This window comes from Lolium perenne, chromosome 2 (assembly GCF_019359855.2).
Source record: "Lolium perenne isolate Kyuss_39 chromosome 2, Kyuss_2.0, whole genome shotgun sequence".
Taxonomy (NCBI): Eukaryota; Viridiplantae; Streptophyta; class Magnoliopsida; order Poales; family Poaceae; genus Lolium; species Lolium perenne.
In genome coordinates, this window is record NC_067245.2 from 244,571,999 (window position 1) to 244,644,087 (window position 72,089).

Below are 72,089 nucleotides of genomic sequence, written 5' to 3' on the forward strand. Positions count from 1 at the left end.
TATTCGTGCATTTTCTGGAACTAACCTATTAACAAGATGCCGAAGTGCCAGTTCCTGTTTTCTGTTGTTTTTGGTTTCAGAAATCCTAGTAACGAAATATTCTCGGAATCGGACGAAATCAACGCCCAGGTTCCTATTTTGCCCGGAAGCATCCAGAACACACGAGAACCGCCAGAGAGGGGGCACAGGGCCACCAAACCCTAGGCCGGCGCGGCCAAGGGGGGGCCCGCGCCCCCCTATAGTGTGGCCACCCTGTCAGCCCTCCTGCGCCGCCTCTTCGCCTATTTAAAGCCTCCGTCGCGAAAACCCTATCACGTTCGACGAAACCAGAGAAAACCTTCCAGAGCCGCCGCCATCGCGAAGCCAAGATCTGGGGGACAGGAGTCTCTGTTCCGGCATGCCGCCGGGACGGGGAAGTGCCCCCGGAAGGCTCCTCCATCGACACCACCGCCATCTTCATCAACGCAGCTGTCTCCCATGAGGAGGGAGTAGTTCTCCATCGAGGCTCGGGGCTGTACCGGTAGCTATGTGGTTAATCTCTCTCCTATGTACTTCAATACAATGATCTCATGAGCTGCTTTACATGATTGAGATCCATATGATGAGCTTTGTATCGCTACTAGTTGTGTGCTACTCATGTGATGTTATTAAAGTAGTCTATTCCTCCTGCATGGTGTAAAGGTGACTAGTGTGTGCACCATGTGGTTCTTGTCGTAGGCTATGATCATGATCTCTTGTAGATTGTGGAGTTAATTATCATTATGATAGTATTGATGTGATCTATTCCTCCTTCATAGTGTAATGTGGGCAGTGTGTGCACTATGTTAGTTCTTGGTTTATTTTGCAATGATCTATTATGCTCTAAGGTTATTTAAATATGAACATTATTGTGGAGCTTGTTAACTCCGGCATTGAGGGTTCGTGTAATCCTACGCAATGTGTTCATCATCCAACAAAAGAGTGTATGTAGCACATATGAGAAAGAGTTATTTATTATGCGATCAATGTTGAGAGTGTCCACTAGTGAAAGTGTAATCCCTAGGCCTTGTTCCTAAATATCGCTATCGCTGCTTGTTTCTTGTTTCTTTGTGTTACTACTGTTTGCAATACTACCACCATCAACTACACGCCACAAGCTATTTTACGCACCGTTGCTACTGCTCATATATATTCATACCACCTGTATTTCACTATCTCTTCGCCGAACTAGTGCACCTATTAGGTGTGTTGGGGACACAAGAGACTTCTTGCTTTGTGGTTGCAGGGTTGCATGAGAGGGATATCTTTGACCTCTTCCTCCCTGAGTTCGATAAACCTTGGGTGATCCACTTAAGGGAAAACTTGCTGCTGTTCTACAAACCTCTGCTCTTGGAGGCCCAACACTGTCTACAGGAAAAGGAGGGGGCGTAGACATCAAGCTATTTTCTGGCGCCGTTGCCGGGGAGGAAAGGTAAAAGGTACTCACACTCCGGATCTCGGCTACTAAGCTATTTTCGCCGTTGTAAGTACTCGAAGCTATTTCCTTTAGATCCTGCAATTGCATCTTTTTGTTTCTTGTTTACACTAGTTTGGCATAATGGACAAGAATGAGCTTCTTATGCTATTTCCTGATTTAAAACATGGATTGTTTGATGCGAAAATTAAAAAACCTATGGAATCTTATTTGCATGCTGGTAGTAATATTAGTATGAACGCTTTGAACACCATTGTTGATAATAATATAGAAAGTTCTAAGCTTGGGGAAGCTGGTTTTCATGATCTTTTTAGTCCCCCAAGAATTGAGGAGGAAATTTACTTTGATGATTCTTTACCTCCTATTTATGATGATTATAATGATAGTAGTCTTTTGTTACCGCCTGTTATGGAGGATAAATTTGATTATGATTACAATATACCTCCTATATTTGATGATGAGAATAATAATGATAGCTACTTTGTTGAATTTGCACCCACTACAACTAATAAAATTGATTATGCTTATGTGGAGAGTAATAATTTTATGCATGAGACTCATGATAAGAATGTTTCATTTGATAGTTATATTGTCGAGTTTGCTCATGATGCTACTGGACATTATTATGAGAGAGGAAAATATGGTTGTAGAAATTTTCATGTTACTAAAACACCTCTCTATGTGCTGAAATTTTTCAAGCTATACTTGTTTTATCTTTCTATGCTTGTTGCATTATGCTTCTTGAACTTGTTTATTTACAAGATTCCCATGCATAGGAAGCATGTTAGACTTAAATGTGTTTTGGATTTGCTTCTTGATGCTCTCTTTTGCTCCAAATACTATTTCTTGCGAGTGCATCACTAAAACTGCTGAGCCCATCTTAATGGCTAAAAAGAAAGAACTTCTTGGGAGATAACCCATGTGTTATTTTGCTACAGTACTTTGTTTTTATTTTGTGTCTTGGAAGTTGTTTACTACTGTAGCAACCTCTCCTTATCTTAGTTTTGTGTTTGGTTGTGCCAAGTGAAGCCTCTAATCGAAGGTTGATACTAGATTTGGATTTCTGCGCAGAAACAGATTTCTATCTGTCACGAATCTGGGCTGTTTTCTCTGTAAAAAAATCAGAAAAATATGCCAATTTACGTGCGTGGTCCTCAGATATGTACTCAACTTTCATTAGTTTTGAGTTTTCTGATCTGAGCAACGGAAGTATTTATTAAAAATTCGTCTTTACGGACTGTTCTGTTTTGACAGATTCTGGCTTTTATTTCGCATTGCTTCTTTCGCTGTGTTGGGTGGATTTCTTTGTTCCATTACCTTCCAGTAGCTTTGAGCAATGTCTAGAAGTGTTAAGAATGATTGTGTCACCTCTGAACATGTGAGTTTTTAATTATGTACTAACCCCTCTAATGAAGTTTATGAGAAGTTTGGTGTGGAGGAAGTTTTCAAGGGTCAAGAGAGGAGGATGATATACTATGATCAAGGAGAGTGAAAGCTCTAAGCTTGGGAATGCCCCGGTGGTTCACCCCTGCATATTCTAAGAAGACTCAAGCGTCTAAGCTTGGGGATGCCCAAGGCATCCCCTTCTTCATCGACAACATTATCAGGTTCCTCCCCTGAAACTATATTTTTATTCCGTCACATCTTATGTGCTTTGCTTGGAGCGTCGGTTTGTTTTTGTTTTTTGTTTTGTTTGAATAAAATGGATCCTAGAATTCACTTTGTGGGAGAGAGACATGCTCCGCTGTAGCATATGGACAAGTATGTCCATAGGCTCTACTCATAGTATTCACGGCGAAGTTTCTTCTTCGTTAAATTGTTATACGGTTGGAATTGGAAAATGATACATGTAGTAATTGCTATAATGTCTTGGATAATGTGATACTTGGCAATTGTTGTGCTCATGTTTAAGCTCTTGCATCATATGCTTTGCACCCATTAATGAAGAAATACATAGAGCATGCTAAAATTTGGTTTGCATATTTGGTCTCTCTAAAGTCTAGATAATTTCTAGTATTGAGTTTGAACAACAAGGAAGACGGTGTAGAGTCTTACAATGTTTACAACGTGTCTTTTATGTGAGTCTTGCTGCACCGGTTCATCCTTGTGTTTGTTTCAAATAACCTTGCTAGCTTAAACCTTGTATCGAGAGGGATTACTTCTCATGCATCCAAAATCCTTGAGCCAACCACTATGCCATTTGTGTCCACCATACCTACCTACTACATGGTATTTTCTGCCATTCCAAAGTAAATTGCTTGAGTGCTACCTTTAAACAATTCAAAATTTATCACCTCTGATTTGTGTCAATGTTTTATAGCTCATGAGGAAGTATGTGGTGTTTATCTTTCAATCTTGTTGGGCAACTTTCACCAACGGACTAGTGGCTTCATCCGCTTATCCAATAATTTTGCAAAAAGAGCTGGCAATGGGATTCCTAGTCCCAAATTAATTAACAAAAATAGACACTCCTCCATGGTATGTGATTGTTGGACGGCACCCGAAGGATTCGGTTAGCCATGGCTTGTGTAAGCAAAGGTTGGGAGGAGTGTCATCATAATAAAACTAAAATAAAAAGGCACTCCTTCATGGTATGAGATTGTTGGCAGGCACCCGAGGATTCGGTTAGCCATGGTTTGTGAAAGAAAGGTTGGAAGGAGTGCCACCCAAAATAAAATAAAATGGGAGCCGCTCTTTGAAGGTTTGCCTGGCAAGGGGGTTAGAGTACCCGCTACCATTCGTTGACAACAACATACACCTCTCAAAACTTTATTTTTATGCTCTCTTTATGTTTTCAAAATAGAAGCTCTAGCACAAATATAGCAATCGATGCTTTCCTCTTTGAAGGGCCATTCTTTTACTTTTATTGTTGAGTCAGTTCACCTATTTCTCTCCATCTCAAGAAGCAAACACTTGTGTGAACTGTGCATTGATTCCTACATATTTGCATATTGCATTTGTTATATTGCTTTGCATTGACAACTATCCATAAGATATACATGTTACAAGTTGAAAGCAACCGCTGAAACTTAATCTTCCATTGTGTTGCTTCAATGTCTTTACTAAGAATTTATTACTTTATGAGTAACTCTTATGCAAGACTCATTGATGCTTGTCTTGAAAGTACTATTCATGAAAAGTCTTTGCTTTATGATTCACTTGTTTACTCATGTCATATACATTGTTTTGATCGCTGCATTCACTACATATGCTTTACAAATAGTATGATCAAAGTTATGATGGCATGTCACTCCAGAAATTATCTTTGTTATCGTTTTACCTGCTCGGGACGAGCAGAACTAAGCTTGGGGATGCTGATACGTCTCCGACGTATCAATAATTTCTTATGTTCCATGCCACATTATTGATGTTATCTACATGTTTTATGCACACTTTATGTCATATTCGTGCATTTTCTGGAACTAACCTATTAACAAGATGCCGAAGTGCCAGTTCCTGTTTTCTGCTGTTTTTGGTTTCAGAAATCCTAGTAACACATTATTGATGTTTCATTGTCTTTCTTTCTTGTTAGCTCATAGCTTATTATTCTGAAGTTAAAACTGTTTGTGCTTACAAGGAAGATGCATGATTGTTTCTATCACATGTATATTTGTTTGTTTCCCTCGACTCTTATGCTTGCTAATTAACCTTGCTAGCCAAAGACCTGTACTGAGAGGGAATACTTCTCGTGCATCCAAACCTTAACCCAAACCTATGTCATTTGTGTCCACTATACCTACCTACTACATGGTATTTTCTGCCATTCCAAGTAAATACTTCATGTGCTACCTTTAAACAATTCAAAACTTAGTATCTCTTATTTGTGTCAATGTTTTATAGCTCATGAGGAAGTATGTGGTGTTTTATCTTTCAATCTTGTTGGGCAACTTTCACCAATGGACTAGTGGCTTTATCCGCTTATCCAATAATTTTGCAAAAAGAGCTGGCAATGGGATTCCCAGTCCCAAATTAATTAAACTAAATAGACACTCCTCCATGGTATGTGATTGATGGACGGCACCCGAAGGATTCGGTTAGCCATGGCTTGTGTAAGCAAAGGTTGGGGGGAGTGTCATCATCATAATAAAACTAAAATAAAAAGGCACTCCTTCATGGTATGAGATTGTTGGCAGGCACCCGAGGATTCGGTTAGCCATGGTTTGTGAAAGAAAGGTTGGAAGGAGTGCCACATAAAATGAAAATAATATGGGAGCCGCTCTTTGAAGGTTGTCTGGCAAGGGGGTTAGAGTACCCGCTACCAGTCGTTGACAACAACAGACACCTCTCAAAATGTTACTTTTATTATCTCTATATGATTTCAAAACTGAAAAAGCTCTAGCACATGATTTAATCACTGCTTCCCTCTGTGAAGGGCCTGTCTTTTACTTTATGTTGAGTCAGTAAACCTATTTCCCTCCATCTCAAGCAAGCATTTGAGTAGTTGTGATCAAACCATTATATTGTGATTTGCTTCATCATGTCTTTTATTCTTCCTTGTTTAGTTCAAGTTTTATCTGAATGAATATAGCTTTGCAAGTTATCAATGATCATGAGGAGACCATTATGATTGAGTATGCAAGTTGTGCCATATAAACTTTAACATGAGAGCGCTGCTCAATGAGATAAATATAATCTGTTAATTGTTCTCTGACCAAGAACGAAGTTTGCCATCACCAATTATGATTTCTTATGCACCTTTATTTGTGATTACCTTATACTTGTTTCAAGTTGAGTTATATGAGGAAGTTGTTTACTATAATGTCTTGTGTGAATGAATATGATGCTTCTTGTCCGTATTTTATTTATCGACTCTTCACTCCATAAACATGTGGTCCTGTTTACTGAGCTCAGTTTCGCTTGGGGACAAGCGAAGTCTAAGCTTGGGGGGAGTTGATACGTCCAATTTGCATCACTATTTTGTATCATAATTTGCTGTTATTCATTGATATATTTCATATTGGGACACAATACCTATGTTATTTCATCTATTTTGCATGTTTCATCATTATTGGAGGATCAAGCACCGGAGCCAGGATTCTGCTGGAAAAAGCACCGTCAGAACGCAATATTTCGGAAGATCAACTGTGGAAGGAAATTATACCAAAAATCCTATTTTTCAAGATGACGAAGGAAGCCAGAAGGAGGAGCCAGGTGGACCCAGGGTGGGCCCACACCATAGGGCGGCGCGGCCCATGGCCTGGCCGCGCCACCATGTGGTGTGGGGGCCCCACAGCCCCTTTCGCCTCCTTTTCTTCGCGAAATCCTTCGTCCCAAAAACCTAAGCCACAGAGGGTACCTCGCGAAGAGTTACAGCCGCCTCTGCGGGGTGGAGAACACCAGAGAGAAAAGAGCTCTCCGGCGGGCAGGAATCCGCCGGGGAAATTCCCTCCGGGAGGGGGAAATCGACGCCATCGTCACCGTCATCGAGCTGGACATCATCTCCATCACCATCATCATCATCTCCACCATCATCACCGCCGTCTCCACCGCTGGACACCGTCATCGCCGTAGCAATTTGGGTTTGATCTTGATTGTTTGATAGGGGAAACTCTCCCGGTATCGATCTCTACTTGTTGTTGATGCTATTGAGTGAAACCATTGAACCAAGTTTATGTTCAGATTGTTATTCATCATCATATCACCTCTGATCATGTTCCATATGATGTCTCGTGAGTAGTTCGTTTAGTTCTTGAGGACATGGGTGAAGTCTAAATGTTAGTAGTGAACTATGGTTGAGTAATATTCAATGGTATGATATTTAAGTTGTGGTGTTATTCTTCTAGTGGTGTCATGTGAACGTCGACTACATGACACTTCACCATTTATGGGCCTAGGGGAATGCATCTTGTATTCGTTTGCCAATTGCGGGGTTGCCGGAGTGACGAGAAACCTAAACCCCCGTTGGTATATCGATGCGGAGGGATAGCAGGATCTCGAGTTTAAGGCTGTGGTTAGATTTATTCTTAATTACTTTCTTGTAGTTGCGGATGCTTGCAAGGGGTATAATCACAAGTATGTATTAGTCCTAGGAAGGGCGGTACATTAGCATAGGTTCACCCACACAACACTTATCATAACAATGAAGATTATTTAGCCGTATGTAGCGAAAGCACTAGACTAAAATCCCGTGTGTCCTCGAGAACGTTTGGTCATTATAAGTAAACAAACCGGCTTGTCCTTTGTGCTAAAAAGGATTGGGCCACTCGCTGCAATTGTTACTCTCGCACTTTACTTACTCGTACTTTATTCAACTGTTACATCTAAACCCCACGAATACTTGTCTGTGAGCATTTACAAAGTGAATCCTTCATCGAAACCGCTTGTCAACACCTTCTGCTCCTCGTTGGGATCGACATTCTTACTTATCGAAAATACTACGATACACCCCCTATACTTGTGGGTCATCAAGACTATTTTTAAGGCGCCGTTGCCGGGGAGTGAAGCGCTATTGGTAAGTGGAATTGGTAAGGAAAACCTTTCTTGTTTGTGCTGATTTTATTTCTCGCTCGCTGCTATAAGTCATTATGGAGAGATCTTCTCTTCAATTTTTATTTGGGAAATCTACTACTACCGCAACGGTAGTGGATGAGGCGCCAGGTGAGGAAGTAATACCATATAAAATACCTATGAAAATTATTGAACGTGTTATGGATAACCGCTATGAAGGGGATGGAACTGTCCACCCTGGAGATCATTTATTGTTCTTACATGAATTATGCGGTTTATTCAAGTGTGCAGGTATTGCTATGGATGAAGTGAGGAAGAAACTATTCTCTTTATCGCTGTGCACGGTAAAGCGGCGCATTGGTATAAATTACTGGATAATGGGGATTCTCTTGAATGGAATGATATTGTGCCCGGTTTTATTCTAAGTTCTATCCTCCAAGTGAAATTCACAAGGATCGGAATCGCATATATAATTTTTGGCCTCATGATGGAGAGAGTATTGCCCAAGCTTGGGGAGATTGAAGTCTTTAATGCTCAAATGCCCCATTCATGAGCTTCTGGTAATGTTATTATTGATAATTTCTATGCAAGACTTTCTTTTCAAGACAAGACCTTGCTGGATACTTCTTGTTACGGATCATTTACACGCAACAAAGAAGAGTTTAAAAGGGACCTTCTTGATCGGATCCAAGAAAATACCGAAGGTTAGGAGAACGACAAGGATAGAGAATCGGTATAATTTATGATTATAAATGCATTGAAGCTTTTATGGATAATTGATAAATTTCGTAATATGAGTGCTACATATGGTCTTGATTCTCAAGTTCTTTTGTAAATCTTTATAAAGCTTTTGCCTCTCATTATGAATTGCCAAAGAAGAATTTTGATAAGTATCATGAACCGTATAAAGATAAAATTGATTCATCTATTAATAAATGCGTTGTAGTTGAAACTGTTGATCATGTTATTCCTGAAGCTTATATTGAAAAAACTCCTTTCCCTGCTAAAATGAAGTAGTACTCTGTTATAAATAGTGCGGTTCATAAAAGTGAAAAGAAACCTGTAGAACCTGAAGAACAAATAAAAGTTGAACCTGCTGTTGCAATAGTTAAAGATCTTGTGACTGAAAATGTGGAGGATGGTCATATTATTTTCTGTGAAGATGCTTCTAATATTGTTTCACATCCTAATAAACCCAAACAAGCTAGTGTTCCTATGCTATCTGTTAGAATTGGTGATCATTGTTATTATGGATTATGTGATATTGGTGCAAGCGTTAGTGCTATTCCTTATGAGCTTTACACAGAGATTATGCATGAAATTGATTCTTGTGAACTTGAAGATATTGATGTGGTTATTCAGCTGGCTAATAGAGAAACTATTTCTCCAATTGGTATTGTTCGAGATGTGGAAGTTCTATGTGGTAAGATTAAATATCCTGCTGACTTTTTGGTACTTGGTTCTGCTGCTAGTGATTATTGTCCTATTATTTTTGGTAGACCTTTTCTAAATACTTGTGGAGCTATTATAGATTGCAAGAAAGAGAAAATTTTGACTAAATTTGCTGGTGAATCTTATGAGTTTAACTTCTCTAAATTTACCAAAACTCCTTATAAAGCTGATTTGCCTAGTGATGATTTTAAAATGGAGCAGTGTGCATCTATTGTTCTTGTTCCTAATAATCCTTTGCAGCAACATTTGGAGGATAGCGAGAGTGAAGTTTTTAGGAAAGAAAGAGATGAGCTTGAGGAAATTTTTCTCCGCCAACCTATTCTGAAGCATGATTTACCGGTGGAAGATTTGGGTACAACACCGCCACCAAAGGAAGATCCTGTTTTTGATTTAAAGCCTTTGCCTGATAATCTTAAATATGCTCATATTGATGATAAGAAAATATATCCTGTTATTATTAGTTCTAAGCTTTCAGAGATTGAGGAAGAAAGGTTATTGGAAATATTGAAGAAGCACCGAGGCGCTATTGGCTACACTCTTGATGATTTGAAAGGGATTTCTCCTTCTATTTGCCAACATGCTATTAATATGGAAGATGATGCAAAGCCTGTTGTTGAACATCAGCGTCGTCTAATTCCGAAGATGAAGGAAGTGGTAAGGAATGAGGTATTAAGACTTCTTGAAGCTGGTATTATATATCCTATTGCTGATAGTAGATGGGTTAGTCCTGTGCATTGCGTTCCCAAGAAAGGAGGAATGATTTGTTGTGCCTAATGATAATGATGAGCTCATCCCTCAAAGAGTAGTTGTAGGGTATAGAATGTGCATTGATTTTCGAAAAGTTAATAAAGTTACTAAGAAAGATCATTACCCTTTACCATTTATTGATCAAATGCTAGAAAGATTGTCTAAAAATACTCATTTTTGTTTTCTTGATGGTTATTCTGGGTTTTCACAAATTGCTGTTAAAGCTAAAGATCAAGAGAAAACCACTTTCACTTGTCCCTATGGAACTTATGCTTATAGACGTATGCCTTTTGGTTTATGTAATGCTCCTGCTACTTTTCAAAGATGCATGTCTGCTATCTTTCATGGTTTTTGTGAGAGTATTGTAGAGGTATTCATGGATGATTTTTCGGTCTATGGGAATTCTTTTGATAGTTGCTTGCGAAACCTTGATAAAGTTTTGCAGAGATGTGAAGAAACTAACCTTGTTCTTAATTGGGAGAAATGCCACTTTATGGTTAATGAAGGAATTGTATTGGGACATAAAATTTCTGAGAGAGGTATTGAAGTTGATAGAGCTAAAGTTGAAGCAATTGAGAAGATGCCCTATCCGAGGGATGTTAAAGGTATTCGTAGTGTTCTTGGTCATGCTGGGTTTTATAGGAGATTTATTAAAGATTTCTCCAAGATTTCAAAGCCTCTTACTAATCTTCTTCAAAAAGATGTACCTTTTGTTTTTGATGATGATTGTAAGGAAGCTTTTGAAACTCTTAAGAAAGCCTTAACAACTGCTCCTATAGTTGAACCTCCTGATTGGAACTTACCCTTTGAGATTATGTGTGATGCTAGTGATTTTCTTTGTAGGCGACTGTTCTTGGACAGCGAGTAGATAAAAAACTGAATGTTATTCATTATGCTAGTAAAACTCTTGATGCTGCTCAAAGAAATTATGCTACAACTGAAAAAGAATTATTAGCTGTAGTCTTTGCTTGCGATAAATTTAGATCTTATATTGTTGATTCAAAAGTTACTATTCATACTGATCATCTTTGCAATTAGATACCTTATGACAAAGAAAGATGCAAAGCCGAGGCTTATTAGATGGGTACTTCTTTTGCAAGAATTTGATTTACATATTGTAGATAGGAAAGGTGCTGATAATCCTGTCGCTGATAATTTGTCTAGATTAGAAAATATTGCTTATGATCCTGTTCCTGTTAATGATAGTTTTCCAAATGAACAATTGGCTGTAATAAAGGTGAGCTCGCGAGACAGTCCTTGGTATGCTGATTATGCTAACTTTATTGTTTCCAAGTACTTGCCTCCAACCTTTACAGCGAAGAAACGTAGTAAATTCTTTTATGACTTGAGGCATTATTTTTGGGATGACCCACACTTATATAAAGAAGGAGTTGATGGTATTATGCGAAGATGTGTTCTCGAATATGAACAACAAGAGATATTGAGTAAATGTCATGGTAGTGCTTATGGAGGACATCACGCCGGAGAAAGAACCGCGCAAAAGGTTCTACAATCAGGTTTTTATTGGCCAACTCTCTTCAAGGATGCGAGAAAGTTTATTTTATCTTGTGATGAATGCCAAAGGGTCGGTAATATCTCCAGACGTAATGAAATGCCTATGAATTATACTCTTGTTATTGAACCGTTTGATTGTTGGGGATTTGACTTCATGGGACCTTTTCCGTCTTCAGAAGGTAACACTCATATACTTGTTGCTGTTGATTATGTTACTAAATGGGTGGAAGCCATACCTACAAAAAGTGCTGATGGTGAGACCTCTTTAAGAATGCTTTTAGACATTATTTTTCCTAGATTTGGAGTGCCTAGATATATTATGACTGATGGAGGTTCTCATTTTATTCATGGAGGTTTTAGAAAAACTCTTGCTAAGTATGGTATTAATCATAGAATTGCTTCCGCTTATCATCCTCAAACTAGTGGTCAAGTAGAATTATCAAATAGAGAGATTAAATCTATTTTGGGAAAGACCGTTAATAAAACTAGAAAGAATTGGGCTAGTAAATTGAAGGATGCACTATGGGCTTATAGAACTGCTTATAAAAATCCCATGGGAATGTCACCTTATAAAATGGTTTATGGGAAAGCTTGTCATTTACCTTTAGAACTAGAGCACAAAGCTTATTGGGCTGTTAGAGAATTAAATAAAGATCCTAAACTTGCTTGATAAGAGGTTGTTGCAATTAAGTTCTCTAGATGAATGGAGAAGTGAAGCTTATGAAAATGCTAAACTCTTTAAAGAGAAAGTTAAAAAATGGCATGATAGAAGGATTATCAAAAGAGAATTTAATATTGGGGACAAAGTCCTATTGTATCGGTCTCGTCTCAGATTCTTTGCAGGGAAATTACTCTCGAAATGGGAAGGACCATATGTTGTCGAGGAGGTGTATCGTTCAGGAGCAATCAAAATTAGCTCTCTCCAAGGCAATGCTACGCAAGTGGTGAATGGACAAAGACTCAAGCATTATATCTCAGGTGATTCCTATAATGTTGATGTTGATATTATTCAAGTGGAAACACCGGAGGCTTTCATCAAAGGGCAAATTGACAGTTCGCCAGAACTCGACTTTGAATAGGTAACAGTACTGGTAATGAAAAATACGCAATTTACTTTCCGAACAATATTTTTGCTGTTTTTGGAAAATATGAAAAATTACGAGTTCGAAACGGAGTGGAAAGGACGCACGAGGGGGTGCCACCATAGGGCGGCGCGGCCTGACCTGGGCCCGCGCCGACCTATGGTCTGGCCGCCTCGTCGCCCCTTTCCGACTCTGGTTCGATCTGGTACTTTCCGTTTGTCGTGAAAATTTTTGCTATATAATCCCCCGGACCCACGGAGGTCCGTATATCGTTTTCTCGACGTGTTTTGTTTCGAGCTGTTTCTGCCAGGATCTGTTTTCAGTTTAGAAGCACCATGGTCTCCAAGAACAAGGGCAAGGAGTTTCCGGATGAAGATAATCGAGATCTTGGGTGGAAAGAGGAGGACAAGGACGTCAAGGAAGAGGATGAAGAAGAGGTGGAGGAAGATTCGCGCGCACACCCGCGTGCTACCATCGCAAGCATCAAGGTGGTGGACAACCCTTTTAGTGCAAACAAGAGCGCAAGAATTCGCACTGGAGGAGCGGTTCCACGTCATTACCTAGCTCCGAAAACATCTCTATCAGGCATTCACCATCCCTTCCACAATCTAATTTTCAATAATCAAATTGAAGGGACTCCAAAGCAAGCATTGCCTAGCCAGTGGGATATAGATCGCTCTAACACTGCAGGAGGGAGGAAGCCTGAGGGTGAAGAGTGGGGAAATAACTCCAATAGTTGGGACTCGCCGTCGGACAGACTTCTTAACCGCGTCGAGCACAATTCGGAGATGATTCGCAATCTCACATACAAGATTGATGAGCTTCAGGAGCTTATTGAGAAGCTTGTCAGGAATTCATCACCACCATCGCTGAAGGAGTAATTCATCATCGGTATTGGCATCCCCTTGGTTTGTTCCAAGCTTGGGGGAGTGCCGCGGTATCACATCATCACTACCTTTTACTTTTTACTGTCAAGTAGTGTCATATCATGAGTAGGGAAGTTATCATATAAGATGGGTTGTAGTTTGGAAGTATCTCTCCTTTAGTTGGTTATCTATGTATCCCTTGGTGTGAGTTATCGTTATGGAATATTAATGAGAAGTCTTATCATTTACATATTGCACATCTTATTTTAGTTTGCAATCTCTATTATATGATTTACCTTGTTGTTAGTATTGGTATCACTTTGGGAGCATTGAATAAATCTATTTGGTTTTGGCAAACTTAGCATTGGTCAATAGCAACAACACTTTGAGGTTTAAGTAGAAAAGAGAAATACATGTAGATGTTTCATTGTCTTTCTTTCTTGTTAGCTCATAGCTTATTATTCTGAAGTTAAAACTGTTTGTGCTTACAAGGAAGATGCATGATTGTTTCTATCACATGTATATTTGTTTGTTTCCCTCGACTCTTATGCTTGCTAATTAACCTTGCTAGCCAAAGACCTGTACTGAGAGGGAATACTTCTCGTGCATCCAAACCTTAACCCAAACCTATGTCATTTGTGTCCACTATACCTACCTACTACATGGTATTTTCTGCCATTCCAAGTAAATACTTCATGTGCTACCTTTAAACAATTCAAAACTTAGTATCTCTTATTTGTGTCAATGTTTTATAGCTCATGAGGAAGTATGTGGTGTTTTATCTTTCAATCTTGTTGGGCAACTTTCACCAATGGACTAGTGGCTTTATCCGCTTATCCAATAATTTTGCAAAAAGAGCTGGCAATGGGATTCCCAGTCCCAAATTAATTAAACTAAATAGACACTCCTCCATGGTATGTGATTGATGGACGGCACCCGAAGGATTCGGTTAGCCATGGCTTGTGTAAGCAAAGGTTGGGGGAGTGTCATCATCATAATAAAACTAAAATAAAAAGGCACTCCTTCATGGTATGAGATTGTTGGCAGGCACCCGAGGATTCGGTTAGCCATGGTTTGTGAAAGAAAGGTTGGAAGGAGTGCCACATAAAATGAAAATAATATGGGAGCCGCTCTTTGAAGGTTGTCTGGCAAGGGGGTTAGAGTACCCGCTACCAGTCGTTGACAACAACAGACAACTCTCAAAATGTTAATTTTATTATCTCTATATGATTTCAAAACTGAAAAAGCTCTAGCACATGATTTAATCACTGCTTCCCTCTGCGAAGGGCCTGTCTTTTACTTTATGTTGAGTCAGTAAACCTATTTCCCTCCATCTCAAGCAAGCATTTGAGTAGTTGTGATCAAACCATTATATTGTGATTTGCTTCATCATGTCTTTTATTCTTCCTTGTTTAGTTCAAGTTTTATCTGAATGAATATAGCTTTGCAAGTTATCAATGATCATGAGGAGACCATTATGATTGAGTATGCAAGTTGTGCCATATAAACTTTAACATGAGAGCGCTGCTCAATGAGATAAATATAATCTGTTAATTGTTCTCTGACCAAGAACGAAGTTTGCCATCACCAATTATGATTTCTTATGCACCTTTATTTGTGATTACCTTATACTTGTTTCAAGTTGAGTTATATGAGGAAGTTGTTTACTATAATGTCTTGTGTGAATGAATATGATGCTTCTTGTCCGCATTTTATTTATCGACTCTTCACTCCATAAACATGTGGTCCTGTTTACTGAGCTCAGTTTCGCTTGGGGACAAGCGAAGTCTAAGCTTGGGGGGAGTTGATACGTCCAATTTGCATCACTATTTTGTATCATAATTTGCTGTTATTCATTGATATATTTCATATTGGGACACAATACCTATGTTATTTCATCTATTTTGCATGTTTCATCATTATTGGAGGATCAAGCACCGGAGCCAGGATTCTGCTGGAAAAAGCACCGTCAGAACGCAATATTTCGGAAGATCAACTGTGGAAGTAAATTATACCAAAAATCCTATTTTTCAAGATGACGAAGGAAGCCAGAAGGAGGAGCCAGGTGGACCCAGGGTGGGCCCACACCATAGGGCGGCGCGGCCCATGGCCTGGCCGCGCCACCATGTGGTGTGGGGGCCCCACAGCCCCTTTCGCCTCCTTTTCTTCGCGAAATCCTTCGTCCCGAAAACCTAAGCCACAGAGGGTACCTCGCGAAGAGTTACTGACCGCCTCGCGGGGCGGAGAACACCAGAGAGAAAAGAGCTCTCCGGCGGGCAGGAATCCGCCGGGGAAATTCCCTCCGGGAGGGGGAAATCGACGCCATCGTCACCGTCATCGAGCTGGACATCATCTCCATCACCATCATCATCATCTCCACCATCATCACCGCCGTCTCCACCACTGGACACCGTCATCGCCGTAGCAATTTGGGTTTGATCTTGATTGTTTGATAGGGGAAACTCTCCCGGTATCGATCTCTACTTGTTGTTGATGCTATTGAGTGAAACCATTGAACCAAGTTTATGTTCAGATTGTTATTCATCATCATATCACCTCTGATCATGTTCCATATGATGTCTCGTGAGTAGTTCGTTTAGTTCTTGAGGACATGGGTGAAGTCTAAATGTTAGTAGTGAACTATGGTTGAGTAATATTCAATGGTATGATATTTAAGTTGTGGTGTTATTCTTCTAGTGGTGTCATGTGAACGTCGACTACATGACACTTCACCATTTATGGGCCTAGGGGAATGCATCTTGTATTCGTTTGCCAATTGCGGGGTTGCCGGAGTGACAGAAACCTAAACCCCCGTTGGTATATCGATGCAGGAGGGATAGCAGGATCTCAGAGTTTAAGGCTGTGGTTAGATTTATTCTTAATTACTTTCTTGTAGTTGCGGATGCTTGCAAGGGGTATAATCACAAGTATGTATTAGTCCTAGGAAGGGCGGTACATTAGCATAGGTTCACCCACACAACACTTATCATAACAATGAAGATTATTTAGCCGTATGTAGCGAAAGCACTAGACTAAAATCCCGTGTGTCCTCGAGAACGTTTGGTCATTATAAGTAAACAAATCGGCTTGTCCTTTGTGCTAAAAAGGATTGGGCCACTCGCTGCAATTGTTACTCTCGCACTTTACTTACTCGTACTTTATTCAACTGTTACATCTAAACCCCCTGAATACTTGTCTGTGAGCATTTACAGTGAATCCTTCATCGAAACTGCTTGTCAACACCTTCTGCTCCTCGTTGGGATCGACATTCTTACTTATCGAAAATACTACGATACACCCCCTATACTTGTGGGTCATCAGCTATGATCATGATCTCTTGTAGATTGTGGAGTTAATTATCATTATGATAGTATTGATGTGATCTATTCCTCCTTCATAGTGTAATGTGGGCAGTGTGTGCACTATGTTAGTTCTTGGTTTATTTTGCAATGATCTATTATGCTCTAAGGTTATTTAAATATGAACATTATTGTGGAGCTTGTTAACTCCGGCATTGAGGGTTCGTGTAATCCTACGCAATGTGTTCAGCATCCAACAAAAAAGTGTATGTAGCACATATGAGAAAGAGTTATTTATTATGCGATCAATGTTGAGAGTGTCCACTAGTGAAAGTGTAATCCCTAGGCCTTGTTCCTAAATACTGCTATCGCTGCTTGTTTACTGTTTTACTGTGTTACTACTGCTGCAATACTACCACCATCAACTACACGCCAGCAAGCTATTTTCTGGCACCGTTGCTACTGCTCATATATATTCATACCACCTGTATTTCACTATCTCTTCGCCGAACTAGTGCACCTATTAGGTGTGTTGGGGACACAAGAGACTTCTTGCTTTGTGGTTGCAGGGTTGCATGAGAGGGATATCTTTGACCTCTTCCTCCCTGAGTTCGATAAACCTTGGGTGATCCACTTAAGGGAAAACTTGCTGCTGTTCTACAAACCTCTGCTCTTGGAGGCCCAACACTGTCTACAGGAAAAGGAGGGGGCGTAGACATCAGCATCATAAACGAACTCAACAATATAACTATCACATGAAACATTCTTATCATGAGCTACATGCATAAAAGTATCATTACTCTCCACATAAGCATAATCAATTTTATTAGTAATAGTGGGAGCAAACTCAACAAAATAGCTATCATTATTATTCTCATCAAGTGTAGGAGGCATAGTATAATCATAATAAAATTTATCCTCCATAGTAGGTGGCACCAAAAGACCACTATCATTATAATCATCATAAATAGGAGGCAAAGTATCATCAAAGAAAATTTTCTCCTCCATGCTTGGGGGTCTAAAAATATCATGCTCATCAAAACCAGCTTCCCCAAGCTTAGAATTTTTCATATCATTAGCAACAATGGTGTTCAAAGCGTTCATACTAATATCATTGCTACTAGCATGCAAATAAGGTTCCATAGGTTTTTTAATTTTCGCATCAAACAATCCATGTCTTAATTCAGGAAATAGATTAACAAGCTCATAGTTGCTTTCCATTATGCCTAACTAGTGAAATAAAAACAAGAAACAAAAAGATGCAATTGCAGGATCTAAAGGAAATAGCTTCGAGCACTCACACACCGGCAACAATGCTAGGAAATAGCTTAGTAGTCGTAGGATGTGAATACCTTTTACCTTACCTCCCCAGCAACTGCGCCAGAAAAGTGCTTGATGTCTACGCACGCTTCTATTTCTGTAGACAGTGTTGGGCCTCCAAGAGCAGAGGTTTGTAGAACAGCAGCAAGTTTCCCTTAAGTGAATCACCCAAGGTTTATTGAACTCAGGGAGGAAGAGGTCAAAGATATCCCTCTCAAGCAACCCTGCAAGCACGATACAAGAAGTCTCTTGTGTCCCCAACGCACCCAATACACTTGTCAGATGTATAGGTGCACTAGTTCGGCGAAGAGATAGTGAAATACAAGTGGTATGAATGAATATGAGCAGTAGTAACGGCGTCAAAAAATAACTTAGTTACCTGGGACCGGAGTGTGAATGCCTTTTACCTTTCCTCCCCGGCAACGGCGCCAGAAAAGTGCTTGATGTCTACGCGCGCTTCTATTCCTGTAGACAGTGTTGGGCCTCCAAGAGCAGAGGTTTGTAGAACAGCAGCAAGTTTCCCTTAAGTGAATCACCCAAGGTTTATCGAACTCAGGGAGGAAGAGGTCAAAGATATCCCTCTCAAGCAACCCTGCAATCATGATACAAGAAGTCTCTTGTGTCGCCAACACACCTAATACACTTGTCAGATGTATAGGTGCACTAGTTCGGCGAAGAGATAGTAAAATACAAGTGGTATGCATGAATATGAGCAGTAGTAACGGCGGCAGAAAATAGCTTGCTGGCGTGCAGTTGATGGTGGTAATATTGCAGGAAGTAAAGATGCAGCAGAACAGTAAATAAGCGATGATTGCAGTGTTTGGAAACAAGGCCTAGGGATCATACTTTCACTAGTGGACACTCTCAACATTGATCACATAATAAAACCACTCTACACTCTCTTGTTGGATGATGAACACCATTAATTGTGTAGGGCTACAAGAGCACCTCAATGCCGGAGTTAACAAGCTCCACAACATTCGATGTTCATATTTAAATAACCTTAGAGTGCATGATAGACCAACGCAATTATACCGAGTACTAACATAGCATGCACACCGTCACCGACAGACTATGAAAGGAGGAATAGATCACATCAATACTATCATAGTAATAGTTAACTTCATAATCTACAAGAGATCACAATCATAAACTACGCCAAGTACTACATGATGCACACACTGTCACCATTACATCATGGAGGAGGAATAGAGTACTTTAATAACATCACTAGAGTAGCACATAGTAATAGTGATACAAAGCTCATCATATGAATCTCAATCATGTAAGGCAGCTCATGAGATCATTGTATTGAAGTACATGGGAGAGAGAGATTAACCACATAGCTACCGGTACAGCCCTTAGCCTCGATGGAGAACTACTCCCTCCTCATGGGAGACAGCAGCGGTGATGAAGATGGCGGTGGTGTTGATGGAGATGCCTTCCGGGGGCACTTCCCCGTCCCGGCGGCGTGCCGGAACAGAGACTTCTGTCCCCCGAATCTTGGCTTCGAGATGGCGGCGGCTGCGTAACTTTTCTCGTCCCGTGGCTTATTCTTCTAGGGTTTTCGCGACGGAGACTTTATATAGGCGGAAGGGCAGCCTCGGAAGGGACCTGGGGAGCCCACACACTAGGGGGCGCGCCCCCCCTTGGCCGCGCCGCCACCACGTGTGGGTCCTCCCTGGCTCCCCTCTGGTCCCACTCTGGCTCTCTGGAAGCTTCCGGGAAAAATAAGGTTCTGGGCGTTGATTTCGTCCAATTCCGAGAATATTTCTTTACTAGGATTTCTGAAACCAAAAACAGCAGAAAACATGAACTGGCACTTCGGCATCTTGTCAATAGGTTAGTTCCGGAAAATGCATAATAATGACATAAAGTGTGTATAAAACATGTGTGTATCATCATAAAAGTAGCATGGAACATAAGAAGTTATAGATACGTTGGAGACGTATCAGATGCCCAGGCGGAGGCGTGGGCCTTCCTCGAGATGGCTCGCCAGGAGGAGGAGGCCACGCGTCAGGCGGCGCTCCGGGAGGAGGAAGAGCGCCGGGCCGCGCTCCGGCAGGAGGCGGAGCTGCAGGCCGCAGCAGAGGGCACGGCTGCGCAGGCCGGTGAGCCCTCCAGACCCGCACTCCGCCTGGGAAAGGGCGCAGTGGTCGCCCTGGCCGGAGTCCCCGGCGCCCTCCGGCGTGTCCTGCCGGAACAACGCGTCGCCGCCGGGGGGGGGGGGGGAGGGGGCGTCGTCCTCATCGATGGCGACGACGATGAGTACTACTGGGAGTAGTACTGCCGGCGGCCACCGTGCTCGCAAACCCTGGCTAGGGTTTGTTTGTTTTTAGTTTAAAGCCCATATAGGGCTTTCTTTTGTTGCCCAAAATAGGGCTAAGTTTAATGAACCGCTAGTTTAAGTTTATTTTTTGTTGTTTTCCTTTTTCATTTTCATTTTCTTTTATTTTGTTACATTTGCGCTGCGTCCGCGCGTTGGACGCAACGTGCGGCCCAAACGAACACGTGGACCCGGACCACTGTCAGGGTGTCCGCGCGCCCACTCAAACGGCTCAAAACGGACGGTGCTGCGCGTCCGTTTGGGTCGCTCGGTTGGAGATGCCACCTCACCTCAAATGAAGCATTCCTAAATGAAATAAAACAATCCATTATGAGCTATATTACTACATTTCCAAATAGGTTTTACTTGGAGTTAAGTGACGTTTTCTCAGCTAACAGTTCTGATTATGATTCGCTTGAAAGAGTCATGGTCCCTAAACAAATTCCTAAGAGCATCACCAGCCGCGTCCCCCAAAGCGTCCCCCAAACCGCGCCGGATTGAGCGTTTGCGGGACGTGTTTTGTTCGTGCCGCCTTTGGGGGACGTCGCTCCCCAGCCGCGTCCCCAAACGCCTCCCCCAAATGAATATTGGTGCATGAAAATAAAGATTTTCATTCAATTTTGATTATATATTACAAAGCTTGAATGAAAACGGCTAGATTTCATCTAAACCTACACTACTGACCGCCCGGTGGTGCGTTCGACGGCCCCGCCCCGTCGTCGCCTCCCCTACGCCGCAGCTTCTCCTGCGCGCGCCTCCTCTCCTTGCGTTCGGCAGTGGCCCGACGGCTCCGTTCCCGCCGCGCGTCCTCCTCCGCCCTCCCCTGCTGCGCCGCCTGGAGGGAGAGCTCGATGGCGCGTAGAATCCGCGCCTCTTCGCGGGCACGGGCGTCGTCCTGGAGCTTCTTCTCCGACTCGAAGGACTCGACGAGCGGGCGTTGCTGATCGGCCGTCTCGTCCGGGTGCGGCCCGTCGTCGTCGGACCACTCGAACTCGTCGTCGTCGTCCTCCACCTCGGTCTCCTCCGCCTCGGCCTCCTCCTCCTCCATTGGCGCATCGTCCTCCACATCTGTTGGCGCCTCCATCATCGCCGCCGCCAACACGTCGGCCTCCGCCGCCAACTGGTCCGCCCGCCTCCCCCAGATCGCCGCCAGCGCCGCCTCCCGCTGTCGACGCTCCTCCACCGCCAGCTGCTGCTGGCGCTCGATCGACTCCCGCCGATCTCGGTACAGCGCATCCCGCTCAACGCGCTGGCGCTGGCGCTCGTCAGCCCACCGCTGCTCCATCTCCACCCGGTACCGGCACCGTCGCGCCTCCTGTCCCGTCGAGGCGTCAGACGCCGCAACGGTGGCGCCCTGCTACTCCTGCCACGCTGCTGCCTCCGCGGCCTCGCCAGCGGCGGGGCCATGGGCGCAGAACGCCGCTAGATCCGCCGCCTGCGCCGCCTCCCGCTGCTGGCGGGCCTGCTGCTGCATTGCCTCCCGCCGCTGCTGACGGTGTGCGCGCCACCGCTTTTCCCGGGCGGCGACGTCGATGCCGAACTGCGAGTCCGGGAGTGGAGGAGACGGCGGTGGAGGGTACCGGCCAGCGCCTGGGCGGTTCGCCATTGCCACTGGTGGTGGAGGAGACGACGGTGGAGCGACGAGGGCTGTGTTTGTTGCCGGTGGGGTGTGTTGGCTACCACTGAGCCGGGAGACCTTTTATAGACGCCGGCGTCGGGAAGAAAGCGCGGGAACAGGCGAGAAGAGGCGGGAAGAAAGCGCGGGAACGGGCGGTGGCGTGCGAACGCCGGCGACGCGTCTCGTCGGCGCAGCACCGACGAGACGTCTCGCCTGCCCCTCCGTCGCCATTAAGGCAAAGATGTCGCCGTGTGTCACTGCGCGTGAATAAATTCCGTCGCGAGGTAGGCGACGGTTAGGTTAAAAGTAACTGTGCCGCTGACACGTCGGGCCCGCGTCGGTTCGCCTCGCTTTTCGTTGTGTCCGGCGTTCCCGGAGCGTCCCCTGTGGGAGGGGACGGGCTCGGGGCGCCGGACACCGTATGGGGGCGCGCCGGACAAAAATAGGCTTTGGGGGACGCGGCTGGAACGGTTTTTTTGTCCGGCGCGCTCCAAGTAGGGACGCTTTGGGGGACGCGGCTGGAGATTCTCTAATAATGGAAGAGAAAATGATCAAGATAGTGCATCCAAGGTGTGCAAACAGTAAGGAAACAGAAGGGTGTGCAAACAGTAAGGTGTCGTCGACTCTTATTAAGATTCCTCGAAGAGAAGAACACATGAGTTTCACCTTCCCCATCCTAAAAATGCGGTATGTTGGAGGAGGAAAACAATATATAATACACCGAAATATGCCACATATGGATTATTACCGTCCTGTTGAGATAAAGGAAACAGCTTCAAGGTTAGAGTTCTACACTTTGTTCAATAAAAAGCCATTTTTTGCACGGAATTTCGGAAAGGTGAAATCCATATTTGAATCACTTGGTTTGTTAGCTATAAGGAGAGGTTGGCCAGTGTCAAGCGAGCGAGTGAAACTGGCTGGTGGTCCTGGCCGCCTGTTTCGAAGGATGTAACAAAATAATAAAATAAAAAAACTACTCCTTGTACCCTTTGCTGCTACGCCCACCCGGACCCAGCGCGCGTGCCTCGCCGTGTTTATTTATACAGGCAGACGGCACGCCTTTCTCCCTAGCCAGTAGCCACCACAACAACTCGAAGCGATACTAGATATAGCTGAAGAAGATCAGACGACGACGAAGCAAAGCAAAGCAAACGAAAGAGGATACATGGGGGAGCAGGAGAGCAGAAGCAGCTGCGAGAGCGGCGGCGACGCGATGGCGCCGGCGGGGAAGGAGCACGGCCGCGCCGCCGCGGACCCGCGCCTCCAGGGCATTTCCGACGCTATACGCGTCGTCCCGCACTTCCCCAAGCCAGGTCTCCGTTGGTTCTTCGAGCTAATTATGCGCGCGCGTGTATGGTCGGTCTATGGTGACCCTGCTTTTTCTCTTGTCTGACCTCGTCGTGCGCGCGCGGGTGGGGTGCAGGGATCATGTTCAACGACATCACGGCGGTGCTGCTGCGGCCGGGCGTGTTCAAGGACGCCGTGGACATGTTCGTGGAGCGCTACCGGGGCATGGGCATCGCCGCCGTCGCAGGTAAACCCCACTGCATCCATCCATCAGTTATCACCAGTTAATGGCCATGCCACCGCGCGCTCGGCGCCGTGGCGGTCAGTTGGTGATGATCTTGAACTCCGTAGCGTCGATCTTCGGGGAAGATCGCTCATGCTCGTCTTTCGGCCGGACGCGCGACTCCGGTCGTTGATCAGGTCGTCGATCGCCACCGCATTGCTCATCCCCACCACCACTAGTTGGTCTAAATCACTTTCAGCTGGTAATTTTTTACTAGTAGGGTAGTTATCGTGGAGAGCCGCCAGGAAACGTAACAAGGGGCGGTACTAGGTACCATGATCCGACGCACGCACGGACGGACGAACAGGTGTGTCCTTGTCTCTCACCGCCTGTTCCAGAGACCGGCCGGGGCAATTAAAACCAGGGGCCAATGCCAGTGTGCCAAACATTGACAGCACGGGCGAGATAAGAGGCGGTCGTCGATCCAAGTCCACTTAATTATAGCTTCTGCACGCATGTGCCATGCATGGTCCCTGCGCACGCGCACGCCGGTCGAGCGCGAGCGCGAGCGGGTCGCCGACCGGCCACGGCCCCCGGCGCGCCACTTGTACGGCCGGCCAGCGCGCACCGTGCGCGGATCGGGCAGGGCCATGCCGGCGAGCGGGACCCCGCGTGGTCGACGATCAATGCCGGCCCGACCGGATCGCGGCCGGAGCCCGGAGTGCGCGGTGCATACACGTCGACTGCAGACGACGACGCGCGGGGACCGGCCGGCAGGGAGCGGCGCCTACGCGAGCTTTCCTGTGACGCTGTGTGGGGGCGGCGCGCGCGCGGATTTGAATCACCTGATCGGACGGCCGCACATGCGGTGCGCTCCTGTCGTGTCGTGTCGTGTCGTCTCGCCCGCCGGCCCGCTCCTCCGGCCCGTGCATGTCAGCATGTACTGTTGAGTCTGTGATACTACTGACTGGTAGTACACCACAAGCGTACAGCTGCGTCTGGTTAACCTCGCTGCACCAGCGCGCATGTCAGTCACCACATTGTGTGCGATCTTCCAAAAAGAAACGCCATTGTGACGCCGACCCTACGGCGACTGCTAGCTGCCCCGTGTCGTGTGTCCCGTTTTCAGATACTCAGATCTGGCCATTCTGACCCTTTTGATATGCATCTACAGCCTGTGTGTGCGTACATGGTGATTTTTCTTACAGTATTTTTTCTTCTTACTGATGATGACACCTACCAGGTATTGAAGCTAGAGGGTTCATATTCGGCCCGGCAATCGCGTTGGCCATTGGAGCGAAATTCATACCCTTGCGCAAACCCGGGAAACTACCAGGTACAAATCTCATCTGCAAACTTATTGGTCATAAACACACTGAGGTGAAGCGTCTACCACTAGTTTTTTTTTTTCCTTCTTTTTTTTTGCGAATGGTCTACCACTAGCTTTGCTAGGCTGTGAGCTCTAGCAGTATTTCTTTTTTAATTCCAATGTATGTGTAATTCACTGCCGGAGTTTTCTCCATGAGCTTTGGTACTAGTAACAAAATGGTCCGTTCCGTGGCTGTTTTCCCGGAAAGGCGGAAACACAGGTGGAGAAGATATTTCATCAAGTGTACGTTGTGCAACCCAGTAGGATCGACTACTACTGCTAACTACTCCCTCCTATCCATATTACTTGGATCGGAGGGAGACTAAAACTTAACTGAATCTGCTTTTCCTTGGTAATGTACATGAAGAAAGGGTCATATTTTTCCTTTTTAGAGATAGGCAAATTTCGTCTATGTGGTTCATTTTTTTAACACATAGTATAACAATCTTGGGCATAAGTTTCCCATCATATATGTATTCCAACAAGGAATGAGGATTTTCAGTGCGGGATATAAAAACATACTTACATCTCACTGTACCATCCGTGCTAAGTACTCTATGTTTTGGTGCTTTAGCAGGTTTATTCATGGAAATTAGTCGTTTATTTCCAGATGCTTTGTCATGCCCTTTTTTAAAAAATTCTAGTTGTTGCTATTGCTATGTTCACTAACCGCCTAGGAGTGCTGTACGTGTCTGACTTCTGAAAAGTTTCAGTTCAGTACTGATCAGCAGATTCATAAAATGCTGGTACAAGGTCGAACAAACGTTTGAGAGTTTGTAAGGCAAGGTCTGATCGATTAAGCTGCACCTCGCGGCGCTAGTAATTTATAACTGCATATCTACCTTCGCCGTACATGTGCTGATTTTGTTCTACGAAACAATGAAGGCGAGGTGATCTCCGAGAGCTATGTGCTTGAGTATGGAACGGATTGCTTGGAGATGCACCTTGGAGCCGTCGAGCCGGGCGAGCGCGTAGTGGTTGTCGACGATTTGGTAGCGACCGGTGGGACACTCTCTGCGGCTATAAGGCTTATTGGTGAGTACCTCTATTTACCTGTTGCTCTCTTCTCTCCAAAATAGCAGTACATGCATCAAGATGAAATTTGTTGATTGTCAATAATCCTTGCGCATCATACTGAACTGAATTGGATCATATATAGTAAGTAGTAAGAAAAAAGAGGGTGAGTCAAAGCCTCTCTGATGCTGATATGGAATAATATAGGGAAAAATTACATCAAGTATCATGCAGTATAGTCAATTAGCTAGGAGTCTCAACAACTTAGTGATAACATGTAGAGTAGAGAGCCATCATGTTGTGTTGACAAGAAGCAAAGCTTACCCTTGAGAGCGACAAATTCCTGTTTGACAGATAAGTCCTACGGTCCTAGCTACTAGCTAATTACATAAAGGTGTGCTTTTGATGGGACTAGACGCATAATTTGATCTTTGATGCTACGTAGTACAAGTGGAAACTTTGTAGATAATGATCCAGCATTCATGTCACAGCGAGTCAGGGATTTCTAATCGCATATCTCGCCCAATCATATGGATGTACCATGGGCCATGAATGTGAAATTGTCTTTTGACCAATCTTTCTATAATTGCTGCAAATATTTGCATTCCAGAGCGTGCTGGAGCTGACGTTGTTGAGTGTGCATGCTTAATTGGACTTCCGAAGTTTAAGGTATGCACACATTCTTACATACTACTTGTTTATGGACAGTATATACAAGTTCATGTTGTGTGAATGAAATCAATGAAAAAGCCAGTAGTTTCCTGGGTAAAAAACAGTACTCCCTCCGTTCCTTTCTATAATGCCTATTGTTTTTTCGCTTTTGTTTCAGAATATAAGAAGAAAGTTGTCTTTTTTTTGCAAATAACCCCTTCCACCGATCTGTTTCCATCCAGAAAATCTGGAACGAATCTGTTCACGTTGAGAAAATCTGGTATGCAATCACGTAGAGAAAATCTGGAACAAATCTGTTTATGTAGAGTATGTTCCCTTCCTAAATACGTGGACCAATCTGGTCGCACGCCTCATCTCTCTCCACTTCTAACGTCGAGAAAAGTAGCCTTGATCTGTACGTGGGAGTAGATCACGCGTGCATCATTAAGGCAAGTGTATTTCTCACGGAACGGCCACGTACTTTCTCGCGAGGGAGCAGATCACGTCTCGGATTTGTTTTCAGTTTCCTTTTTTTCTCTCAAATAGTGCTAGGGGGTTTTGTGTCAATAAATTTGCTTGCGCTAATTTCCGTGCCAAAAAACAATAGGCACTATAGAAAGGAACGGAGGGAGTACTTAACAAGATTTCGAAGCTACAAGGGCCGCACTTTCAAACCCGCTAACTCCATGTTTTTTACAGGATTTCTACAAGCTTGACGGAAAGCCAGTTTACATACTGGTGGAATCTCGCAAATAGGAAGTAAAAATGATAATCGCTCAGGCAAGTTTCCATAGTCTTACGGAAGAAATTTCGCTCAGACATTTCAGTTTTTGAATGTTTTCCAAACATATAATGCAAGATAGCCTTGGTCTGCAAATTTAAAAGGCCATGCTGTTGTATGAATGTGCTGCTCCTCTATACACAGCCCACAAGAATGTACGATTACTCAGTTAAAAAAAAAAGAATGTACGATTGCTACACTTGTCATCCATATTTTAAAGTGAAAATTCTGGTAGTTGTGTATAACTAGACTACAAAATTATAACTTTAGAAGGCGTCAATTTTGTGGACTTAATTATTTATACTTTGGTTGTAAGTTGCAACTTCCACATTAAACTATTTTACATTTTTACACATCCATCTTTAGTGAAACAAGAGAACATGTGTTACTTAGTCTAATCCAGATTCATACATGCTAATTCTAGCCTTGTTTCTTCTTCAGAAAAACAGCTTCATTCCTTTGCAAGCCCATGGTGGATGTGTATTGAGTATTGACAACTCTGCAGTACACTGTTAAGAAAGGCAGCTGCTATTTAAGTGTCTTGGCGGAGAGGGCCAGATAGATGGAATTTAGTCTTCATAGCACTAGATTTTCCAGTAGTTTTTTGGAGACCATGTAGATTTTCTATTACTAGTATTGATGAGAGCTTGTAGTTCTTTCTGTCCGGAATCCTCACTGTTAGCCTGGGAAAAGAAAACCATTCTGTCCTTCAGGTTTTTACTGGAATTTACCTGTTCTTTTTTCAGTTACTGATCATGCTACTATTTTACAATTACATTGTCTTACACCCCTAAAGTATCCTACTAATACTAAGATTACTACAGCTATCTGAGTTGGAAAATAATGGGAATTTGCATTTACCAGCTCCAAGTTACAGCCAGAAGAACAAAAATATACATGGTTGTTTCTTAACTGAAGCTAATAGAAAGAACAAGCCTGGTTCAGAGGGAGCAGCGGTGACCTTTGGATCACTTATTTTGAGCGAAATCTTGCCACGATGCCGATCTTGGGACGCCGGCAGAACGCAGGAGCTGCTGCTCCGACGCCGACGTCGACATGCCGGAGCCGGAAGGACACGAAAACTGCTGCTGCGACGCCGGTCTCGGCATGCGACCGGAGCAGGCTAGAGGGGAGCTCGGCTTGCAGGGATCACCGAACTGCTGGCACGAGACCGACCTGGGCATGCCGCCGGCGCGGTGGAGCCGGCACCGGAAGGAGCCAGGGTGGTCGGTGGGCGAGCAGATGCACTGCCGCATGCCCTCTTTCGTCATCGGTGGCACCTTCGCCGCCGCCGCCACGCCGATCTTTGAAGCCATCTTGTATGCAGCTACGCTCCGATCGAGGGCTCCCTTGGCTGTGGCCAAAATTGAAAGCTGAATCTGCTAACGAGTTTTGAGTTTTGAGAGGACACGCTTGTTTTAGTTACGCTCGGCGGGGGTATTTGTAACGGAATTGCCGGCTGGATCTCGCGTCAGAATCCAGGTTCGTTACGATTCCGGTTAGATCGCTTGAAGCCTGAAACTAACAAGAGAGCGCTCCGCAGACTGACGGGGAAACCCAACTGATTCGAAAAAATGATGCAAATTTTCCCCAAATTCAGTGCTCTTAGCAAGAGCATCGCGTGACAGATTACACATACACTTACAGAGGCCCGTACATCTCAGATTCAGTGCTTCTTGTACAACAGAAGTAAACAAGCAAACAAAGTCGTGGGGGTGCGATCGATCGATCGGCGGATCAGAGCGTTGGCAGCATCATGTGGACCAGGGGAGCCGGCCGGGACCGGCGGTGCCGCGCCTTGAACTTCCTGATGGCCGCCCTCAGCACCTTCCTCCATCCCTGCTGGAGAAACCAAAAACCAACAGAAACCTCGTAACGGTAACACAGATGATTCGGAGAGCTGAAGCTTCGGAGGGGTTCAGGTAGAGGAAGCTACCTTGGCGGGGGAAGGCGATGGCATGGTCGGCGAGAAATCCAGCTTCGGCATGCCCGTCTCGTGGAGGTCGAGGAAGGACCCGTCCCGCCGCAGCCGCCGGCGCCGCCACCTCGACCTGCCGCTTCCTCCGGCGCCGGCGGCAGCGTCCTTGGCCTTCAGCCTGCTTCCGGCCCTCGCCCGGCGCTTCCACTTGGCGATGAGGAAGTCCCTGGAGCCAGCACCGGATGCCGGCGACGCGCTGGGGATCTTGTTGACCGGGGACCAGATGCCGCTCTGGGCGTAGTCGAAGTCGAAGGCGGAGGAGTCGGCGAACTTGCCGAGGAGGTTCCGCGACATGGACTGCCCCATGTACTCCACCGTCACCACGCGCTCGACCACGACCACCGTGGCTGCTGGGTTGTTGCCGCTCTCGCCGCCGGCGTCTGTCTCGGCCGCGCTGTTCATGCTGGCTTGAGGTGCTTGGAATCGAGGAGGAGCAGAGGAAGGGATGTGGAGCGTGGTGATCGAAGCAGGGAGATGGAGATTGGGGGTGGGAAATGGGATGCAGCAAGAAGAGCTCACTGGAAGTAACCGTTGTGGTGTCTGGGCCTCGGCAGGTACTCGACCGTTGGGATCTGAGGGATTTTGACACTGACACGTGGGGTCAGGAAGTCTGGAGACCTGAGTAGCACACCAGCCGGTCCACACATCCCTTGGCTTGGGTGCACCGTGCACGGTCACAGTAAAAAGGCGTCGCCACGGGCATCTTGCTCACCTCCATGTGTGCCACGCTCGTCCTCGAAATAGGCTTTCGCCCCGCTATATTAATATAGCACACCATCGATACAACATATGATCCATTGCTGGGGCAAACAGCACAAAGCAAGCCCAAAAGAAAACACAAAAGAAAGAAAAGAGAAACTAATGCCGAAAGGGTCGGATCAACAGAAACGGAGATGCCTCGCAACCGCTGCGCCCGCCGGATAATGCCCACCACGCTCCTAGCACTCTGAAGTTCCGCGTACCAAGCAACACCTTCAAGAAGGGGTGCGACGTCGACGCCACTGCTGCCCGGAGTAGTCCTAGGGTTTCCCCCGGTATGCGCAAGGACAAAGAAACATGGCTTCACCCAACGCCCTTCAAGAAGGAAGAGTGGCGCCCGCGGGCGTCACCGCGTCGGTGCCGGCAATGCCGACAGGGATTTCTCCCGACCCTCGCAACCTCTCCTTGGACACTCCATCGTGCTCCACCACACTCGCCACCCACCACCATGCGCCACACGGCCTTGCAAGCACCACCGCCGTCTCACCGTGACCAACGAAGCGGGGTCATCACGAACAGGACGAGCCAACCGGGAGCGCGAGGCAGCACGTCAGCAGCCACGCCGGAGGAACCACCTCCACCGCCACCTGCGGACACCGACCGGACGCGGCGACCGGAACATACCTGGCCCACCTGGCCCGGCCGAGCCCGAGCGGGCTCGTGAAGTTCCTGTCTATGCGCTGCAGTGTACGCGCCGCCGACATCGCCGCCCCGAGCTCCGGCCTTCCCTCCGTCCGTTTAGAGGAGCACCACGGGGCAGGGAGCCGGCCCGCCCGGACCCAGATGGGGCCCGAAGGGCCCAGATCTGGGCCAGGCAGGTGGAGCCCCGAGCCACCGCGCCGTCCCGAGGCCAAAGAGTCTCGCCACCACGTCGTCGTCACCCGCCGCCGCGCCGCCAAGGAGGAAACGCCGCCGCCGGAACCGCTCCGACCTGGGAGCACCGCCACCAGACGAGGAGACCCCGCGTCTCCACTTCTTATGCGCGGGGAAGAGCAGCTCCGCCGCCGCCGGCACCGCACGGGGCTTTGCCCGGCGGCTGCGCCGACGGCGCGGCGCCGGGAGGCCGGAGGAGGGGGCGAGGGAGCGCTAGGTGCTGGGCGCCCTCCTGCCGCCCGCGGGGAGCGGCAGCAAGGGCCGGGGGAGAGGAGGGGGGGGGGTCGGGGGTGGAGGCGAGGACGGCCTGGCGGCGGCGGCGGCGCGACGGGGCGAAACCCTAGTCGCCTACGCGTCGCGGGAGCCCCCTTCGCGTCTTTCCCCTGGATCTTCTTGATGCTTCGCGTCGAGGGTTTCTCGTGTGTCACGCTCGTCGCTCAGGCACTTTTTAGTGTGAATAATTTCATAAATATAAACCTGGTCATTTTTAAAAAGTAGCCTCGTTTTCCGGTTGCAATGTTAACATATGAACCTTGAAAATCTGGTACAGCGAAAAACTACAAACCAAATAAAGTTATGATTACATGATAAGTTGCAAATAAACTATAAAATTCCAACTCTCATTTCGTCAATTAGCATTATCTTAGTATGGTTTCAATAAAATTGAGTGTAGACAGAGGCCGAGTTTGTCCATTTTTGGTGAACCAAGGGAATGGTCCACATGAAGCAACACAGGTATCGCGGCCATGGCTCACCATACCCACAGTCACGCCCCTTTTCATCGAAATTTGGTGGCTCCACACTTCTATGCATGTGATCAAGCTCGACAAACCATAGGCATGCGTTGCTCGAGTAACAACGAAGGGAACTGAAATAACAAGTTCTCACGGAAATTTCCACCCGGCGGGGCGGAAGAATTCATTACTTCCAGGCTCGATTTCAGATCCTATTCCGTCTTCAGGGTGTTGGAACAACCCTCAGCAGCCTGAAAAGAAAACAAGTTTAAGGTCTTCATCACCTTTACAACTTCAGCGAGTTGGGCAGAGATTTCTGGTACCAGCTCCTTGTGATGATCCTCGAGAACTGTCTGCAACATCTTCTAAGCCTTGTAATTTTTTTTCCTTCAGTAATTCTCAAAAAGTTGGGGGAGGGGGGCGGTGGCCCCCCCCTGACTTGTACATAGCTCCGCCTCTGGCTGCAAGATAGGGGATTGGAGCGGCGCGAAGGTAAGCGCTCTCTCTCTGCAGGGAGGAGGAAGAAGAGGCAAGGGTGTCGGATGATACTGATGGCCTCGTCCAATATTGGAATGGCACAGACGTAGCCTGATGATGGCGGACAGTTCCTACTATAGCCGATCAGCAATTTCAGAATTTCAATTTTTATCGTGAGTAATAGCTGAGAAAACCTACACGACACGGAAATAAATATCAAAATATATGTAATTGATGCAAATATTATGAAAGTTATATGTCTCATGGACAAATCAAATGTCTGAGAAAACCTACACGACACGGAAATGCACTTTGAACCATGTGCATATGCTCCTCCCATCGCAATTTTTATAAAAAATATCAAAAACCACTTCGAATGAAAATTTTCCGCGTATATATCGACACTCTATTGCACACGCTAAGTTTTACGGACAATCGGCATTTCTCTTGTCTCTTTGTAAAAAAAATATAAACAAATGTTTCATGAAGAGTCTTTTTAACACCAAATTTTATGTTTTTCCGTATGACACAAAAATTGCTGTTTTTCATGAAACAATTTTGCGAGCATATAATGTCAAGATGTACGTGCTATAGTTTTTTTTTTGGGATTTTGTAAGCCAGGAGCATGTGCTGATTAGTGCAAAAACGCCTTGTCCTACATGACTGGTATTCTAAATAAAATCGTAAAACACTTATTCGGTCAACACTGAATTGGCCAAAAAAGGCCTTCGCCTTCCCTTCCCTTCACCCACGTACATTCCCATTTCCTCTTCTTTTCTGCTCAAGATCCGCGGCCGCTCCAGCTTCAACTGCGGTGCCCGTCCTCAATCTTGGCTTGGTGGTCTTCCACGTCCCCTTCCTCCATAGCCTCCTTTATCGACCACTCCGACGAATCCTCCAACAACTCACTGCAGACCTCGACGCCACCATGCCGTGCGCTCCGACGGCCGCCTCCAGTCGATCCCGCTGCCATATCCACGAGGCAGAGCAGCTGCGCTCCTCTCCTGGCTCCAGCCACCAGCACCGGCCCTGCAGCGCGTTGCCGTCCTCTTCACTACGGCCATCTGTTTGTCTGATTCGTTGTGCCAGGCGGGGAAGGAGCAGATTTTGGAAGGGGAAAGTGAAAGTTCAGAGATGGTAAACCTAGAGGGGGGGTGAATAGGTTTCTAAAAAAATTAATTTTTCTTTGCAATATTAGGCTTTGCGGAATATAAAGGTGAGCCTAATGCAAACTAATTAAGTGAGGCACCCTATATGATGATATAAGTAACTCAAGCACGAAAGCTCTCACAGGCAGTTATAATATTGAGTGTAGATAGAGGCCGAGTTTGTCCATTTTTGGTGAACCAAGGGAATGGTCCAGAAGAACCAACATCGGTATCGCGGTCATGGCTCACCATACCCACGCCCCTTTTCATCGAAATTTGGTGGCTCCACACTTCTGTGCACGTGATCAAGCTCCAGACGCCATCTTATGAACGGAGGAGAGATATGGTCCAGACGCCATAGGCATGTTTATAAAGTTATATAAACCATTTTCACATATTTATGCTGAACCTTTTTACCTCCGCACAGCTAATCTTGCTATTTAATGTATTTCTCTGTTATATACATACATCATTACATACTTGATATTTTTTTGGTTATAGCAAGAAAATATAGCAATTTAATAACCATATGTATATTAAGGGATTTTTCATAATTAATAATACAACTTCGTGAATAAACTTCCAACATATTTTTTCTACAATGTTTTAGATGTTTAGAATATCTTCTACAATGAAGAATTTTACCCACATTACTATAAATACTAATCCCTCCCCCAGTCCCCACCCCTCGACATTTTTATAGTGTTTATATGTGTCTTCATAAACTATATCCCTAGATATCTATAGAATTAATTAGGTGGGGCATTTTTAGAGCATAATATGAAACTAGAAGATATCTTGTAGAAGGTTTCTAATGCAAAACAAATGTAATAAGAGGAAGTTAAAGCAAACAGACAATTTTTGTGTGTAAGATGTGGCAATAAGTTGTTTGTTGGCGCAACAATAAACTTTGAGGTGCGTAACCGCTTGAGTTATAACATGTCAGGAGAGTAGTCCCTTTTGTATCGGAAATTCGATTCGGCTCTCAGGTCCAGATGATCCCAAAATCTGGTCCCACGGTTAGCATTGAGATCTGTGCTGGCTGAAGTACTCTGTTACCTATTTCACTTTGTGATGCGTTTTTTGAACAGTGGAATGGTCCACGTCTGTCCAACATTAATTGTGACGGTTCCTCTCTGCCGTGAAGCTCCCATATGCTCATCTCTCAGCTGGACTCTCGACCAGATTCCCCGCTGACCCGCACCGACCACATCCATGGTATAGTCAGTTTATAGCTAACTTGTACTGGGCGCATCGATTAATTGGTTGTTTTAATCTCTTGTTTTAGTATCCCACAGGAGTCACCGACCGCGGCTGTCATGAAAGCAGTTCAGCACCACTGTCCAGGTGAAACCCTTGCTATTTGTTCCAGCGGTCCAGGTTACGGGCGCATGCCCATCCTGCTCGGCTCCCGTCGCGCTCCGTTCCTGACATTGCATAGTCACGGCCCCATGCCGTACAACTGTAAATACTGCACATGTATAAGCTATTAACAACAGCTCGTATTTGGCTCATTATTGCGTCCAACACATATCTTGAAGCATATTTTGGCAGCTGTTCAAGCGACAGGGGCCTTCAAACGGCCTTTGTGCTTTATGCGGTGACTGGGAGGACAATTGTGACTCCTGATCATGAATTGTGGACTGAGCGCATCGATTAATTGGTTGTTTTAATCTTTTGTTTTAGTATCCCACAGGAGTCACCGACCGCGGCTGTCATGAAAGCAGTTCAGCACCACTGTCCAGGTGAAACCCTTGCTATTTGTTCCAGCGGTCCAGGTTATGGGCGCATGCCCATCCTGCTCGGCTCCCGTCTCGCTCCGTTCCTGACATTGCATAGTCACGGCCCCATGCCGTACAACTGTAAATACTGCACATGTATAAGCTATTAACAACAGCTCGTATCTGGCTCATTATTGCGTTCAACACATATCTTGAAGCATATTTTGGTGGTCCAGATAACCAGACCATATGCAGTGCCAAACCTCCATGTATCATGTTCTTTTTTCTTAGGTTCTCTTTAAGTTCCTATGTCAAACTCTCATTTTAATTTATGTATAGAGTCAAGATTTTTTCTCTATTTAAAAATATTTATCCACAAATTTATGTGTGATGATACATATAAATTATTATGAGTAATACTACACTAGCAAGCTGTGTGTTTCCCATTGTTTTTTTAAACGAAAGGCCCTCCGGCCCGGTTATATATATAAAACCTCACATGGCATCAACATAGTCTCGAATACAACACACATCACCCACACCACCGCCAAGTTCTGAGCATAGTTCCACACAAAGACCAAATAACATCGACTGAACGGGCCAGACTCACACACACGATGATACGTCTCCAACGTATAGATAATTTCTTATGTTCCATGCTTGTTTTACGACAATACCTACATGTTTTATACATACTTTATGTCATATTTATGCGTTTTTCGGAACTAACCTATTGACGAGATGCTGAAGTGCCAGTTCTTGTTTTCTGCTGTTTTTGGTTTCAGAAATCCTAGTAAGGAAATATTCTCGAAATTGGACGAAATCAACGCCCAACATCTTATAATTCCACGAAGCTTCCAGAACACCCGAGAGGCACCAGAGGGGAGCCCTGGTGGCCCCACATGTGTGGGCGGCGCGGCCAAGGAGCCAGGCGTGCCCCCTACTGTCTGGTGGCCCCAGACCCCCTCCGAGGCTGCCCTTCCGCCTAGTTAAGGACTCCGTTGCGAAAACCCTAGACGAATAAGCCACGGTAAGAGAAACCTTCCAGAGCCGCCGCCATCGCGAAGCCAAGATCTGGGGGACAGGAGTCTCTGTTCCGGCACGCCGCCGGGACGGGGAAGTGCCCCCGGAAGGCATCTCCATCGACATCACCACCATCTTCATCACCGCTGCTGTCTCCCATGAGGACGGAGTAGTTCTCCATCGAGGCTAAGGGCTATACCGGTAGCTATGTGGTTAATCTCTCTCCATGTACTTCAATACAATGATCTCATGAGCTGCCTTACATGATTGAGATTCATATGAGCTTGTATCACTATTAATCTATGTGCTACTCTATTGATGTTATTAAAGTACTCTATTCCTCCTCCATGATGTAATGGTGACAGTGTGTGCATCATGTAGTACTTGGCGTAGTTTATGATTGTGATCTCTTGTAGATTATGAAGTTAACTATTACTATGATGGTATTGATGTGATCTATTCCTCCTTTCATAGTATGATGGTGACAGTGTGCATGCTATGTTAGTACTTGGTATAATTGCGTTGGTCTATCATGCACTCTAAGGTTATTTAAATATGAACATCGAATGTTGTGGAGCTTGTTACTCCGGCATTGAGGTGCTCTTGTAGCCCTACACAATTAATGGTGTTCATCATCCAACAAAAGAGTGTAGAGTGGTTTTATTATGTGATCAATGTTGAGAGTGTCCACTAGTGAAAGTATGATCCCTAGGCCTTGTTCCCGAATAGCAAGTTACACCACAAAGATTCCTATCTCCCACGTCAACTGCACGCCAGCAAGCATTTTCTGGCGCCGTTGTCACTGTTTGTTTACTGTTCCACTACATGTTTACTCGCTGCCATATTTTATTCAGATTGCTATTACCACTCATATACATCCATATCACTTGCATCTCACTATCTCTTCGCCGAACTAGTGCACCTATACATCTGACAAGTGTATTAGGTGTGTTGGGGACACAAGAGGCTTCTTGCATTGTGATCGCAAGGTTGCTTGAGAGGAATATCTTTGACCTCTTCCTCCCTGAGTTCGATAAACCTTGGGTGATCCACTTAAGGGAAAACTTGCTGCTGTTCTACAAACCTCTGCTCTTGGAGGCCCAACACTATCTACAGGAAAAGAAGCGTGAGTAGACATCAAGCTATTTTCTGGCGCCGTTGCCGGGGAGGAAAGATAAAAGGCACTCACACTCCGGTCCCAGGTAACTAAGTTATTTTCTGGTACCGTTGTAAGTGCTCGAAGCTATTTCCTTTAGATCCTGCAATTGCATCTTTTTGTTTCTTGTTTTTATTTCACTAGTAAGGCATAATGGAAAGCAACATGGAGCTTTTTAATCTATTTCCTGAGTTAAGACATGGATTGTTTGCTGCGAAAATTAAAAAACCTATGGAACATATTAGTATGAACGCTTTGAACACCATTGTTGCTAATGATATGGAAAATTCTAAGCTTGAGGAAGCTGGTTTTGATGAGCATGATATTTTTAGTCCCCCAAGCATTGAGGAGAAAATTTTCTTTGATGATACTTTGCCTCCCATTTATGATGATTATAATGATAGTGGTCTTATGGTGCCACCTACTATGGAGAGTAAATTTTATTATGATTATACTATGCCTCCTACACTTGATGAGAATAATAATGATAGCTACTTTGTTGAATTTGCTCCCACTATTACTAATAAAATCGATTATGCTTATGTGGAGAGTAATTATTTTATGCATGAGACTCATGATTATGCTTTATGTGATAGTTATATTGTTGAGTTTGCTCATGATGCTACTAGATATTATTATGAGAGAGGAAAATATGGTTGTAGAAATTTTCATGTTACTAAAACACCTCTCTATATGCTGAAATTTTTGAAGTTACACTTGTTTTATCTTTCTATGCTTGCTGCATTATGCTTCATGAATTTGTTTATTTACAAGATTCCTTTTCATAGGAAGTGGGTTAGGCTTAAATTTGTTTTGAATTTGCTTTTTGATGCTCTCTTTTTCTTCAACTCTTATTTCTTGCGAGTGCATCATTGAAATTACTGAGCCCATCTTAATGGCTATAAAGAAATCACTTCTTGGGAGATAACCCATGTGTTTATTTTACTACAGCAACTTTGTTTTATATTTGAGTCTTGGAAGTTGTTACTACTGTAGCAACCTCTCCTTATCTTTATTTTATTACATTGTTGTGCCAAGTAAAGTCTTTGATAGTAAGGTTGATACTAGATTTGGATTACTGCGCAGAAACAGATTTCTTGCTGTCACGAATCTGGGTTGAATTCTCTGTAGGTAACTCAGAAAATTCTGCCAATTTACGTGAGTGATCCTCAGATATGTACGCAACTTTCATTAAATTTGAGCATTTTCATTTGAGCAAGTCTGGTGCCTCTTAAAAATTCGTCTTTACGGACTGTTCTGTTTTGACAGATTCTGCCTTTTATTTCACATTGCTTGTTTTGCTATGCTTGATGGATTTCTTTATTCCATTAACTTTCAATAGCTTTGTGCAATGTCCAGAAGTGTTAAGAATGATTATGTCACCTCTGAAAATGTGAATTTTGATTATGCACTAACCCTCTAATGAGTTGTTTTGAGTTTGGTGTGGAGGAAGTTTTCAAGGATCAAGAGAGGAGGATGATACAATATGATCAAGGAGAGTGAAAGCTCTAAGCTTGGGGATGCCCCCGGTGGTTCATCCCTGCATATTTCAAGAAGACTCAAGCATCTAAGCTTGGGGATGCCCAAGGCATCCCCTTCTTCATCGACAAATTATCAGGTTCCTCTAGTGAAACTATATTTTTATTCCATCACATCTTATGTACTTTACTTGGAGCGTCTGTGTGCTTTTATTTTAGTATTGTTATTTTCATTCTCTGAATAAATGCTTGTGTGGGAGAGAGACACGCTCCGCTGGTTCATATGAACACATGTGTTCTTAGCTTTTAATGTTCATGGCGAAGGTTGAAACTGCTTCGTTCATTGTTGTATGGTTGGAAACAGAAAATGCTACATGTGGTAATTGGTATGATGACTTGAATAATTTGATACTTGGCAATTGTTGTGCTCATATAGATCATGTTTAAGCTCTTGCATCATATACTTTGCACCTATTAGTGAAGAAATACATAGAGCTGGTTAAAATTTGGTTTGCATGATTGGTCTCTCTAAAGTCTAGATATTTTCTAGTAAGGGTTTGAACAACAAGGAAGACGGTGTAGAGTTTTATAATGCTTGCAATATGTTTTTTATGTGAGTCTTGATGTACTAGTTCATACTTGTGTTTGTTTCAAATAACCTTGCTAGCCTAAGCCTTGTATTGAGAGGGATTACTTCTCATGCATCCAAAATCCTTGAGCCAAAAACTATGCCATTTGTGTCCACCATACCTACCTACTACATGGTATTTCTCTGCCATTCCAAAGTAAATTGCTTGAGTGCTACCTTTAAAATTCTATTCTTTGTCTTTGCAATATATAGCTCATGGGAAAAATAGCCTAAAAACTATTGTGGTATTGAATATGTACTTATGTATCTTATTTCTTATTAAGTTGCTTGTTGTGCGATAACCATGTTCCCGGGGACGCCATCAACTACCCTTTGTTGAATATCATGTGAGTTGCTATGCATGTTCATCTTGTCTGAAGTAAGGGCGATCTACCATGAGTTGAATGGTTTGAGCATGCATATTGTTAGAGAAGAACATTGGGCCGCTAACTAAAGCCATGATCCATGGTGGAAGTTTCAGTTTTGGACAACAATCCTCAATCTCTTATGAGAATATTATTTGTTGTTGAATGCTTATGCATTAAAGAGGAGTCCATTATCTGTTGTCTATGTTGTCCCGGTATGGATGTCTAAGTTGAGAATAATCAAAAGCGAGAAATCCAATGCGAGCTTTCTCCTTAGACCTTTGTACAGGCGGCATAGAGGTACCCCTTTGTGATACTTGGTTAAAACATATGTATTGCAGTGATAATCCAGGTAATCCGAGCTAATTAGGACAAGGTGCGGGCACTATTGGTAATCTATGCATGAGGCTTGCAACTTGTAGGATATAATTTACATAACACATATGCTTTATTACTGCCGTTGACAAAATTGTTTCTTGTTTTCAAAATAAAAAGCTCTAGCACAAATATAGCAATCGATGCTTCCCTCTTTGAAGGGCCATTCTTTTACTTTTATGTTGAGTCAGTTTACCCATTTCCTCCCATCTCAAGAAGAAAACACTTGTGTTAACTGTGCATTGATTCTTACATACTCGCATATTGTACTTGTTATATTGCTTTATGTTGACAACTATCCATGAGATATACATGTTACAAGTTGAAAGCAACCGCTGAAACTTAATCTTCCTTTGTGTTGCTTCAATGCTTTTACTATGAATTTATTGCTTTATGAGTTAACTTTTATGCAAGACTTATTGATGCTTGTCTTGAAAGTACTATTCATGAAAAGTCTTTACTATATGATTCAGTTGTTTACTCATTGTCTTTACCATTGCTTTGGATCGCTGCATTCATCTCATATGCTTTACAATAGTATGATCAAGATTATGTAAGTAGCATGTCACTTCAGAAATTATCTTTGTTATCGTTTACCTACTCGAGGACGAGTAGGAACTAAGCTTGGGGATGCTGATACGTCTCCAATGTATTGATAATTTCTTATGTTCCATGCTTGTTTTATGACAATACCTACATGTTTTATACATACTTTATGTCATATTTATGCGTTTTCCGGAACTAACCTATTGACGAGATGCCGAAGTGCCAGTTCCTGTTTTCTGCTGTTTTTGGTTTCAGAAATCCTAGTAAGGAAATATTCTCGGAATTGGACGAAATCAACGCCCAGCATCTTATAATTCCACGAAGCTTCCAGAACACCTGAGAGGCACCAGAGGGGAGCCCTGGTGGCCCCACATGTGTGGGCAGCGCGGCCAAGGAGCTAGGCGCGCCCCCTACTGTCTGGTGGCCCCAGACCCCCTCCGAGGCTGCCCTTCCGCCTACTTAAGGACTCCGTCGCGAAAACCCTAGACGAATAAGCCACGGTACGAGAAACCTTCCAGAGCCGCCGCCATCGCGAAGCCAAGATCTGGGGGATAGGAGTCTCTGTTCCGGCACGCCGCCGGGACGGGGAAGTGCCCCCGGAAGGCATCTCCATCGACATCACCACCATCTTCATCACCGCTGTTGTCTCCCATGAGGAGGGAGTAGTTCTCCATCGAGGCTAAGGGCTGTACCGGTAGCTATGTGGTTAATCTCTCTCCATGTACTTCAATACAATGATCTCATGAGCTGCCTTACATGATTGAGATTCATATGAGCTTGTATCACTATTAATCTATGTGCTACTCTAGTGATGTTATTAAAGTACTCTATTCCTCCTCCATGATGTAATGGTGACAGTGTGTGCATCATGTAGTACTTGGCGTAGTTTATGATTGTGATCTCTTGTAGATTATGAAGTTAACTATTACTATGATGGTATTGATGTGATCTATTCCTCCTTTCATAGTATGATGGTGACAGTGTGCATGCTATGTTAGTACTTGGTATAATTGCGTTGGTCTATCATGCACTCTAAGGTTATTTAAATATGAACATCGAATGTTGTGGAGCTTGTTAACTCCGGCATTGAGGTGTTCTTCTAGCCCTACACAATTAATGGTGTTCATCATCCAACAAAAGAGTGTAGAGTGGTTTTATTATGTGATCAATGTTGAGAGTGTCCACTAGTGAAAGTATGATCCCTAGGCCTTGTTCCCGAATAGCAAAGTTACACCACAAAGATTCCTATCTCCCACGTCAACTGCACGCCAGCAAGCATTTTCTGGCGCCGTTGTCACTGTTTGTTTACTGTTCCACTGCATGTTTACTCGCTGCCATATTTTATTCAGATTGCTATTACCACTCATATACATCCATATCACTTGCATCTCACTATCTCTTCGCCGAACTAGTGCACCTATACATCTGATAAGTGTATTAGGTGTGTTGGGGACACAAGAGGCTTCTTGCATTGTGATCGCAGGGTTGCTTGAGAGGAATATCTTTGACCTCTTCCTCCCTGAGTTCGATAAACCTTGGGTGATCCACTTAAGGGAAAACTTGCTGCTGTTCTACAAACCTCTGCTCTTGGAGGCCCAACACTGTCTACAGGAAAAGAAGCGTGAGTAGACATCACACGACACCCTGACTAAAGAGATAGCTAGATAACTCGAAAGATGTTGAGGCAGCCGTCACGTGTGCGTAGATCGTGTTCGCGCGAACAGTCTCCTGATGTCGCCCACTGCCAAGTCCAGCAGCTCCATGTCCTTTCGTCTGACCCAGAACTCTTCAACACTGCAGATGTATAGACATTTGATAAAAAAACTTCAACCGGGTTGCCGATCAGCTTTCCCTCTATAGCTAGCTTATTCTGCATATTCCAAAGGGTCCAACATTGAACCAAGCTAGCCTACGGAAAGGGTTTGCTGAACCCTGAGCGAGCACGATGAATTTCCTAGCCCCTGCCGGGTTCCAGTCGCACGAAAGAAGATCCCTCGCACCAGCCCATCAGTCTAGCAGTGGGGCTGGTGAAAAAACTGTGGTTGAAGTCCTCCCAAGCACCGCATAAAGCACAAAGGCCGTTTGAAGGCCCCTGTCGCTTGAACAGCTGCTCCCCCGGGGGTAGCCGTGTAGGGATTCGTTGCACAGAAAACAAAAAAATTCCTACCGCGAGAACGCAATCCAAGCCAAGATGCAATCTAGAAGATGGGAGCAACGAGGGGATGAACGAGACTAACCCTTGAAGATTTCCAAAGCCTATAAGAGTAGGCTCTTATTGCTGCGGTAGACGATCACTTGCCGCTTGCAAAAGCGCGTAGAAGATCTTGATCACGGTGCCACGATCGGGCAGCACCTCCGTACTCGGTCACACGTTCGGTGTTGATGACGACGTCCTTCTCCCCGTTCCAGCGGGCAGCGGAAGTAGTAGATCCTCCTTGGAATCCCGGCAGCACGACGGCGTGGTGGCGGTGTCGATGGAGATCTCCGGCGGAGCTTTGCTAAGCATATGCGGGAGAAGTAGTGGAGGAGGGGTGCTAGGGTTTGGGGAGAGGGGCGCCGGCTAGGGCACCCTTGAGGGGGTGCGGCCATGGTGGAGGCTTGAGTGGCCGGCCACCCTCCCCTTGTCCCTCATTATATAGGTGGAAGCCCCAAGAGTTGTGGTCCAAGTCTTCGAATAAGACCCCAACACCAAAACTTCCCAAAGGTGGGAAACCTATTCAAGGGGGGAGTCCTACCCAAGGTGGGACTCCCACCTTTCCTTGAGGTGGGGCTGGCCGGCCACCAAGGTGGAGCCCACCTGGGACTCCTCCCCCTTAGGGTTTGGCCGGCCATGCTAGTGGAGTCCCTCCGGGACTCCACCTTCCATAGTGCCTTTCTTCCGGACTTTTCTAGAACCTTCTAGAACCTGCCATAAATGCACCGGATCATTTCCAAACTTGGAATATGACTTCCTATATATGAATCTTATTCTCCGGACCATTCCGGAAACTCCTCGTGATGTCCTGGATCCCATCCGAGACTCCGAACAAAACTTCGAACTCCATTCCATATTCCATATCTACTTAAAACGACATCAAACCTTAAGTGTGTCACCCTACGGTTCGTGAACTATGTAGACATGGTTGAGACTTCTCTCCGACCAATAACCAATAGCGGGATCTGGAGATCCATAATGGCTCCCACATATTCAACGATGACTTTAGTGATCGAATGAACCATTCACATACGATACCAATTCCCTTTGTCACGCGATATTTTACTTGTCCGAGGTTTGATCATCGGTATCACTCTATACCTTGTTCAACCTCATCTCTTGACAAGTACTCTTTACTCGTACCGTGGTATGTGGTCTCTTATGAACTTATTCATATGCTTGCAAGACATTAGACGACATTCCACCGAGAGGGCCCAGAGTATATCTATCCGTCATCGGGATGGACAAATCCCACTGTTGATCCATATGCCTCAACTCATACTTTCCGGATACTTAATCCCACCTTTATAACCACCCATTTACGCAGTGGTGTTTGATGTAATCAAAGTACCTTTCCGGTATAAGTGATTTATATGATCTCATGGTCATAAGGACTAGGTAACTATGTATCGAAAGCTTATAGCAAATAACTTAATGACGTGATCTTATGCTACGCTTAATTGGGTGTGTCCATTACATCATTCAACAATGACATAACCTTGTTATTAATAACATCCAATGTTCATGATCACGAAACGATGATCATCTATTAATCAACAAGCTAGTTATACAAGAGGCTTACTAGGGACTCCTTGTTGTTCACATAACACACATGTATCAATGTTTCGGTTAATACAATTATAGCATGGTATGTAAACATTATCATAAACTTAAAGATATTATAATAACCATTTTATTATTGCCTCTTGGGCATATCTCCAACAGTCTCCCACTTGCACTAGAGTCAATAATCTAGTTTACATTTGTAAAGATATAACACCTTGGCCTTCCGGTGCTTTATCATGTTTTGCTCACGGGAAAAGTTTTAGTCAATGATTCTGACATGCTCAGAAACGTATGTATTTTGCAATTCATTTGCGTCTTAACGCATCACTCATTTTCCAAATGAGTCGGCATTTAAATATGTTTTGGTCTTCTGGTGGAACCTTAATTCCGCGGTCTGAAATATGTCACTAATATTGTCATACACAATATAGCTTCAACGTTCTGACACTATCGGAACTACACCAAGTTCTCAAAGAACCTCTTGACTTAACATCCTCAGTCATTGTCAAAACAATGACATACTCTGCCTTCGTTTGTAGAATCCGTCACAATATTTAGAACTCTTCTAAATCTAGCATAGACAACTTCTAGCTCATTGTGCTACCTTTTAAATAACACTTAGTCTAATTTGAGATTGAAATTTATTTTTATATGCGACCAAACTAATATCGGTGCAACACATTACATCGATTTGTTTGTCATTACACCATATAAAATTATATATATATATATCCTTGGTTCTTCTAAAGTACTCAAGGATATTCCTACTGTTTGTCCAATAATCATCACATGAATTATTCTGGTATATGCTCCTAACTCTTTAGAGCACAGGATATCTGATTTTGTACATAATCTTCGTGATCTAAAATCACTCATATGTTTTTACTCATCGAGTGTCAAAAAAAAAAACACTCAAGTCTTGTTAAACCTTCACATGAAAAGAACACCTTCTTAATATTTCTATATTGAACTACTTCAATATCCATTCTATGTACTTTGACTTAAACTTATTATGTATTCCAATCTATCTTCATAGATCTTGACCCTAAATATGTTTCAGTCCATATTCTTTCATTGAAGTTAATTTCTCAATGAAACCTTTTAATCAAGTATATAATTACATCATTTATAACCAACTATATGTCATCTACATAAAGTATTATAAATATGTCTTAGCACTCCCACTTAATTTCTTGCAAATGCAAGTCTCTTCATCGTCTCTGATGAAATCAAAAACTTTTTGACTATTTCATCTGGTGAAGATTCCAACTCCGTGATACTCACTTCATCCAATTGAAGTTTGTATACCTATCTAGTATTCCACGGACCAGCAAAACTCTTGGTTGTATCTTGTATACACCTTTAATACACACTTCTGATAAGTAATGTATTTTACCATCCTACTAACATATCTCATAAAAGAAATATGTAGTGATTACTAGAATAATCCACATAGACTATAAGCATAGCTACGTAAGATCTAATCTTATCGTAGTCAACTCTTTGAACTTTGTCGTAAACAACTTTTCGACAAGTCGAGCTTATTCAAGGATATTTCATCCAAGTCGATCAATTTTATAGATCTATTTACTTTCAAAAAGTATTTATCTATCTTGGATTTCATGGCGTATAGCCATTTTAACGGAGTCAGGGCCCATCATAACTTCTTTGTTTGTAATTGGTTTATCATTGTTCAAAAACAATCCTTTGTCCACAAATCATTTATTTGATCACAAAGTAAACCATACCTACAAGGTTCAATATGTACTTCGATCTTCATGTCTAAAACACTTTGTAGTCATGGGAGTCATGATCGTTGTGGCCGCTTCCGGAACCAATTCCGATGCTGCGCTACTCTGATCATTATGCTCAGGTTCATAAGCCTTATCAAATATATTGTCCTCCCACTCAAATACTTCGCTAGAAAACAATTTCTTGGAAATAAGCAAGTAATATTAACAAACACTTTTGTCTTTTACTTCATAGTGGAAAGAATTCCCAATCAATTCTTTGGGATAACCAACAAAGACATTTATCCGATATCGGTTGTAAATTTTTAAACCAAAATTTAAAGAAAGGACTATTAGGGTTTATACCCATGCCATCACTCGTATGGTGTCATTTCTACGGATCATGATGATGCTCTTATTTAGTGTAAAAGCGGTAGTCTCTAAAGCATAATCCACAAAAATTATAATGGCATTAATATTTTATCTCATCATTGACCCAACAAGGTTTGGATACATCTCTTGGATACTTCATCATCACTATGATACTTCAAGAAATGTGAGTTGTAGAACAATTTCATAACTCTCTTAGATGTTCGCTAAAACTCGTAATTCAAATATTTCCATTATGATCCAATCATAGATATTTGACTTTTCTATTACGATGATTTCCACTTCATGCTGAAATTTATTTGAATCTATTCAAATGTTTCAAACTTCTTCCTTATCGAATATATCCACATATATACATTTAATTCATTGTTTGAAGTTTTCATGAAGTAGAAGAATCTCCCGCACACAACTATGCCCAGTGAACCATATACATCATCATGTATGTTTCCACTAAGTTAGTTGCCCGTTCAAAACTTGGCCTATGAACGGTATTTCAGTCATTCCTTTTAGAAGAGATTTGCAAGCGCCAAATGATTCATAAATCAAATGACTCCAATAATCCATTTGCATGGAGTTTCTTCATGCGTTCCTTTCCAACATGACCTAAATGGCGGTTTCACAAATAAGTGGAATTCAAATCATCTGCCTTACGGCATTTTAGCGTCAGTGTTATGTATGTGTGTTTCACCATTAAAATTTATAATAACTTATCCATCGTACATGGAGTAATGTCATAATTTGAACAACTCATTGTTTTTATTTGACAAGAGCAAAATAACAATTATTAAGTTCTTTATTACAAATTCTAAGGGCTAGATAGAATGCCAACGATGAACATAATAACACTTTATTTTTGTTCTAGACGTGCATTCCTATCATATTCCTTGTCAGTCACTTAGGCCATTGTATTCTTGTATTGCGTTGTTTTGTATGACACTTCATACCAACCAATATGGTACAAATACCCAAGAATTTCATTGTGTGACCAAACGAGGAATACATCCATAACATGTATATCATTTATATACACCTAAGCTAGACTTTCTAGTCTTTTCTTTCTTTCTGCCAATAATCTTTTGTAGTTTCTCTTTTAGCTTTCCTCATTATTCAGAAAGACACTTCAACATCAATAACTTCTAGGTTTGTTGGTCAAATACCAATAACCTTGAGGTTTTTACCTTGAAGTTGATCATCATATGACAAGTGTTCCGGATTTCACTATTAGTAACCTTTGTAATATGATTGAAACAATTTCACTCATAATTTTATCCATTGTATCATGATGACTTTCCGAGACCATGTCTGTACATGCTAGGCTCGTAAAGTTTTAACCTTAGTATTCGCATGTGCAAATCTGGCTTGCACCCGTTGTATGCACACGTAGAATCTATAACACCCGATCATCACGTGATGCTTCGATACGACGAGTCTTAGCAACGGTGCATACTAAGGATGATTACTTCATGGATATGCGAATATTGTTAGTGTCCCAATAGTTGGAGGATTGGGACGCCTTGCGTCTTCAACCTTCGTACATTCCCATAAAACTTATGAGTTTATGTAGTCTCACCAAATTATATTCTAACATCTTGCAATAAGGTCTTAGATATCACATATATCTCATACCTTGATTATTTCTGAAAACTAAATTTTCAGCTCCTTACTTTTCAAATAGATTTGAACTTCAAGTTTCATGGAGACAAGATAACTTTAGGTACTAATTGAAACCATAGCTCTTTTGAATCAACAATGTGAGGTTTACTAAAAGTTTGCAATAGGATTTAATCATTTCTTGATTCTTTAACAATACGGTACCAGTCCGTAAAGTTTCTTGTCAGATTTTTAACAATATTTCTATCTCAATAACAAGACTAGCGCATGGTAGAAAACGGATGCCAACACTACAAAATTAATTCAAAATACTACTTCGACTATGTTTATGATAATTAGTTCATGTTTTAATCTAATTACTAATGAACTCCCACTTAATACAACATCCCTCATAGTTGTTAAGTGGTACACGATCCAAATCCACTACACCAAAACCGATCATCACGTGAGATGATGTAGCTTCAATGGTGAACATCAACATGTTGATCATATCATCCATATGACTCGTGTTCAACCTTTCGGTTTCCGTTGTCCCGAGGCCATGTCTATACATGCTAGGCTCGTCAAGCAAACCCAAGTATTCCGCGTGTGCAACATGGCTTACACCCGTTGTATATGAACGTTGAATCTATCACATCCGATCATCACGAGATGCTTTGAAACGACGAACTTTGGCAACGGTGCATACGAGGGGAGAACACTTTATTATCTTGATATTAATGTGAGGGATCATCTTATAATGCTACCGTCGCGTTCTAAGCAAAATAAGATGCATAAAGGATTAACATCACATGCAATTCATATGTGATATGATATGGCCCTTTTGTCTTTGTGCTTTTGATCTTCATCTCCAAAGCACGGACATGATCTCCATTATCAACGGGCATGATCTCCATCATCGTCGGCGTAGCGTCAAGGTCCATGGCGCCGTCTTCATGGTTGTTCACCTCATGTAGCAACTATTACAACTACTTTGAAATACTACTCAACATGAAATTTAAAGACAACCATAAGGCTCCTGCCGGTTGCCACGATACAATAATGATCATCTCATACATATTCATCATCACATTATGGCCATATCATATCACCAAACCCTGCAAAAACAAGTTAGACGTCTCTAATTTGGTTTGCATATTTTACGTGGTTTAGGGTTTTCGAGAGAGATCTAATCTACCTACGAACATGAACCACAACGGTGATACTAATGTTGTCAATAGAAGAGTAAACTGAATCAGAAGAGTAAACTGAATCTTCACTACAGTAGGAGAGACAGACACCCGCAAAGCCTCTTATGCAATACTAGTTGCATGTCGAACGAGGAACAAGTCTCATGAACGCGGTCATGTAAAGTTAGTCCGGGCCGCTTCATCCCACTATGCCACAAAGATGCAAAGTACTCAAACTAAAGACAACAAGAGCATCAACGCCCACAAAACCATTGTGTTCTACTCGTGCAACCATCTATGCATAGACACGGCTCTGATACCACTGTAGGGATTCGTTGCACAGAAAACAAAAAATTTCCTACCGCGAGAACGCAATCCAAGCCAAGATGCAATCTAGAAGATGGGAGCAACGAGGGGATGAACGAGACTAACCCTTGAAGATTTCCAAAGCCTATAAGAGTAGTCTCTTATTGCTGCGGTAGACGATCACTTGCCGCTTGCAAAAGCGCGTAGAAGATCTTGATCACGGTGCCACGATCGGGCAGCACCTCCGTACTCGGTCACACGTTCGGTGTTGATGACGACGTCCTTCTCCCCGTTCCAGCGGGCAGCGGAAGTAGTAGATCCTCCTTGGAATCCCGGCAGCACGACGGCGTGGTGGCGGTGTCGATGGAGATCTCCGGCGGAGCTTCGCTAAGCATATGCGGGAGAAGTAGTGGAGGAGGGGTGCTAGGGTTTGGGGAGAGGGGCACCGGCTAGGGCACCCTTGAGGGGGTGCGGCCATGGTGGAGGCTTGAGTGGCCGGACACCCTCCCCTTGTCCCTCATTATATAGGTGGAAGCCCCAAGAGTTGTGGTCCAAGTCTTCGAATAAGACCCCAACACCAAAACTTCCCAAAGGTGGGAAACCTACTCAAGGGGGGAGTCCTACCCAAGGTGGGACTCCCACCTTTCCTTGAGGTGGGGCTGGCCGGCCACCAAGGTGGAGCCCACCTGGGACTCCTCCCCCTTAGGGTTTGGCCGGCCATGCTAGTGGAGTCCCTCCGGGACTCCACCTTCCATAGTGCCTTTCTTCCGGACTTTTCTAGAACCTTCTAGAACCTGCCATAAATGCACCGGATCATTTCCAAACTTGGAATATGACTTCCTATATATGAATCTTATTCTCCGGACCATTCCGGAACTCCTCGTGATGTCCTGGATCCCATCCGAGACTCCGAACAAAACTTCGAACTCCATTCCATATTCCATATCTACTTAAAACGACATCAAACCTTAAGTGTGTCACCCTACGGTTCGTGAACTATGTAGACATGGTTGAGACTTCTCTCCGACCAATAACCAATAGCGGGATCTAGAGATCCATAATGGCTCCCACATATTCAACGATGACTTTAGTGATCGAATGAACCATTCACATACGATACCAATTCCCTTTGTCACGTGATATTTTACTTGTCCGAGGTTTGATCATCGGTATCACTCTATACCTTGTTCAACCTCGTCTCTTGACAAGTACTCTTTACTCGTACCGTGGTATGTGGTCTCTTATGAACTTATTCATATGCTTGCAAGACATTAGACGACATTCCACCGAGAGGGCCCAGAGTATATCTATCCGTCATCGGGATGGACAAATCCCACTGTTGATCCATATGCCTCAACTCATACTTTCCGAATACTTAATCCCACCTTTATAACCACCCATTTACGCAGTGGTGTTTGATGTAATCAAAGTACCTTTCCGGTATAAGTGATTTATATGATCTCATGGTCATAAGGACTAGGTAACTATGTATCGAAAGCTTATAGCAAATAACTTAATGACGTGATCTTATGCTACGCTTAATTGGGTGTGTCCATTACATCATTCAACAATGACATAACCTTGTTATTAATAACATCCAATGTTCATGATCACGAAACGATGATCATCTATTAATCAACAAGCTAGTTATACAAGAGGCTTACTAGGGACTCCTTGTTGTTCACATAACACACATGTATCAATGTTTCGGTTAATACAATTATAGCATGGTATGTAAACATTATCATAAACTTAAAGATATTATAATAACCATTTTATTATTGCCTCTTGGGCATATCTCCAACAAGCCGGCCACGGATGAGTTGCCAAAGGAACACCTTTATCTTTGGTGATACTATGGTTCGCCAAACTTCCGCGAATGACGTGGTAACCGCCCCTTGCGCTAGGCGTGCATAGATTGAGCTGGTGGAGAATATGCCCCAGGCCCGAGGGTTCTAATGCCCAAGACACATCATCGTCATCCAGCTCTATGGGAAGCGCATGTACTTTCCTGCAGAGGTTATCCCATTCCACGGCTTCTGCAAGGCCAAACTGGCATCTGAACCGTAAGCGCCACTCCCCTGGCTCCCCCGCCGGCACCCTAGCCCCAAAGACAGTGATGTGTGGCGTTTCACAACAGCTGAACAACCTTGGAAATCTGGGCCAAAGTGGGCCAGTTCCTGTCCACCAATCCATCAGAAGTAGGTCCTCCTCCGTTCTGAACCTTGTGTTTGGCTCCAAGTTTGAAATGTCATTTAACCTTTTGTATAGCGTTCCAAAATTGAGAGTCATGGGTTGGGACCTCGCCCGCGTAGAGGTCCCTGCCCCGCAGATACTTCGCCCTTAGAAGGTTTGCCCACAGACCCTCCGCAACCTGGTAGAGCTTCTAGATCCATTTCACCATTAGAGCGATGTTCATGGACTTGGTGTTGAGGACCCAAAAGCCCCCAAACTCTTTGGGTTTACACACTGTGGCCCAATCCACCATGTGATACTTCCTCTTATCCCCCACTCCTTCCTAGAAGAAACGTGAGCAGGGCCTATCCATTGCCTTGTGTGTGCCATCATGCAGCAAATATAAGCTCATGGCAAACAGATGTAGGCTTGACAGGCACGAATTGGTGAGCACGAGACGTCCTGCCCCCCCCCCCCCCCCAGAAATAGTCCTTGCCATGGATCAACCTTGTGCCCCACCGGCTCCGGAAGGAATCTCCAATCCGCTACCCTTAGCATCTTATCACTAATCGGGAGGTCCAAGTAAGTGATAAGGAACTCGCCAAGTCGGCAGTTGAGTAGGTTGGCAACCCGGTGTTGTGCATCCGGTCTAACCCCCATCACCACCAACTCACTCTTGTCGAAGTTAATCTTCGGACTCGACATGTTTTCAGAACATACATTAGGGTCTTGAGATTCACAATACCCACCCTTGTAGGTTCCATCATGATCTTAGTGTCATCCGCATACTGAAGTGCGTCACCCCTCCCGGTATGAGGTGCGGCACCAGCTGTCGAGGGTACTCCTCGGCAATGCCCTTCGATTGGGGCTTAGGGTTGATGGAATCCTGTAGGCTGACACGAGACATTGGTTCACAGACAAGCGGGGAGAGCGATTTACCCAGGTTCGGGGCCCTCGATGAGGTAGAACCCTTACGTCCTGCCTGTCTGATCTTGATTATGAAGATATTGGGTTACAATGGGGTGCCGAAGGGTTCGGCTGAGATCTCGTCGAGAGGCTAAGTGCTGCGGCGACCTAGCTCTAGACTTTTGGTGGCTAAGATTGCTATGATTGATCGTGTCCCTCTGCAGCACCTCTCCTGGCCTTTATATAGGAGGCCAGGTCTCAAGAGGTCTAACCGAGTATGACTATATAGGGTGCAGACTCAAGCTGAGCAATCATCTTTTTCTTCAGACGTTTCTTCATAGGAATAACTTCGAGTCCTCATTTTATCGGGTGCGCGTCCAGCGCTCCCGATGGGAGTAGCCCCCGAGTCTAAGTGCGGATGCTCGCAATCCGTGCATAGACTCAAGTTCACCATCCGATACTTTTTCCATTCCTTCGAATGCTTCGAGCATTCCTCACGACGTCACTGATGACGTTACTGAAATTTTGATTTTGACTGACAAGACGCGACCTATTGGGCCCATTCTTCCTCTGCCTGGCCCTATTTTTAAGTAATATCCACCTTTCTCGTACGGTTACCAAGGTGCCTTCTCGATTTCCACGATCACCAATGGAAAAAGGTCCCCTTAATGAACTGGCAGCAACGACACGTACCCACGCAATCCTCAAGTTCTCCCTTTCTTAAAATCTTCAGAGGACAAAATCTTTAGTCTTCTCCCATATTCACCGTAGAATCTTCATGTCCTTCTTCTTCCTCTCTCTTTCACAACCGCTGCGCCGCCACCACTGCTTTTTAGATCTTCTCCAGATCTTGCAATGGTGAAGAAGAAGAACCTCGCTGCCGCCGCCAGCTCCACGAGCGGTGGCGCCGCCGCCAAGGCCTCCTCGAATCTTCCGAAGAGGAGCGCTCCAGATGCTCCTCCCCCAGCCCCGGCGCCGCCAGCGCCGCCAAGCTCGATAGCCAAACCCGGAGACTGGCTAGCGTCCTCCATCACGAAGCGTGATGAGAAGAGGGCCCGAAGCCTCGGGTTAATCTCCTCCGACGAGGGGAATGTGATTCTTCCAGGTGCGATTTCTCGGCCTAATCCCCCTGCTGGTTTTACCGTGATGTTCCTATCGTTCTTGTATCGGGGTCTCTCGCTTCCTGCCCACGAATTCCTTCATCGTCTTCTGCGGACTTACGAAATCCAACTGTGGCAACTCACCCCTAATTCAATCCGCCACGTTGTTGTGTTCATCACCCTCTGCGAGGCGTTCTTGGGCATCGAGCCTCACTTTGGGTTGTGGAAGAAGATTTTCTTCATAAAGAGATACAACATTAGTAATGGATCTTTTGTCATTGGAGGAGTGGGGTTTGTTGTCCGTTCAGAGGTTAACTATTTCAGTTTCCCAATGAGAGAATCCGTGCAAGGATGGAGACTGAAATGGTTTTATGTTAAGGATTCCTCAACAACCGAGTCCCAGCTTCCTTGCTTTGCCGACGTCCTTGAAGCCAAGTGATACGCGTACAACACGCGTCCGTTGGGAACCCCAAGAGGAAGGTGTGATGCGTACAGCGGCAAGTTTTCCCTCAGTAAGAAACCAAGGTTTATCGAACCAGTAGGAGCCAAGAAGCATGTTGAAGGTTGATGGCGGCGGAGTGTAGTGCGGCGCAACACCAGGGATTTCGGCGCCAACGTGGAACCTGCACAACACAACCAAAGTACTTTGCCCCAACGTAACAGTGAGGTTGTCAATCTCACCGGCTTGCTGTAACAAAGTATTAGATGTATAGTGTGGATGATGATGTTTGCAGAAAATAGTAAAGAACAATTGCAGTAGATTGTATTTGATGTAAAGAATAGGACCGGGGTCCACAGTTCACTAGAGGTGTCTCTCCCATAAGAATTAGCATGTTGGGTGAACAAATTACAGTTGGGCAATTGACAAATAATGAGGGCATGACGATGCACATACATGATATGATGAGTATTGTGAGATTTAATTGGGCATTACGACAAAGTACATAGACCGCTATCCAGCATGCATCTATGCCTAAAAAGTCCACCTTCAGATTATCATCCGAACCGCTTCCAGTATTAAGTTGTAAACAACAGACAATTGCATTAAGTATGGTGTGTAATGTATCCGACAACTACATCCTTAGACATAGCATCGATGTTTTATCCCTAGTGGCAACAACACATCCACAACCTTAGAACTTTCTGTCACTGTCCCAGATTTAATGGAGGCATGAACCCACTATCGAGCATAAATACTCCCTCTTGGAGTTACAAGCAAAAACTTGGCCAGAGCATCTACTAGCAACAGAGAGCATGCAAGATCATAAACAAGACATGATAGATTGATAATCAACATAACATAGCATTCACTATCCATCGGATCCCAACAAACACAACATATAGTATTACAGATAGATGATCTTGATCATGTTAGGCAGCTCACAAGATCCGACAATGAAAGCACAATGAGGAGAAGACAACCATCTAGCTACTGCTATGGACCCATAGTCCCGGGGTGAACTACTCACACATCATTCCGGAGGCGACCATGGCGGTGTAGAGTCCTCCGGGAGATGATTCCCCTCTCCGGCAGGGTGCCGGAGGCGATCTCCTGAATCCCCCGAGATGGGATTGGCGGAGGCGGCGTCTCTGGAAGGTTTTCCGTATCGTGGCTCTCGGTACTACGGGTTTCGCGACGAAGACTATTTGTAGGCGGAAGGGCAGGTCAAGGGGCGTCATGAGGGGCCCACACAGTAGGCCGGCGCGGCCAGGGCTTGGGCCGCGCCGCCCGGTTGTGTGGCCACCTCGTGGCCCCACTTCGTCTCCTCTTCATACTTCTGGAAGCTTCGTGGAAAAATAGGCCCCTGGGCATTAATTTCGTCCATTTCCGAGAATATTTCCTTACTAGGATTTCTGAAACCAAAAACAGCAGAAAACAGCAACTGGCTCTTCGGCATCATGTTAATAGGTTAGTGCCGGAAAATGCATAAATATGACATAAAGTATGCATAAAACATGTAAGTATCATCAATAAAGTAGCATGGAACATGTGAAATTATCGATACGTTGGAGACGTATCAGCATCCCCAAGCTTAGTTCCTACTCGTCCCAAGTAGGTAAACGATAACAAAGATAATTTCTGAAGTGACATGCCATCATGATCTTGATCATACTATTGTAAGCATATGTAATGAATGCAGCGATCCAAGACAATGGTAAAGACAATGAGTAAACAACTGAATCATATAGCAAAGACTTTTCATGAATAGTACTTTCAAGACAAGCATCAATAAGTCTTGCATAAGAGTTAACTCATAAAGCAATAAATTCATAGTAAAGGTATTGAAGCAACACAAAGGAAGATTAAGTTTCAGCGGTTGCTTTCAACTTGTAACATGTAAATCTCATGGATAGTTGTCAACATAAAGTAATATGATGAATGCAAATATGCAAGTATGTAAGAATCAATGCACAGTTAACACAAGTGTTTGCTTCTTGAGGTGGGAGGAAATAGGTAAACTGACTCAACATAAAAGTAGAAGAAAGGCCCTTCAAAGAGGGAAGCATCGATTGCTATATTTGTGCTAGAGCTTTTATTTTGAAAACAAGAAACAATTTTGTCAACGGTAGTAATAAAGCATATGTGTTATATAAATTATATCCTACAAGTTGCAAGCCTCATGCATAGTATACCAATAGTGCCCGCACCTTGTCCTAATTAGCTCGGATTACCTGGATTATCACCGCAATACATATGTTTTAACCGAGTATCACAAAGGGGTACCTCTATGCCGCCTGTACAAAGGTATAAGGAGAAAGCTCGCATTGGATTTCTCGCTTTTGATTATTCTCAACTTAGACATCCATATCGGGACAACATAGACAACAGATAATGGACTCCTCTTTAATGCTTAAGCATTCAACAACAATTAATTTTCTCATTAGAGATTGAGGATTGTTGTCCAAAACTGAAACTTCCACCATGAATCATGGCTTTAGTTAGCGGCCCAATGTTCTTCTCTAACAGTATGCATGCTCAAACATTTCAACTCATGGTAAATCGCCCTTACTTCAGACAAGACGGACATGCATAGAAACTCACATTATATTCAACAAAGAGTAGTTGATGGCGTCCCCAGGAACATGGTTATCGCACAGCAAGCAACTTAATAAGAGATAAAATGCATAAGTACATATTCAATACCACAATAGTTTTTAAGCTATTTGTCCCATGAGCTATATATTGCAAAGGCAAAGGATGGAAATTTAAAGGTAGCACTCAAGCAATTTACTTTGGAATGGCGGAGAAATACCATGTAGTAGGTAGGTATGGTGGACACAAATGGCGTAGTTATTGGCTCAAGGATTTGGATGCACGAGAAGTAATCCTTCTCAATACAAGGCTTAGGCTAGCAAGGTTATTTGAAGCAAACACAAGCATGAACCGGTACAGCAAAACTCACATAAAAACATATTGCAAGCATTATAAGACTCTACACTGTCATCCTTGTTGCTCAAACCTTTACTAGAAAATATCTAGACTTTAGAGAGACCAATCATGCAAACCAAATTTCAACAAGCTCTATGTATTTCTTCACTAATAGGTGCAAAGTATATGATGCAAGAGCTTAAACATGATCTATAACAATTGCCAAGTGTCAAATTATCCAAGACATTCTACCAATTACCACATGTAGCATTTTCCGTTTCCAAACATATAACAATTAACGAAGCAGATTATCCTTCGCCATGAACATTATGAGTAAAGCCAAAGGACGTATTTGTCCATATGCAACAGCGGAGCGTGTCTCTCTCCCACACAATTAATGCTAGGATCCATTTTATTCAAACAAAACAAAAAGCAAACAGACGCTCCAAGCAAAGTACATAAGATGTGATGGAATAAAAATATAGTTTCACTAGAGGAACCTGATAGTGTTGTCGATGAAGAAGGGGATGCCTTGGGAATCCCCAAGCTTAGATGCTTGAGTCTTCTTGAAATATGCAGGGATGAACCACCGGGGCATCCCCAAGCTTAGAGCTTTCACTCTCCTTGATCATATTGTATCATCCTCCTCTCTTGATCCTTGAAAACTTCCTCCACACCAAACTCAAAACAACTCATTAGAGGGTTAGTGCACAATCAAAATTCACATGTTCAGAGGTGACATAATCATTCTTAACACTTCTGGACATTGCACAAAGCTACTGAAAGTTAATGGAACAAAGAAATCCATCAAGCATAGGAAAACAGGCAATGCGAAATAAAAGGCAGAATCTGTCAAAACAGAACAGTTCGTAAAGACGAATTTTTACGAGGAACCAGACTTGCTCAAATGAAAATGATCAAATTGAATGAAAGTTGCGTACATATCTGAGGATCACTCACGTAAATTGGCATAATTTTCTGAGTTACTTACAGAGGATTAGGCCCAGATTCGTGACAGCAAGAAATCTGTTTCTGCGCAGTAATCCAAATCTAGTATGAACCTTACTATCAAAGACTTTACTTGGCACAACAATGCAACAAAATTAAGATAAGGAGAGGTTGCTACAGTAGTAACAACTTCCAAGACTCAAATACAAAACAAAAGTACTGTAGTAAAATCATGGGATGTCTCCCATAAGCGCTTTTCTTTAACGCCTTTCAGCTAGGCGCAGAAAGTGTGTATCAAGTATTATCAAGAGATGATGCATCTACGGCGGGGTTTGGAGTTTTCTCAACCATGCATTGTATTTTGGATACATAAGTTTCAGCGGCTCCCTTTTCATTAGTCTTGGGCTTGCTACTCTCATCAAATAAATTTTCAGGAACAAGCCAAGCATAATTATCATCTAGAGCTTCATGCATTGCTAGGAGCTTACAAGGTATTGGTGCTTTAATCTCCCCACCATCATTAACATTATTAGTGAACTTAATTCTATCCATATCCGTCTTTTCAAGTGTTCTTTTAAAATCAGTGAACATACCAAGCCTCTTATGCTTAATAATAACTTTTCTAGCTTCTTCGGCTATATCCTCAAATTCTCACACTAGGACTTTTAAAACAAAATCTCTCTTCTCTCCCCTCTCCATATCAGAAAGTGTAAGAAACATGTGTTGTATCATGGGGTTGAGGCTACTAAATCTAGCTTCCATCATGCGTACCAAACAAACAGAGGCATCTTCATAGGTAGGGACAGCTTTTGCCAGGGGTATATCTTTAAGGTCTTCATGCATACTAACATGGGTGAAAAATTCTTCTATATTATCTCTTCCAATTATAGACCCTTGTCCCACATGTATATCTTTTACAGTAAAATTAAAAGGAAACATGATGAAATAAGTGAAGCAGATGCAAGTAACTAATTTTTTTGTGTTTTAATATGGAGAATGCAAACAATAAAGTAAAGCTAGCAACTAATTTTTTTGTGTTTTGATATAATGCAGCAAACAAAGTATTAAATAAAATAAAGCAAGACAAAAACAAAGTAAAGAGATTGGAAGTGGAGACTCCCCTTGCAGCGTGTCTTGATCTCCCCGGCAACGGCGCCAAGAAAAAGAGCTTGATACGCGTACAACACGCGTCCATTGGGAACCCCAAGAGGAAGGTGTGATGCGTACAACCGCAAGTTTTCCCTCAGTAAGAAACCATGGTTTATCAAACCAGTAGGAGCCAAGAAGCACGTTGAAGGTTGATGGCGGTGGAGTGTAGTGCGGCGCAACACCAGGGATTTCGGCACCAACGTGGAACCTGCACAACACAACCAAAGTACTTTGCCCCAACGTAATAGTGAGGTTGTCAATCTCACCGGCTTGCTGTAACAAAGGATTAGATGTATAGTGTGGATGATGATGTTTGCAGAAAACAGTAAAGAACAATTGCAGTAGATTGTATTTGATGTAAAGAATAGGACCGGGGTCCACAGTTCACTATCGAGCATAAATACTCCCTCTTGGAGTTACAAGTATCAACTTGGCCAGAGCCTCTACTAGCAACGGAGAGCATGCAAGATCTTAAACAACACATATATGATAGATTGATAATCAACATAACATAGCATTCATTATTCATCGGATCCCAACAAACGCAACATGTAGCATTACAGATAGATGATCTTGATCATGTTAGGCATCTCACAAGATCCAACAATGATAGCACAATTAGGAGAAGACGACCATCTAACTACTGTTATGGACCCATAGTCCAGGGGTGAACTACTCACTCATCAATCCGGAGGCGACCATGGCGGTGTAGAGTCCTCCGGGAGATGATTCCCCTCTCCGGCAGGGTGCCGGAGGCGATCTCCTGAATCCCCCGAGATGGGATTGGCGACGGCGGCGTCTCTGGAAGGTTTTCCGTATCGTGGCTCTCGGTACTAGAACTATTATCGATGAAGGCTTAAGTAGGCGAAAGGGTAGGTCAGGGGGCGCCACGAGGGCCCCACACGCTAGGGCCGCGCGGCCCAAGCCTTGGCCGCGCCGCCCTGTTGTGTGGGCGCCTCGTCGCCCCACTTCGTATCTCCTCCGGTGTTCTGGAAGCTTCGTGGAAAAATAAGATCATGGGCGTTGATTTCGTTCAATTCCGAGAATATTTCCTTACTAGGATTTCTGAAACCAAAAACAGCAGAAAACAGCAACTGGCTCTTTGGCATCTCGTTAATAGGTTAGTGCCGAAAAATGCATAAATATGACATAAAGTATGTATAAAACATGTGAGTATCATCAATAAAGTAGCATGGAACATAAGAAATTATAGATACGTTTGAGACGTATCAAGCATCCCCAAGCTTAGTTCCTACTCGTCCCGAGTAGGTAAACGATAACAAAGATAATTTCTGAAGTGACATGCTATCATAATCTTGATCAATACTATTGTAAGCACATGTAATGAATGCAGCGATCCAAAGCAATGGTAAAGACAATGAGTAAACAACTGAATCATATAGCAAAGACTTTTCATGAATAGTACTTTCAAGACAAGCATCAATAAGTCTTGCATAAGAGTTAACTCATAAAGCAATAAATTCATAGTAAAGGCATTGAAGCAACACAAAGGAAGATTAAGTTTCAGCGGTTGCTTTCAACTTGTAACATGTATATCTCATGGATAGTTGTCAACATAAAGTAATATGATGAATGCAAATATGCTAGTATGTAAGAATCAATGCACAGTTAACACAAGTGTTTGCTTCTTGAGGTGGGAGGAAATAGGTAAACTGACTCAACATGAAAGTAAAAGAAAGGCCCTTCAAAGAGGGAAGCATTGATTGCTATATTTGTGCTAGAGCTTTTTATTTTGAAAACAAGAAACAATTTTGTCAACAGTAGTAATAAAGCATATGTATTATGTAAATTATATCCTACAAGTTGCAAGCCTCATGCATAGATTACCAATAGTGCCCGCACCTTGTCCTAATTAGCTCGGATTACCTGGATTATCACTGCAATACATATGTTTTAACCAAGTATCACAAAGGGGTACCTCTATGCCGCCTGTACAAAGGTCTAAGCAGAAAGCTCGCATTGGATTTCTCGCTTTTGATTATTCTCAACTTAGACATCCATACCGGGACAACATAGACAACAGATAATGGACTCCTCTTTAATGCATAAGCATTCAACAACAAATAATATTCTCATAAGAGATTGAGGATTGTTGTACAAAACTGAAACTTCCACCATGGATCATGGCTTTAGTTAGCGGCCCAATGTTCTTCTGTAACAATATGCATGCTCAAACCATTCAAATCATGGTAAATTGCCCTTACTTCAGACAAGACGAACATGCATAGCAACTCACATGATATTCAACAAAGGGTAGTTGATGGCGTCCCCAGGAACATGGTTATCGCACAACAAGCAAATTAATAAGAAATAAGATACATAAGTACATATTCAATACCACAATAGTTTTTAGGCTATTTGTCCCATGAGCTATATATTGCAAAGACAAAGAATAGAAATTTAAAGGTAGCACTCAAGCAATTTACTTTGGAATGGCGGAGAAATACCATGTAGTAGGTAGGTATGGTGGACACAAATGGCATAGTTATTGGCTCAAGGATTTGGATGCACGAGAAGTAATCCCTCTCAATACAAGGCTTAGGCTAGCAAGGTTATTTGAAGCAAACACAAGTATGAACCGGTACAACAAAACTCACATAAAAACATATTGCAAGCATTATAAGACTCTACACTGTCATCCTTGTTGCTCAAATCCTTACTAGAAAATATCTAGACTTTAGAGAGACCAATCATGCAAACCAAATTTCAACAAGCTCTATGCATTTCTTCACTGATAGGTGCAAAGTATATGATGCAAGAGCTTAAACATGATCCTTATGAGCACAACAATTGCCAAGTATCAAATTATTCAAGACATTTTACCAATTACCACATGTAGCATTTCCCGTTTCGAACCATATAACAATTAACGAAGCAGTTCAACCTTCGCCATGAACATTATGAGTAAAGCCAAGGACATATTTGTCCATATGCAACTGCGGAGCGTGTCTCTCTCCCACACAATGAATGCTAGGATACAACTTTATTCAAACAAAACAAAACAAAAACAAACAAACGCTCCAAGTAAAGCACATAAGATGTGACGGAATAAAAATATAGTTTCACTAGAGCAACCTGATAATGTTATCGATGAAGAAGGGGATGCCTTGGGCATCCCCAAGCTTAGATGCTTGAGTCTTCTTGAAATATGCAGGGATGAACCATCGGGGCATCCCCAAGCTTAGAGCTTTCACTCTCCTTGATCATATTGTATCATCCTCCTCTCTTGATCCTTGAAAATTTCCTCGACACCAAACTCAAAACAACTCATTAGAGGGTTAGTGCATAATCAAAATTCACATGTTCAGAGGAGACATAATCATTCTTAACACTTCTGGACATTGCACAAAGCTACTGAAAGTTAATGGAACAAAGAAATCCATCAAGCACAGCAAAACAGGCAATGCGAAATAAAAGGCAGAATTTTTCAAAACAGAACAGTCCGTAAAGACGAATTTCTAAGAGGCACCAGACTTGCTCAGATGAAAATGCTCAAATTTAATGAAAGTTGCGTACATATCTTAGGATCACTCACGTAAATTGGCAGATTTTTCTGAGTTACTTACAGAGAATTCAACCCAAATTCGTGACAGCAAGAAATCTGTTTCTGCGCAGTAATCCAAATCTAGTATGAACTTTACTATCAAAGACTTTACTTGGCACAACAATGCAACAAAATTAAGATAAGGAGAGGTTGCTACAGTAGTAACAACTTCCAAGACTCAAATATAAAACAAAAGTTCTGTAGTAAAATCATGGGTTGTCTCCCATAAGCGCTTTTCTTTAACGCCTTTCAGCTAGGCGCAGAAAGTGTGTATCAAGTATTATCAAGAGATGATGCATCAACAGCGGGGTTTGGAGTTTTCTCAACTATGCATTGTATCTTATCTATGTAAGTTTCAGAGGCTCCCTTTTCATAAGTCTTAGGTTTGCTATTCTCATCAAATAAATTTTCAGGGACAAGCCAAGCATAGTTATTTTCTAGTGCCTCGCACATTCCTAAAAGCTTGCAAGGTATTGATGTTTTAATATCCCCCTCATAATTAACTTGATTAGTGTACTTTTGTCTATCTTTTTCCATCTTTTCAAGGATACTAGCGAAGTTGGTATAAGAGCCAAGCATATTATATTTAGTAAAAACTTTTCTAGCTTCTCTTGCTATACCCCCAAATTCTTTAAGAAGGGTTTCTAATACAAAATCTTTCTTTTCTCCTTCTTACATATCATTGAGTGTAAGAAACATGTGTTGAATCACGGGATTGAGATTAACAAATCTAGCTTCTAATGCATGTACTAAAGAAGCAACGACAATTTCATAAGTAGGAGCAAGTTCTACCAAGTGTCTATCTTCAAAATCTTCAGCCGTACTAATATGAGTGAAAAAATCTTCTATATTATCTTTCCCAAGGATAGATCCTCGGCCTACCGGTACATCTTTTAGAGTGAACTTAGGAGGAAACATGATGAAATAAACAAAAAGCAAATAAAGTAAATGCAAGTAACTAAGTTTTTGTGTTTTTAATATGGAGAACGCAAACAAGATAATAAATAAAGTAAAGCTAGCAACTAATTTTTTTTGTATTTTGATATAATGCAGCAAACAAAATAGTAAATAAAAATAAAGCCAGACAAAAACAAAGTAAAGAGATTGGAAGTGGAGACTCCCCTTGCAGCGTGTCTTGATCTCCCCGGCAACGGCGCCAGAAAAAGCCTGCTGTCGTGCAGTTGACGTGGGAGTTAGAAATCTCTGTGGTGTAATTTCCTTCACGTCCCCGGCAATGGCGCCAGAAAAAGCCTTGCTGCTTGTGACGGTAAAGCACACGTCCGTTGGGAACCCCAAGAGGAAGGTATGATGCGTACAGCGGCAAGTTTTTCCCTTAGTAAGAAACCAAGGTTATCGAACCAGTAGGAGTCAAGAAGCACGTTGAAGGTTGATGGCGGCGGAGTGTAGTGCGGCGCAACACCAGGGATTCCGGCGCCAACGTGGAACCTGCACAACACAACCAAGATACTTTGCCCCAACTTAACAGTGAGGTTGTCAATCTCACCGGCTTGTTGTAACAAAGGATTAGATGTATAGTGTGGATGATGATGTTTGCAGAGAACAGTAGAACAAGTATTGCAGTAGATTGTATTCGATGTAAAAGAATGGATCGGGGTCCACAGTTCACTAGTGGTGTCTCTCCCATAAGATAAATAGCATGTTGGGTGAACAAATTACAGTTGGGCAATTGACAAATAAAGATGGCATGACAATGCACATACATGTTATGATGTGTAGTGTGAGATTTAATTGGGCATTACGACAAAGTACATAGACCGCTATCCAGCATGCATCTATGCCTAAAAAGTCCACCTTCAGGTTATCATCCGAACCCCCTCCAGTATTAAGTTGCAAACAACAGACAATTGCATTAAGTATGGTGCGTAATGTAATCAACAAATACATCCTTAGACATAGCATTGATGTTTTATCCCTAGTGGCAACAGCACATCCACAACCTTAGAACTTTCTCGTCACCGTCCTGCATTTAATGGAGGCATGAACCCACTATCGAGCATAAATACTCCCTCTTGGAGTTACAAGTATCAACTTGGCCAGAGCCTCTACTAGCAACGGAGAGCATGCAAGATCTTAAACAACACATATATGATAGATTGATAATCAACATAACATAGCATTCATTATTCATCGGATCCCAACAAACGCAACATGTAGCATTACAGATAGATGATCTTGATCATGTTAGGCAGCTCACAAGATCCAACAATGATAGCACAATTAGGAGAAGACGACCATCTAGCTACTGCTATGGACCCATAGTCCAGGGGTGAACTACTCACTCATCAATCCGGAGGCGACCATGGCGGTGTAGAGTCCTCCGGGAGATGATTCCCCTCTCTGGCAGGGTGCCGGAGGCGATCTCCTGAATCCCCAGAGATGGGATTGGCGGCGGCGGCGTCTCTAGAAGGTTTTCCGTATCGTGGTTCTCGGTACTGGAACTATTATCGACGAAGGCTTAAGTAGGCGGAAGGGTAGGTCAGGGGGCGCCACGAGGGCCCCACACGCTAGGGCCGCGCGACCCAAGCCTTGGCCGCGCCGCCCTGTTGTGTGGGCGCCTCATCGCCCCACTTCGTATCTCCTCCGGTGTTCTGGAAGCTTCGTGGAAAAATAAGATCCTGGGCGTTGATTTCGTCCAATTCCGAGAATATTTCCTTACTAGGATTTCTGAAACCAAAAACAGAAGAAAACAACAACTGGCTCTTCGGCATCTCGTTAATAGGTTAGTGCCAGAAAATGCATAAATATGACATAAAGTATGTATAAAACATGTGAGTATCATCAATAAAGTAGCATGGAACATAAGAAATTATAGATACATTTGAGACGTATCAAGCATCTTCAAAACGTCAGCCCTGAAATGTGCACGCCAGCTCCTTGAGCTGGTTTCATCAAGGAAAACATCGGCTGGTCCCAGTTTATCGACCCAGACTCAAGCCCCTTGATTTTTGTAACAAACTTCTCTTTGATTTGATGTGAAACGATGTTCTGTGGCAAAACTTGTGTTTGTAATAAACTCCGTGCTAGCAATGTTGCTAGTACACCCTTGTCATGACATTTTCACTTGCACTCTCCCGATGGGAGTAACTTTTGATGATGAAGCGAAGTGATCCGTCAGACCTTTAACGCTGTTCTTTGCAGGTTTTCCCAGTGCCCACGTTTGTCGATGACTCTTCGGGTGCCCTTTCTGAAGATGATCGAATCCAGCGTATGAAGGATCGGATCGCGCAGATTTAAAAGGATCTGCGTATTACCTATGCCTTGGCTGCCATTATCAAGAAGAAGGGCGAGATTGCAGCCGACGTAGAGCGCTATGCTCTTACTGAACTTCATAAGGCCACTGAAAGTTTGACCTGTAAGTTCCCTGGTCCTTGTGCTCATTATTCTTTGTAAAAAAAAACGCATTGACTGATCTTTCTGTTGATTCCCTTGCTAGTCATAGCTCTGAACCGTGCTGAAGAGAACAAGCGGATTCACGAGCGCGTGAACGCATTGACCCAGCTGTCATCAGCCGAAGAGATTTTCTGGAGGGAGCACTCGAAAGCTTCGGCTGTCGCACAATTCCAAGATCGGATCCAGCAGGTCCACCATTTCTTCGACAAGTGCTACAAAGCCCTAAGGGTAATTTGGAGGACGATGTTCCCCTTGAACGCGTTCCCTCCTACGCTGTTGACTCTGATGTCTGAATTTGGGAATACCAAGAAGATTCGAGACATGGTGCGAGCTCAGGTTTTTGCAGGGGCCAGATTTACACTTGCCATCGTCCTTGCATGTTATCCTTCGGCAAATCTGCTGGCTATCGCCAACGCGGTTGGTGATTTGGAGACGCTGTACCCGAAGGTATTGTTGCCCGCCAATATAATTGTCGACAAGCTTGAAAAGGATTCGAAGGTACCTGAAGAAAGAGAGACTCCGCAAGAGTAATTCAGGGTTAAGTATTTATTGTAAATAGTTATTTTGGCTACTTCGTCCAAGCGTTTGGATTGCGTAGTTGAATTTTTGTGTTCGGTATATACATGTATATGTACTTTTACTGTGTCAATGCCGTTGGCAAATTTTGAAGGAGCAAATCTTAATTGCCCGTTTAAACGCATGTGTATTCGTTGGTCAGCAAATTATTTGAGTGATCAACTCGTGTTGCAGGTCTTGCTAAACCCGTTGTATGTGCAACTTTGCTTTCAACTGATGTATGTTCGGAGAGCAGCTCCCGAATATATCGAGTGCATTAACTTTGCCGATGAGCCCGTTGTTCTATGATATTTCCATAAGTGAAATATCGAACGTGGGTTGTGTTATATGTCTTTCCAAACTCTCGCTATTTACGGCGCTCGTAGAGGCATCTATAGCGGAAGGAAAAGTTAGCACCCTTGTTTATTTAGCACTCGTAGAGGCTTTTTCGGAGCGCGATCTTTTGCCGCGTACTACGTTGCACCGTCGTTCGCCAAGAGGCGTAAGCAGGGTTTACGATGATGCGGTTTGGGTGCTCCGAATTACTGCAATGCTTTTCAAGGAGTCAAAACTTAAGTTCTCATTAATAATAGCAACACGGGACTAAGGGGCAAAAAAGGAGAGCCCTGTTTGAAAAGAAAGGAAAAACTAGCGAACTGCTTAAGCAAGGAAAGGGTTCTTCTTATCTTCCGACTTATCCACCATGTTAGTGGTTATCGAAGCGTCGTTGATTTCACTAGGAGTCTCGACAGCGATTGCCAGTGTCTTGTTGTCTCCTATGAGTGTTGTGCCATCAACTGCCAAAGTTTTTGCTGCCGAAGTTTGTGCTGTAGAAGTTTGTGCTGCCGAAGCTTCTAGAGCAAGGTCGGCTGGCTTCTTCTTCATTCCTATGACGTGTTCTTCTTCCTTATTATCGCGTGACGATAACTTGGAAGGAAGATCGGTAATTTCCTGTTTCAGCCCAAACTTTGCAGCAATCCTCTGAAAGTCACGATCACAATTGTCCGAGCGTGAGAAACTTCCATAGACTGTGATGTTTGTCCCGTTGCCCCCAGGCATTTTAAGCTTGAGGTACGCGTAGTGCGGTACAACCATGAACTTGGCATAACCTGGTCTTCCGAGTATAGCGTGATACTGCGATTCCCAGTTCACGACTTCGAACTCGATCTTTTCCTTCCTGAAGTTGTCGGGTTTGCCAAAGACGACGTTCAGGTAAACTTTACCAAGAGAGTACGCCGGTGAAGTGGGGAGAATCCCATGGAAACAGGTGTCTGTTTCTTTTAGCATTCTCATGGTGATCCCTATACTCTTGATTGTGTCGACGAATATCAGGTTTAGTCCGCTTCCACCATCCATGAAGACTTTGCTCATCTTGAACCCCCCGACCTGCGCCTCGACTACTAAGGCAGCGTGTCTTGGTTTTGGTATGGTCATCGAGTGATCTGCTCAGCTGAACGTAATGTTCTGAGACGACCACTCGACATATTCAGGGATGTTCGCCATGATACTTTCTGCCAGATTGATTTCTCGAGTGAGCTTCTTCATTTCTCTTCTTGAAACACCTGTCATGTGGATCATGCTCATCTGCCCACGTGGTGGTGGAAACGCCTCATTGGGTTGGTGAGGTTGAGCCTGCTGGACCTGATACTGCGGTGGAGGAGGTGGTGGTGGCGGTGGTGGCTGTTGCTGCTGCTGGATGAGTTTCTGCATGTCAATGAACTGCCTACAATCTCTGAGCAAGTGGCTTGACTTCGTTTTGTTGTCCTTAGAATCAACGTACGAGTGCAAGTAACATGGAGCGTTGATCTGCTCGGCGTAGGGTAGTTCGGGAGTCCTCTGTGGTCGTGGTTTGTAATTGCCATGGTTTCCAGAGTTGTTCCGATTGCCATCCTGCCGATCGTCTTGTCTGTCGTCATACCGATCGTCCTGCCGATTAGAGTATCCTGCGGCTACCAGGTTACTATCGTCATAGCTGCGGTTTTTCCTCTTCTTGTGGCGATCCCTTCGTCCACCCGAGTCGTGCTTCGGTTGTTCGTCGTCTTTGTCGTCACTGCGCTGTCGCGGCTTTCGTACGTTGTCCTCGCCATCAGCCCAGCTGTTGGCGATTTCCATTAACTTGGTTATGGTTTTTGGCTTTTTGCGCCGGAGTTCCTCTATGTAGCTTTCACGTCGGATGCCATCGCTGAAGGCCTCGATTGCTCTGTCGACAGATACATCTTCAGCAGCATTTAGGAGCTTGGTGAATCTCCCGATGTATGCGCGCATCGATTCCTTCTGCTTTTACTAGCAATGTCGTAACTCCTCAATCCCGACGGGCCTTTTGTATGTTGCTTGGAAATTGGCAACGAAAGCGTCTACTAAGTCGTCCCATGATTTGATGGAGCCCTTTGGCAGGCCTCTTAACCAAGCTCGTGCCGAGTCCTTCAGGTAAAGCTGCAAGCATTGCATTGCTGCTATCTGGTTTCCTTTGTGCAGAATCACAGTCTGCAGGTAGTCGTCTATCCAGGACCTTGGTTCCTGCTGTCCATCGTATTTGGCGGCGTCAGTAGGGGTGGGTTTGAACTTTCTGGGTGGCATCACCTCGCGGATTTTGTAGCTTAAACAATCTGCTCTCCTTAGCTCGCCGTCGTTCTCCTGACTCTCATTCGAAGAATCACTGTCATATTCCTCCCTAGCGGCACGTCGTCGCCTTGCCTTATCAATTCTGCTCTGGGTGATTTCATCTCGAGCATCTCTCGCATAATGCTTTGAGCCACTAGCCTGCAACGTGGTCTTTTCCTTCAGTGGGACCAGATTGTCTCCCAATATTGCGAGACTTTCTAGGGCACCTCGATGGGCTTGAGCCATGGAACCTTCAGGGCGCTGATTGATGAGGTATGCAGCGAGATTGGCAGTCGCTCCCGCGAAGGTTTTTGGTCGTGGCATGCCCGCGGTGTCCGTGGTCATAAAGGACTTGGTCAGATTCGACGTTATTTCTCTAGCTTCATCTTCCGAGAGCCTGAATAATCTTGATCGGTGCTTGCCTGCCCCTTGAGTGCTTCGAGAGGCGCTTCCTCACGAGCCTCTCCGTCGTTCACTAGATTGGTCTGTCGCGGATAGGCGTCTCTCGAGGGTGGCTTGCTCTTTGGATAGTCGCTCCCGGTTTTTTTCCAATATGGAGCGGTAAGCGTTGAGGGTTCCAATCGTGGTTCCTGCAGGGAGCGGCGTGTTGTTAAGCACGGCTGCCCTGGCCGCTGCCCACTCCTCCTCTGCAATGGTGTAATCGTTGTTGTTGTTACTGGCGCTGTTCTCAAAACTTGCTCGTCTGCTGGAGCGGGGGGTGTGATCTCCGTCCCCCCTATTCCTCGTGTTATTGGCGACATAAACATGGTGGTGTGCCGTTCTTCGGGTGGCACTTTGGACGATGCTGTCGACACTGTCCTCTCCCGATGAGTACTGGGCATTGCAGATGAACGGTGTGTCACTTGATCCTAGCCCGTGCCTAGTATCACAGTTCAAGCAGTAGTACGAAGTCATCTCCGAAGATGTGGCATTGTCAGATCCAACCGACATGGAAGACGTTGAACGAGGAGTCGATGGCGCGGGCGAGTTCGTTGAGCCTATCAGACCAGCCGAAAGGTCGACTGATGACGACGTGCTTGGACCTGACGATCTGGGGGCGAGTGGTTCTAGCAATCGAAGGACTCCTTCCGAGTTGACGTTGTAGTGGACGCTGCAGAAGGTCATCTCCATGTTTCCTTGTAGATCAGAAAAGGTCGAGCGAGATGAGTCGCTGTGCGGGGTGAATTCGTAGGAGCCGAAGCGAATCGGGCTTCCCAGACTTGGCGATGACGGTGTCGATGAAGCTGCCGATGACATGATTGGATCCGCCGATGACTGATCTTGTGCCGACATGGTTCCCACAGACGGCGCCAATTGTCGAGGGTACTCCTCGGCAATGCCCTTCGATTGGGGCTTAGGGTTGATGGAATCCTGTAGGCTGACACGAGACATCGGTTCACAGACAAGCGGGGAGAGCGATTTACCCAGGTTCGGGGCCCTCGATGAGGTAAAACCCTTATGTCCTGCCTGTCTGATCTTGATTATGAAGATATTGGGTTACAATGGGGTGCCGAAGGGTTCGGCTGAGATCTCGTCGAGAGGCTAAGTGCTGCGGCGACCTAGCTCTAGACTTTTGGTGGCTAAGATTGCTATGATTGATCGTGTCCCTCGGCAGCCCCTCTCCTGGCCTTTATATAGGAGGCCAGGTCTCAAGAGGTCTAACCGAGTACGACTAGATTTACAGTAGTTCTAAATCTAAACTTTCCTTGTTCGGCTCGTTCCTTGTCTTGCCCGCCAAGGAACCTTCTGGTGCGCTGATACGTCTCCAACGTATCGATAATTTCTTATGTTCCATGCTACTTTATTGATGATACCTACATGTTTTATGCATACTTTATGTCATATTTATGCATTTTCCGACACTAACCTATTAACAAGATGCCGAAGAGCCAGTTGCTGTTTTCTGCTGTTTTTGGTTTCAGAAATCCTAGTAAGGAAATATTCTCGGAATTGGACGAAATCAACGCCCAGGGGCCTATTTTTCCACGAAGCTTCCAGAAGACCGGAGGACTTACGAAGTGGGGCCACGAGGCGGCGCCACAGTAGGGCGGCGTGGCCCAGGTGCTGGCCGCGCGGCCCTAGCGTGTGGGCCCCTCGTGTGGCCCCCTGACCTGCCCTTCCGCCTACAAATAGCCTTCGTCGCGAAACCCCCAGTACCGAGAGCCACGATACGGAAAACCTTCCAGAGACGCCGCCGCCGCCAATCCCATCTCGGGGGATTCAGGAGATCGCCTCCGGCACCTTGCCGGAGAGGGGAATCATCTCCCGGAGGACTCTACACCGCCATGGTCGCCTCCGGAGAGATGTGTGAGTAGTTCACCCCTGGACTATGGGTCCATAGCAGTAGCTAGATGGTTGTCTTCTCCTCATTGTGCTATCATTGTCGGATCTTGTGAGCTGCCTAACATGATCAAGATCATCTATCTGTAATACTATATGTTGTGTTTGTTGGGATCCGATGGATAGTGAATACTATGTTATGTTGATTATCAATCTATCATGTGTTGTTTATGATCTTGCATGCTCTCCGTTGCTAGTAGATGCTCTGGCCAAGTTTTTGCTTGTAACTCCAAGAGGGAGTATTTATGCTCGATAGTGGGTTCATGCCTCCATTAAATCTAGGACAGTGACA

General features: G+C 44.0%; 2 protein-coding genes across 3 annotated transcripts; one reads left to right on the top strand and one right to left on the bottom strand.

The window, feature by feature from the left end:
- Positions 1-23,184: 23,184 nt before the first annotated feature.
- On the top strand, positions 23,185-27,449 carry LOC127335467 (adenine phosphoribosyltransferase 2). Its single transcript, XM_051362121.2, has 6 exons — positions 23,185-23,438; positions 23,549-23,659; positions 24,879-24,971; positions 25,890-26,039; positions 26,629-26,687; positions 27,369-27,449. The coding sequence occupies exons 1-6, from the start codon at positions 23,291-23,293 to the stop codon at positions 27,423-27,425; spliced, it is 618 nt and encodes a 205-aa protein (XP_051218081.1). The 5' UTR covers positions 23,185-23,290; the 3' UTR covers positions 27,426-27,449.
- Positions 27,450-28,995: 1,546 nt separating this feature from the next.
- LOC127335468 (uncharacterized) lies at positions 28,996-29,934 on the bottom strand. 2 transcript variants are annotated; one of them, XM_051362123.2, is made up of 2 exons: positions 29,387-29,934; positions 28,996-29,289 (listed from the first exon to the last, which is right to left on the bottom strand). In XM_051362123.2, the coding sequence occupies exons 1-2, from the start codon at positions 29,828-29,830 to the stop codon at positions 29,188-29,190; spliced, it is 546 nt and encodes a 181-aa protein (XP_051218083.1). In that variant the 5' UTR covers positions 29,831-29,934; the 3' UTR covers positions 28,996-29,187. The 2 variants fall into 2 exon arrangements, with proteins under 2 accessions (XP_051218083.1, XP_051218082.1); XM_051362122.2 differs by having other exon boundaries at positions 28,996-29,292; positions 29,387-29,932.
- Positions 29,935-72,089: the final 42,155 nt, after the last annotated feature.

Bases quoted from the DNA above. Each gene is read 5' to 3' on its own strand.
- LOC127335467 (XM_051362121.2), top strand. From the start codon at position 23,291: ATGGGGGAGCAGGAGAGCAGAAGCAGCTGCGAGAGCGGCGGCGACGCG. The intron at 23,439-23,548 runs GTCTCCGTTGGT...GGTGGGGTGCAG, and splicing joins CCCGCACTTCCCCAAGCCAG to GGATCATGTTCAACGACATC. The intron at 24,972-25,889 runs GTACAAATCTCA...GAAACAATGAAG, and splicing joins CAAACCCGGGAAACTACCAG to GCGAGGTGATCTCCGAGAGC.
- LOC127335468 (XM_051362122.2), bottom strand. From the start codon at position 29,830: ATGAACAGCGCGGCCGAGACAGACGCCGGCGGCGAGAGCGGCAACAAC. The intron at 29,293-29,386 runs GTAGCTTCCTCT...TGGTTTCTCCAG, and splicing joins CATCGCCTTCCCCCGCCAAG to CAGGGATGGAGGAAGGTGCT.